Source organism: Pinus tabuliformis, chromosome 9 (genome assembly GCF_031772625.1).
Source record: "Pinus tabuliformis cultivar Carrire ecotype Pingquan chromosome 9, CPIR1, whole genome shotgun sequence".
NCBI classification, from domain to species: Eukaryota; Viridiplantae; Streptophyta; class Pinopsida; order Pinales; family Pinaceae; genus Pinus; species Pinus tabuliformis.
Window position 1 is genome coordinate 301,229,659 of NC_142307.1, and position 72,089 is coordinate 301,301,747.

At 36.9% G+C, this 72,089-nt stretch overlaps 1 protein-coding gene across 1 annotated transcript; it reads right to left on the reverse strand.

The window, feature by feature from the left end:
- Positions 1-14,798: 14,798 nt before the first annotated feature.
- On the reverse strand, positions 14,799-32,479 carry LOC149148409 (uncharacterized). The gene is made up of 6 exons (XM_089439983.1): positions 32,052-32,479; positions 30,861-31,939; positions 30,620-30,735; positions 17,463-17,706; positions 15,765-17,351; positions 14,799-15,629 (listed from the first exon to the last, which is right to left on the reverse strand). The coding sequence occupies exons 2-6, from the start codon at positions 31,734-31,736 to the stop codon at positions 15,354-15,356; spliced, it is 3,099 nt and encodes a 1,032-aa protein (XP_089296109.1). The 5' UTR covers positions 31,737-31,939; positions 32,052-32,479; the 3' UTR covers positions 14,799-15,353.
- Positions 32,480-72,089: the final 39,610 nt, after the last annotated feature.

The window sequence follows — 72,089 nt, forward strand, 5'->3', positions numbered from 1 at the left end:
ATAATTCACCATCCAATTAATGTCTCATCCATTGCAATACCTTCAACCTCCAATTTTCATGACCACCATTCCTGAACCTTATGTCGTTGATCGTTTTCACCTCCAAAAAATCATTTTCTTCGTTTCGTGTTGTAGATGTGGGATACATTAAATCCCTCCTACAATGGGTCACTTCTTGTCAACATCAGCTCATTATCCAAGAAGTCGACTTAGAAACAACCCTTTCAGTACTTTGAAGCTTGCATGACTCAATGGAAAGTTTCTCACTTCCGGTGACAGGTTGACATCAATGGCCTTCAACCGAAATATTTTGCATGGTGTTAGACATCGGATCATATATTCACACCACGCGAATTGTATTGTAGTACCTTTAGGGTCATTATCATTATCAGTGATTCTTCTCGTGTCTGTTAACAGCTCACATTATTGGCTGGTAATCAGGCGATGTCTTTCCATGTTCGACTTCATAACATCTTTTCACATGGATCGACTTGTACGTCAAGCGAATATTGAACGAGTTTGAAGACCCCAGATCTAGTTTCATCCATCCGAGCTACGATTTATTCAGGGATATAAAGACATAAAATGTACATAGAAGTTGCACAGATGGTCATCTAAGCCAGGGAGGATGACTCTACATATGAAGAATCATCAGTGTGCGACTGTAGATGATTATCTGTTCTATGTACATGAAATGAATTTATAAAGTTGAGCATGGGAATGCTCGCATCAACTAGATCATCAAAATTATAAGATGATGATGTATTGTATTGTATCTTATACAGGTCACCTTCCAGTGTCGAAACCTCAGATCCTCATGTTAAAGCATTTCACCCGACATCAAAGATTTACGACTTCATGCTTTAGGGGGCAACTGTTATAGACATATTTGGGAACTTCAACCCCAATCTTATATGTCGATAAACTAGGGCCCTTTAACCTCTAAAAGTGTTGTTTCATACCCTAAAAGATCATGGTCAACTGATTACATCATTCCCCAAAAGTTCCATCTGAAAAACCATCTAGCACTGGCCTAAACTGAACCATACTGATTGTTCCATTATTAGGGTGCAATGCATACTAACTTCTACACTACCTAGGAGTGATGCATACTGACTTCTACACTAGCCAGGTGCGATACATACTAATGAGGCCTTCTGTAGGGTGCGATGAGTGAGGATGGACAAATGTCTGACGCAGTTTACTAAGTGGATGCTCATGGAATCTTCTAGAAACTGCTCCTATGACACTTACCTCTCTGAATTCTCCCAGGGATGAGTAAGAGATCCAAGAAATCTCCAAGTGGAACCAAATGTAACAAGTAGAATGACACTAATCAAACCCAGAGATCACTGACTCCCTTGCATACATCTATAAATGGATCCATCATCTAAGAGATCCAGAGGCTGGAATTTTGTAATTTGTAAGGAAGTGTTGATAGTTTGTGTATGAGAAAGAGTATTGTATTGTTGGGTGATCTTGATTTTCATGAGGTGAAGAGGGCTTTGGTGTTGGGAGGATGATCCTGGATCAGATAGTTGGGTTGTAATTCTCCATGTTATTTAATAAAGTTCTTTGAGTTTTCCTCCATACAATTGTGTATTTGTAAATGTTGTTATTTTTTAATGCCATTGTAAGTTCATTGTATTTCTGATTCTGCAATGTGTATGATATAATAGATCAAGATGCTTTGATGGTGTTTTGTTACTTTGTTTCTATAGGTATTCTCTAAGAGGGATAAATAGTAGAAGAGGTGCAAGCTCTGTCAAGGGGGAGAGAGATCAAGCAAGGAGTTAAGCGGAAGATCCAGGTTGGTTCCTTTGCCTCTCTCTTATCTATCATACATAGAGGAAATCTCAAATTTCTTTAAACTGTTTGTTTCTAGAGTGGCTGTCAATCCTAGAGGGCTAGTCGATCGAAAAGACACTAGTTTTCCCGGAAACAACATATAACATAGGGAAAAAATGAATGTTTGATAATGATAGGATCCTTTTAGGTTGCACTAAAAAAAATCCTTATAATTTCAAGGATTTAATGACTTTCATAATTTTAAAAACATAAAAAATTATGATTATAGTTGTAGAAAAATTTGTTTGCTACAACTCCATAAGTTTTTGTAACAAGATTCCATTATTTAGATACTCAAACGTTGTAGTACTTTTTTTCCCAAGAAAAAAGTGTAATTTTTATTATTAAATAAGAAAATTACATTGTATCATCAGCATGTGTAAAATGCAAAATCACCGGTAAATGGACTAACCATTCTATCCAATACAGTTTCATATATTTCAATATTTACAATAAATGACATGGTATTTACATATATATATATATATAAAACATAGTTGTTCGATTAGTGCATAGAGATAGATCAAAAAGACTGCAAAAAATGACGAATGATCAATGTAGATCATTCATATATAAACCCATCCAATTCAATGAATGGCCGGTGGAAAAACTGATAGAACTCCTGATCTCGAAATTCTTGAATCAACCACTACCCCCTGATCTGTTGCGTGGCCTCCTTGGAAAGAAAATCAGCGACCGCATTCCTTTCCCTGTATATATGAGAGCATACAATAAAATCGAAACATGATTTTAAAGTGATGACTCCATCCAGTAAACCCCTGAGTGTGTGCACGTGACAATGATATGTAGAGTTGATCTAGTTTATAACAATCTTTGAGTCCCCAAAGATCTGAATGTTGTGGCAGTTTTGTTCCAGAGAAAAAATGAGAAGGTATCTGAGACAATTTAGTTCAGCATAATTGTTGGTGCCTCTCCCTAAACCCAATTTGAGCTTGAAGTAATGTGAATCATTAATGTGAAGAACTGCCCCACCCCCACATCTAGTGAGTTGTGTTGACCCATTGAAGTATGCCCAAGGGATATTCTTATCGATTACTTCTTGAATGATGACTCGAGCGGGGTGGTGTCCAGAATCCTCAAGGATCAAATGATAAATAGTAGCAATATAGTTGCAAGTGGTCGGCCAAAGATTTGGTGCATCCTGAAAAATAATGTGATCCTTGGTCAGTCATATACCCCAGCAGACAAGCAGATGGAGGTTTCTGATTTTTTTTGTAGTTGCAACATTCCATAAGCATTTCCAGTCACCAGGTAGATGAGGCCCATCACATCTGAGCACAATGTTGTGGGAGGCAGTGATCAGAATCCACACCTGACCAACCACTGGGAAATGAAGGAATAGGTGATCAATATCCTCAACATTATTTTTTCAAAGGCAGCACCTAGAAGGACCATGAAAGGCATGACACATTAGGTTGACCTATGTGGTAACTTTATTCAATAGTATACACAACATAAAGAGGTGGGTTTTGTGAGGAGCCTTAAGATTCCATAGCAGTCGCCACCACCATCTCACCTCCACCGGATCCAGTATAGTAATAAGTGTTGTGTATCCATCCCTGGGGGTGTATCAACCATATGCTACAATTGCCCAAATGATTTCATCTTCTTGTAAATTGATCATGATGTGAGCTTCCTCCAATGCACCAATAAAGCGATGCCACACCCTTCTTTGTCTTCCTGGAATTCTGAGATCCAGTGCATTAAGCCATTTTTGTGCGATCCAGGCAGAGTTTCTAACATCTGGAATATGAGAGATCTAGGTGATGTCATCCATTTCAAGGATCTGTCGTACCTCCAAATGGTAGTATGTGTGCATTACCACATCCTAACCAGGCATCAATACCCAGCCGCACTTTCTCACCATTTCCAATTTTCCAATCTCGTCCTTCCTTAATGACTATTATAGACTGAGTGATAGCCTTCCAGATGATAGATGCACCAGTAATGCCCTGGGCCGGCCTACGAATCCAGTCCATGACAGATAAAGGGTGAATGTATTTAAAATAAACCACCTCTTTCCATAGGCTATCCGATGTTATAATCTACCACCCCATCTTCGCGGCGAGTGCCTTTGCAAATAAGTGTAGATCCTTTATACCCCATCCACCCCATTTTTTTGGTTTCCCAATTTTGTCCCAATGAACCCAGGCTAACGCCCTCCCAACATTTTTCCCCGCCATAAGAATCGACTACAAATATGTTGAATTATGTTGATTATGCCTTTTGGGATCCATGCAAGGGACATCCAATACACTGGGATGGCCTCCAGTATAGATTTGATAAGAGTGAGCCTGTCAGCTCTGGAAAGCCATCTCCGCCGCCATATGTTGATGTGCCCTTCAATTTTTGCAATAAGCCATGTCTAGTCTGCAATACGATAACCATTTGGCTTGAGCATGAATCTAAGATATTTGAGACCCGTCTCCAGTTCTTGCCTAACAAAATGAAAATGATGTAGAGCATGTCTTTGCTCATTTTGTAAGCATGACACCAGCAAAATGGTGGGCTTGTTGAAGTTGGGCTCCATACCTGTAGCTTTACAACACAGGGATAGAATATTCTTGAAACGAGTGATATCACAGATAGAACCATTTTAAAAAATAATTACATCATCTACAAACAATATATGTGAAAGATAGGAAACTTCATATATCTTTACACCACCTAGAGACCCATCAACACGGGCTTTTGTTAATAGTCTACTTAGCCCCTCCATGATCAAAATAAATAACAATGGTGATAATGGACATCCCTGTCGCAGACCACATTCAGCATGGAAAAACTCAGATGCAACCCCATTGATGAGAATGCTATATGATGCAGATGTGAAACAACACATGATCCATTTTATGAAATAGTGAGGGAAGCCGATATGGGTAAGAATAAGTTGAAGATATGTCCAACTAGCTTTGTCAAATTATTTTGATAAATCAATATTTAGAATGACACTCTTAATATTCTTAAGCTTGATCAAATGGATCCCTTCTTGTGATGTCCCAATGGCTTCATGTATCTAGCATTGATTTAGGAATGTGAATTGTTCCTTGGAAATCATCTTGGATAGTATAGGTTTAATGCGAATAGCAATAATTTTTGAAATTATTTTGTATATGTAGTTGCATAAGGAGATGGGGTGGTAATCATCAAAGGTTTGAGGGTGATCAGCTTTAGGAATGAGAGCAATAAAGGTCGAGTTGAAACCCTCATGCATCTGACCAGAAAGTCTACAATCCTCAATAGCCAAAAGATTATCAAGCCCAATATGTTCAAAAAAGGTAAGGTAGAATTCCTTAGGCCATCCATCAGGTCTCGGGCTCTTATCTCTTTTAAACCATTTCATAACAGCGTCAATTTCCCCCAAAGACACTGGTTCATTTAGAGTCTTTGTATCATTTGCCTCAACAAATCTAGGTATCGAGTCAACAATGCAGAGTATCTCAGCAATGGTAGCTTCCCTAGGCACTTTGAACATTTGTGAGAAATGTATGATACCCATATCTACAAGCTGGTTGAAATTGTTGGCTTCCCTACCAATTTGATCCCTTAAAGTCCAGATTGTATTACTAATTTTCCTCCTCCTGGCACATTGTTGAAATAACTTTGAGTTTTCGTCCCCAACCTTTAGCCAAATCGCTCTGCTCTTCAATATCCATGCCTCCTCTTGTTGTCTTAGGAGATGAATCTTTTCTGTTTCCAGTCTTATCAAATGGTCCTTAGTTTCACTGGATGTATAACTTGCAATACCCATGTTTTCCTGCGCCGAAATGCCAGATTCAATTTTTTGAATGGTGGTCTCATCCTTTTTCTTTTTTTCTTTGGCCCATCTAATGGTTTTGTGTTTGATATGAGCTAAATTTCTTGCAATCACTTCAGCCGGAGAAGAATTGTTGTCATGACCACAATGAGTCTAGGAATCCATGACTAATTTATGAAATTTAGCTTCTGCAAGCCAAGTGGCATTAAATTTGAATGGGGAATTTGGCTTGTGATTGGAGTTCATAATTTCCAAATAAATCGGGGAATGGTCAGATATTCCCCCCGATCCCACCCATTGTCGAATTTTGTCCAACTTAGCCAACAGAGGTGCTTTAATAATGAAATGGTCTAGTCTTCTGGCTAGAGCATCCTCTCCTGTCCTCCTATTCCTCCAAGTCAGCAGAATCTTGGCTGAGTCAATGTTCGAAAAGAGGCAACCACCTCTTGAGAAGCGTTGGTGTCATCTCAATATGCCAGTGTCTTGTTAGAACCCAGCTTACTGGTTTCTGCTGCGTGAAGATGAGTGCGAACCATCCTGATTCATGGTTATAACCGTTGGAAACTGGTCCTTTAAATGACCCCAAATCTCCATAGTCTACCTTTTTAATCGCGCAAGGGTATAGTTTTGGCCTCAAACTCTTCCAACCAGCACTATGATCTCCGTGAAAGCGGCTTGGGCCATGAAATTTCCTTCACCAAATACCAACAGACACCACCGTTCATGCACTTTTCAACACTTTGATTTTTTATTCCCTCCTGGCCTCTGAGACTCTTGTTATTTTCGATATATTCTAGTTTTTTTTATTTAAATTATGAAATAATAAAATAAAATAAATAGAGTTCTAAAAAGAAAAACTCTAACTTTTAAGTTAGTTTAATTTAGATGGTGTTCATCTTCTAATTTATTAAATTTATCAATGTATACCATATGTCATTTCCTTCAATGTTAAAAAGAAGGGTAATAACTGCAAAGCAACTAGTCCCTGCCTTCAGACCATGATTTATAATTTTGTTTTGAAATTTGATAAGACGGAAATTAAGATGATGTGCATCTTCTAATTTATTAAATTTATCAATGTCACCATATGGCATTTCCTTCAACGTTAAAAACAAGGGTAATAGCTGCAAAGCAACTAGTCCCTACTTTTAGACCATGATTTATAATTTTGTTTTGAAATTGGATAAAAGGACAGAAAAAACTATGTTACAATTTGTTCACCCAATTATAAGACTTCAAAATTTGATAGAAGAATAAGGCAATGCAAAAAATTACATTGCATAAACAAAGACGACATAATACAATGAAGTAGCTAGAAATTTACTTATAGAGTTCATATACCTAAAAACATGGAGAAAACAACATATGTATGAAAAGCAGGAAGTAATAAACATAAATGTAATTTTTGTGTTTTAACTCCGTAAGAATCGGAAAGGAATTTATACTTACGAGCTAAACTTATAATTTATGAAAATAATATTTATTAATTCCATTAACATAAATATGTATGTGCATATATTGATGTTTATAGGTTTGTGTGATAAGTCTCCCCGCTTGAAAAATCTTACTAAGTCTAAAACTGGTGGAAGTAAGGCATTTATGAAAACAATATTTATTAATTCCATTAACGGAAATATGTATGTGCATATATTGATGTCTATAGGCCTGTGTGATAAGTCTCCCCGCTTGAAAAATCTTACCAAGTCTAAAACTAGTGGAAGTAAGACGCGCAGAAGTAAGACATTCAGAATTAAAGATTGTGTGGAAGCAAGGCATGTGCAGAGGTATATTTGTATGGAGGTAAAAGATGTGCAAAAGTAAAAGGCTAAGTATCATTTGACTCATTTCGTATATTCCAAAAGCATGAAGAAGTCAGAGTATTTTATGTTTTATTTTACTTGATTTGGTCTCACACCTAATATATTTGGAGAAGTTAAAGTGTATTATTGAAATGTTAAAGAACTAATAAATATGATGGTTATATGATTTCTCTCACTGTAGAATTTATTTTTGGGTTACATGGAGAGAAATGAAGCTACTTCGATGGATCAAAGACAAATATAGAGACTAAAGTAGTAAATTCAGTTTAAATTTACGTTCATTATTTAATTGGAAGAATTTATTAAATTTGATATAGCCCACACAGAAAGATTTCCAATGATATTATATGAAAATTAAGCGTAAAATCATTCCTTTCTTTCACTATATTTTTGGTGGGCTAGAGTTATTCCGTGTGTGAAAGAAGACAATATGTCCAAATGTAAGAATTTGAGGGGAATTTATACTTGCAAGATAAACTTTTAATTTCTAGAAATGAGATTTATTATTTCCATTAACAGAAATATGTATATGTGCATTTTTATTTTTTTTTAACAAAGTGATACAAGGAGGCTCTGGCCTCTACAGTTCAAATCCAAGGTTCATGGCATAATGCAGCAAAAACCAAAATTAAGACTGCCCAGAAGTGGGAAACCAGTGCAATCCAAAATAATTTTGTTGCCCGTGCAGGGGAAACCAGCATATGAACATGGAGCAAATTTCTATTGAATTCATCGTCAAGACTAACTATTTTGCTCAAAAATTCAGAAGCAAACCCATAGGCATGGTTGTTAGGAACTTGAAAGCTAAAGACGCGTGGTGAGTTAGGTGTCATTCGGTGCTGACGGGTGTTCTTCGATAATGAAACACCTGTAGGCGTCCTCGTCGTTCGGTAGCGTACCCGTGTCATCCTTCGCTAGAGGTTCGCGATTTGGCTTCGCTGCAAGTGGCTTTCCCTGATCATTGTCCCTGTTCTCCATTGCGCAGGGGGCGCGGCCTTCATCATTAGAAGGCTCCTCTGGGAAGGTGACTGTGATGGTAGCCTTAATGAGTGGTCGATTCAAAGAGCAGTGGTACATGAATTGGGTTGAATGGGCGGATTGATGAGCGCTGGAAGGGATATTAGTAACTGGAATGGCAGTTTACAAAGGCGGGGAGTGGACAGCACGAGTGCGGCCTTTACCACTGCGAGTTTCAGAGTAATTTGACGAGGGGAAAGAGGATTCCGAGGCTACTAAGGGCGAAGAACGGGTCAGTCTGCCTCTGCTGCTACCCTTCTGCTACGCATTCGTTGTCGCAATCGAGGCATGATGGCGTGGGGATGAAGACGCTGCCTGTGAGAGGTCGACACTAAGTGGAGCTCTGAAGGAGAAGGCTCAGAAGGCTCAGAATCGAAATTCAGGTTGCAGGTCAAGCTCTGAGAGTAATGGTTGCCCTGTCCAAACTCTATGCAGCAGAGAATGTTGCATTGCCTGCCCGTTGCAGTGCGTGTACTTGGCTCCACTGCAGCTAGGGGGCACTTGCAACTCAGAGGCAGAGGAATAGAAACAGAGGAAGTGGGTCGAATATTACCTGAGGGTGCCATGATGCAGAGCCGAGGCGAGATGGCGTTGATGAGTTGTTTCAAGTGCCGCATTGAATGGCACTTACTACTGCTGTGAGGCGGGTTTATAGCTTTGTGTGTGAGCTTATGAGTGGCCATGTGGCTATGCCATCCCGTTCCGCCGCCATCCTATCAATCCTTATGTACACCCGCATCCGGGAATGCATGTGCATATGTTAATGCATATAGGGCTATGTGATAAGTTTTCCCACTTGAAAATTCTTACTAAGACTAAAACCGGTGGAAGTAAACATGTGTGGAGGTAAGGAATGTGTGGAATTAAAGATTGAGCTCCTGAGGAGACAGAATTGAAGAATCAATTCATTGAGGCTGAGTCATTGTTCTTGTTTCATAACTAGTTACAGAACCATAAATGATAGTTTATTACATTGAGTTTACCTGGGAAAACAAGGCATGTGCAGAGTTAAAGTTTGTGTGAAATTAAAGTTTGTGTAGAGATAAAGTATGTGCAGAGTTAAAGCATGTAATATTTAAATGTTTTATTTTGCTTGATTTGATCTCGCACTTAACATATTGGTAGAAATTAAGACATATTATGGATATGTTAATGAATTTATAAATATCATGGTTATATGAGAATTCATTTTTTGGTTGTGGAGATAAATGAAGTCACTTCAACACATGCAAGACAAATATAGAGCCTAGAGTAGTAAATTCAATTTAAATTCACATTCTCTTTAATTGAAAGAATTAATTAACTTTGATATAGTGAGTATAGACACTCTCCCTCATTTGGTGAAAATATTTCATTTTCACCTATTTATGGACGGATATAATTATTTTATGTGAAAGAAGATATTATGTCCAAATGTATTTTTTGTGTTTTTACTTGGTAATAAATGGAGAGGAATTTATACTTATAAGATAAAAAATTAATTCCTAAAAACAATATTTAAAAATTTGTATATGGATATATTAATGTCTATAGGTTTGTCTGATAAGTCTTCCCACTTGAAAAATCTAAGTCTAAAACTAGTGGAAGTAAGGCATGTGCGGAAGCAAAGTATGTGTGGAGGTAAAATAGTGAGTTTCATTGTTCCATACAAGGTGGGGCCAAAATGAAATATTTAATTTATAATAATGTTGAGAAAGCGGCCCACGTATTTAGACTTGGGTTTAAATGATAAATAATGAAATTGTGATGAATAAATTAAGAGGAGGTAATAAATTATTATTTCTTTGGAATTTGATTCGTATTACCATTGCACTAAAACCCTTGAAACTATGGGTTTCTAAAATGCTTCTCCATTTCAGGGGTTGATGCTTAAAACAACACCAACTCGTGGAGTATTTTGTTATGTTTCTAAAACAGTTGCTCCAAGTCCAATTCATTCACAACCCAATTTTGTGTAACCAATTTGCCAATGACATATATGAAAGCCAATAGATATAATATATCATTGGTTGTAGCCTATATGAGATAAAATGATTTGATAGGCGCACAATGGGTACTCAATTGTTGTCATGCTAGGTGTCATTTCTTTTGCGTCTCATTTTATTAATTTTAGGGGTTGTTGCTTAAAATAGCAATGACTCATGGAGGATTTTGTTATGTTTCTAAAATTATTGCTCCAACTCCAATTCATTCACGACCCAATTTTGTGTAACATGTCTACCAATGATGTATATGAGGGCCCACAAATACATATACCATCAATTGTAGCCTAGCCTATAAGAGATAAGATGATTTGATAGACGCATAGCCAATACTTAATTTTTTTGAGTAAATGTCACATCTAACCACGAGTATTTGGTCAAATCAAACTTCGCAACCAATCAAAAAATAGTTTTTTTCTTCAAAAAAAATAAATTTCAAAACAATAAATTTAATAGAAAAATATCAACATTTGAAAGCATTTGACAAAGATTTTGTCACAATTAAAATTCAAAACATTTTACTTGAAAATCGATTTCTATACTCCCTGATATGGCAAGGACTAATTAGGAAGAAAAGATTAGAGTTGAGGTCTTGAAAGTGCCTTGGGAAGCTAGGGTTTACCCAAGTCATCCTACACTCTATCGTCTCACCACAAAATCTACTCTTGTGAAGAGGATAGTGAACATAGGTAAAATTCAACTAGTTGTCTCCAATCACGAAGGACATTATTTCATGTGGATGAAACGTGGACCCTTTAAGCTCTCCTTTCTTCTATGGATATCCATATAGAGGATTGTGTGTCATGAGAAGTGGACTCTACCAAAATGGACTACCATGATTCGAGGGAGGACTTAAGAGAAGTTATAACCATTAAGATATTTTCTATTGCTAAGCTAACTTTAATTTGTAAAGTAGGAAAAAAGGAAAATTTTAAAGATGGAAAAGTATCTTTAAATTTAGAAACCTTGGTGAATCTTACTAGTCTTGAATATGTAAATAGTAAAGTGTTTGGTGATATATTTTTGTAAAAATATTCAGAATTCTAATGATTTTATATATTCTTTTATAAAATTACACTGTTTTTTAAGGTAAAATAATTTTATGGTATAGATTTTGAGCAAATTATTTTATGAAAAAATGGAAATTGGCAAATCTTTTTGAAGAAAAAACATGGAAAATTAACTCACCTATGAATATTAACACCTAAAATTTTCCCTAGTAGGAAAATGTCTCCAAGGTAAGCCTTCCATTTACAAACCCCAAGAAGAAAGCCCGAACATTTGCAAACCATATTATGATTGGGAAGTTTACAAGAGCATAGGATACCCAAAGCTCTAGTTACTAGGTTAAAAGCAAATGAGCCTCCTCTATGAAAGGAGTTCAAATATACTTCCATGGTAAGGGTCATTTTGGTTTGCATATTCAATTCAAGGATGATCATAATCTAATCTTTCACATTATCCCACAATGTAGTCTCATGTCAATATCTCAATTGGTGATATTTGGATTTTAACCTAGAGGACAAGACCACATCTTCCATCCATTCATAGGTAAAGCTTCCACATCACCTTCCCAACATTAGAATGCATAGACCAAGAGGCAATCAATAACATGCTAGAAAAAGCTTATAACTAAAATAAAAATTGTTCATCCATGCCCATATTTTTGTACAAGTAAAGCCTCATAGAGATTCTTCTAGAAAAAATTAAGCTACAAGTTGAACATTGGTCTCATGTTCAACCTTCGAACTACAAGCAACACCCTTTAAATGTAATGGATGAATATGGTCATTTCAACAAGATAAACCCAAAGAAATCTCCCCCTTCAACTCCAGACAAAGATGAGTTATTTGAAACAATTACCAAGGAATCAAGTAGAAGGAGAAAACAAATTATGGCCACAAAAAATTAATCCACTAGAAAAGCTATATATAAGAAAACTACTAAGACTTCTTTGGAAGGTCCCCATGGTACCCTATAGAATAGAAATGTTGTATAGCGAGAAAACTTCATAAATGTCAACATAAATAAATAGTTTGAGGTGATGTTTGCATTCAATCCAAAAAACTTGGGGACACCCCTAGAATGCATCAAGGAAGTGGATGTCAAGGTAGGAAGAGAACCAACCTCATTAGAGTTCATGGACTATGTGATAGGAATTTTTTCAACTCTAGAAGATAATTTATAGCAGGATTGTCCCTCCTTGCAACATCCCTCTCACAAGGGGCAAGAAAACTCACAAGGATAAGCATATCAAAAGAAAATAATTTATAGCAGGATTGTCCCTCCTTGCAACATCCCTCTCACAAGGGGCAAGAAAACTCACAAGGATAAGCATATCAAAAGAAAATAAGTGGAAAATTATTGTCGAAGGATCTCAATCCACACTAACCCTTACAATGAGGCAAATTGATTTACAACTTTTTATCAAAATGAACAAAATATACTTTATTCACTATAACAAAAAAAATAACCACTTTATCATATTTTAGACCCAAATAATAGAAACAAGAATAAACACCCTTCAATATTATAAGAATAATCATATTTACAATATTTTTTCTAAAAATATAAAACTAATGTTACCATGGAAGAAATTTATTATGCTCGATTGATTTTTTCATGTTATTAAGTATTTCATAGGCGGGAAATTTACTACGCTTTATTAATGTCATGTTATTAAAATATGTGGGAAATTTACTACGCTTTATTAATTTGTCATGTTATTAAAATATTGTGCGTTCTTGTTAATAAAGAGATTTTCTTTTTCACTTGTTTTATACTTAATATTTTTTTTTTTGTTTCTTTTACTTTTATCCTTGTATGAATTAATTTTAATATTTTTTTGTTTCTTTTACTTTTATCCTTGTATGAATTAATTTTATTTTTGCTTGTCAATCATTGTCGTAAATAATTATGGAACTTCCAAAAAAAATAACAATGACAGAAGAGTAGCATATAATTGATTTGAAAAAGACGTGTTAACAACTCCACTTTGTTAGCTGGGGTTACCATGGATGGTTAGGGAAAAGCAATGTTATCTTTTCTACCTAGATTCAAATCCTTTTTAGTGACATGATGAGCTATAATGCATTGGATAAATATTGTTCTAATGGCTTTCATGCTTATGAATATAGTTATATTAGCTATACCTTTCGGTTAGCCTCGTATCTACAACCTCACTCTAGCCCTTGGGCCAAAAAAAAACTATATCTTTCCTGGGAAAGAATATTAAAAAAAAGTTTATGGTCGCCCATTATAATGTTATTAAAAAATGACCATGACAAAGTATTGGCAAAAGATACTATCTAATAGACTTGAAAGAGAGATGGGTTAACAAGTTGGCCGTGGCAAACAATTCTAATGTCTGGAGACATGACAAAGTATTGGCAAAAGATACTATCTAATAGACTTGAAAGAGAGATGGGTTAACAACTTGGCCATGGCAAACAATTCTAATGTCTGGAGACATGGTTTTAAGGTCCATATCAATTACCTCAAACATGTGTGGTCCATGCACAATGTAAAGAGGCAACAACCCTTGCGGCAACCCACAATGTGTGGGCCATGCACAATGTAAAGCTGCCAGAAACCCACGCAACCCTATGTAAATGAAAAGACGCAACCGGTGCAGCACTTAAACAACGAAGACAAGACTAGATAACTGGGCATTAACATGTTTTCTCCGAGACACTCTTATGATTCCACGACCTGTGCTCAAAGATCCCAGAAACGCACGAAACCTATGTAAATAAGAAGAAGCAACCCGTGCGGCACTTGAACGTACGAAGACAAAATAGCAATCGGGCATCAACAGGTTTCAGGCTTGGAGAACCTTCCATCACCGCTCACCAACCATGCTTCATCGCCCTGTCATGCCTTTAATGGACATTATGATAGCTGGAAAGAGCAGTGCTTCTCAGGTTATAAATACAAGGTTTGCATACAGCCATGATAACAGACCTATTGTTGGGATTTTGTTGTTATATATAAGATGTGCATATGTGTAGCTGGTTTGTGGTTATGTAACATTAAAGGGCTAAAGACCAATCTGTATTTTGTACAATCGTTCTGAATATTCAGAAATACGAATATACACCTATTTACCAAACAATCGTTCTCAATATTCAGAAATACGAATATACACCTATTTACCAAAACTTACACACATTCAAGGCCGGGCCCCAATTATATAGGCAAAAATAATATTCCCTAAATAATAAGTTTGACACAGCTTATCCAATAAAAGGCAATGTGCAAAATAATTCCTCAGTTTTTTGGCAGGTGTTACTTTGCTCAATTCCCATATCTGAACTGCGAGGACAATTCAAGGATAACATCAAGAAAGCTGAATAAAACAACTAGATGATAAATAGATTCCAATAAAGGCTTATACAAGTAGATATTACAACATGAGCAAAGACGCATCATGTTATTTTTAAAAAGGAGCTCCAATGTAAGACACCTTCATGACAGGTTTTACAGTACTCAAAATTGTCTTCAAAGATGTCGCAATATAATGCTGAAAGGAAAAAACAAAATGTGCCAGATGATATTTGCTTTACCAAAGCGCAAAAATGCTTGAACAGACAACAGTAACACAACATATAGGCTGCTGTAACGAACAGCTTGTCGCTTTTCAAAATTTCTAGGTCGTCTTCACTAAGATAAGCGGTTATTACAGAACTATACTATTCCATCTGCCTCTCTGGTCCCATTAGTACAGATATCTACAAAAGAACTGAGATTATACAAATACAATTTTGGTCTTTGCAAGGAAAAATGTGACCCATGCCTTGCCTTTCTTTGCTTGCGCTTTTACATGATCACTTTATGCCAGAGTCTTCCTTGTACACTTCCTCCATTAAAAATTCTTCATTGGAAGTGGCTTCCTCCAGTTGTAAATATCTACTTCATGCTCGTGTCTTCCTTCTGTGCTTCCTCCATTGAAAATTCTTCATCAAAAGAGGCTTCCTCTAGTTGTAAAAAACCATCTGTATTTTGTGGTCCATTAATGTTATTTCTTACATGGAAATTCAAATTTGCATCACTATGGATTGAAGATCTCTGATTAATTCCTGCCAGCAGATTTGATGAGACTACCGGATCGCACGAACCACCATAGAGCCCACGACTTCCAGTGACTAGTGTAGTTAGTTTAGATTTCCCATCCTGACATACATCCTGAGAAATAGCAACAAAAGCTAGAAATCTTCAGCATTTACATTCCTAGCAAATGATGCCTAAGAAATGGTTTTCAAGCAACATGGGTCAAAATATATTTAAAAAAAAAAAACAAATGAAGAGAATATGACTTACATATAAACAGGACAAGTTCGAACTCGACAAAACAGTGGGTACAATTCCCAATAATGACCCACTCTGCTGAGATGGTACACTGAAGCATATGTTGTTCTGATTACCTAATGTGCCAGATATTACCCCAGAGCAATGATTATAAAGAGATTCTTGTTCTCCCAGATTACGTAGAGCTTCCAAATGGGCATACAAGCTTTCTGTTTCATTCTGATGCTTGCTCAAAGCAGGAAAGCTTGACTTGAAAGATGTCTGGCAGCTTTCACCTTCAGATCCTCTCCAAGGTGATGAAAATCTTAAGCTGGTTAAAAGTTGCATAGCATGGGAATCTTCTTTCTCATCTGCAGGGCCTGATTCAGGAATCAATGTGCTCAGCAAGCCAGGAAGAATTGGAGATATCGCAGATGAGATTGATGGCCCTGCACTTACAAGATAACCCTGACCAGAGGAGTGAAAATCTATCACTGGAATGTGCACAATGGGGTCGGAGAAAAAGGGAGTGAAACTCGATATCTGCTGTGGAGTGGGCACAGTTACAAATGATGAAACAGGTAATGGGACTCTGACCACTGGGTCACTCAAGAAAGATGGTAAATTTGAAGTCTGCAGTGGAGTTGGAATATTGACCAATGATGGAACCGGCAGTGGGATTGGAGAGAAACTGACATTATGCAGATCTAGTGGCAGGGGAGGAATAAATGCAGAAGAGGATCCAACAGATAAGTACGAAGTTGGAGGGGGTAAGCTAACAGCTTCAGTTGACAATGATGGCAAAAATGGGGGAGTTATCGTATATTGTAAAGAGGATGCCCGCAGAGGACATGGGCAATAGTATGGTGAAAATATGGAACTGCCTGAAATTGGCACATGAGATGAAGCTGGCAGGTGAAATGCAAATGGATTGAAAGAAGCTTCTCCAATGGGAAGAGATTGTTGAGAAGGTAATCCATTTACAGAGCTAACAGGCAAATGAAGATACCGCTGTGGCAGAGGAGTGATATGCTCCCTACCATGCCCATTTCCAGAGATATCATTTGTTTTCTGATTTGAATTTGTACTAGTAACAGATATTGAGACCTGTGTGCTCCATGAATCAGTTGCATTATTATTGGAATCCTGAGAGTTGTTTGACGTTTGCACTGTCGAAAGGCTTGGACAGCCAATGACAGAAATGCTGCTGTGGACATCCATGCGTCTCTTAAGTTTCTCTCTTGATGAGGCCACAGTTCGTATACAAGAAACATTTCTTATCACTCCATCTTTAAAAGCACCAGTTCTAGGACTAAGGCTGCCTTGATTGCCAACATGTGAACGCCCATGCATCATTGGTTGACTTAAACCAAGTCTGAAGCGTTGTGAAGGTCTTACAAATGGAGCTGATACGTTGCTCAAGTTAGTTGAACCAGAGACTGCTTCAGTAGAGTTCACCCTGCTAACATTGCGTGAAGATGAAACTGAATCCTGATGGGTGGAAGAACTTACTGATCCAAGAAAAGAAGTTCTTAGATAAGTTGCAAATGAATCAAGGCGTGACTCACGGATTCCAGTAAGCTGTGAAAGAGAAGGCCTCCGTCCAAGGATATCTTTTATCTGTACAAAAGAGCCAGACATTAGCATTAATAGACAAAGTTCACACGTGGCAGTTTATTTCAACTACTAATACTGTTTCATTATATTCGCATACCACAGTTAGCAGTCTACCTTTGAGAGCAACTCATCTCCAACCAACTTAGACTTCTCCGACTGCCAGAAATATGAGAGCTTGCCACCAGGTAACCTTAACAAAAAAGATCTTCCAGAAGTATCTGATGAAATCCCTTCAATAACAACACTAAAGTTCTCATTACCAGGACTCAAAACAGCCAACCTCTCCACAACACCATCATCTCCAACAAATGAAAGGCGTAGATCAGAAGAAGGTAGCAAAGTCAGGCTCAAATAACCTCTGCAGCAGAGTAAAACAGGAAGGAAATCCTCAGTACATGCTATTGAAGATATCAGTTATTGTACATCACAATCCAAATGATCAAAAACAAAAGTTCTATGCATTGAGCCTCTTACAAACTATGACCTGGACTGACAGCCTAATAAATATCATCCACTCTCTAACCATCAGGATTTTCATACAAGGCTATATTTCCTGAATATACAAGTGATTGTTCCAGGTTGTTTCTTCTTAACATATTTTTCAGCTGCATGACAGGCAGTACATATACCAGTAAGCAGAATAAATTGGGATGTGAATAGCTCAATGCGGCAGAATCAGCATGGAAAATGTGGAGTTGGTATCTCTGAACCAAAGATTCAGTTGGCATTAAGTGTTCCCAACCTCTATGGTGATCTTAGATTGCACACAGAAAAACAGACTAAAAAGTACAAGCAAGTGCACATATGAAAGGGCAATGAAATTTTGGCTGCAAATTTATTTTAGTTAGTTAACATACATTTTTTTCTTTTTAAATGAAAGAAGTCCTAGAACATAAGTAAAATCATATCCTATAAATAGTTATAATACCATGATTAATGAAATTGTGGTATTTTTCGAACAATATTCAAGTCACAGACTTACAGTATCACATAATGCCAACATATCATATATCCAATTTGCCTTGGAATGAACTCTAACAAGATGCAGCATTTCATGATTGTCAATATGTGATACCATAAAAGTCTATCTACCACTACTTAGTCAAGAACTTCATATTTCTAGGGCAAGTTCTGTATGGATTTAATTGTCTTAGATATATGGACAAATTAATTCCAATTAATAGACACAGTGTGTACATGCAAATAAGCATATCTACTCCTATCCCTATAGAATTTCAATAAAGAACAATCTACCAAGAACAATCTCTGTACCTTAAATAGCATCTCCCAGATCATTCACCTCTGTACAATTTTCTGGCAGCCAAACTTCAAAGCTGAAGCTGACATTATCAACCAGGGCCCCATAATATACATAACATGGAAAGCGAGGAACAATCATTCCAGAGAGGCTCTAATCAAAGTAGCATGTTAAGCCCTTAATAGATATTCATTCAAAGCTGATCTATACTTCCCCACTTCTCTCAAGCCTGAGCCGGAAGCAAGCCACTCATAGATGCTGTCAGAGAGGGAGGATCAAGGATGGAATGAATGCTATGAAGCTATATAGAGATGTGTTTCACTGTCTTCGTTCCTTGCCATTTAGCAGATTGGCACCAGCCAACAGACCAGATGGACTATCACTGTGGGAAGGCTAGAAAATAAAGAAAAAATAAAAATAAAAATGAGTGCCTAAAATAAGACCTTTGAAAGCTTCTCTTTATTTTAACAGGCAATTTATAAACATAGCAACCATTTTACACACATCTACATGACTTCAAGTGATATAGTTGTAACCGTCTCTCTAGACCAGTCACTAATGCAAATGGAAAGTCATTACAACCTTGATTATAATGCCAATTGGAACAGCTTCAATACAACATTGACATTTGTAGACCCTGATAATAACAAAAATTGTGAGCAATAAAGAAGTTTCCACAAGAGTAGATAAGAAAGAATTTGAATTTAATATTCACCTAGCTAACCAGATTAACCTAACAGCTAATCATACAATATTAGCTCAAGAGTAGATAAGAAAGAATTTGAATTTAATATTCCCCTAGCTAACCAGATTAACCTAACAGCTAATCATACAATATTACATAAAATTTAACAGACTCAACACGTGAGATAAACCAGTGTTGCGCATCCCGATTTTATCTCGAAATCACGATTTTTTGGCCTAGCTGATGCTTACCGATTTTTAAAAATATTTTTATGGTATCTTAATTTTGCTGATGTTTGCCAATTTTTTACCGATATTTTCCCAATTTTTACGATTTTTTGGTTCTGGACCCTTGCACATTTTATCCCGAAGCCGATGTTCACAACATTGAGATAAACACAATATGCAAAGTTTAGATAACAACTAAAACAAATCAGACCACCTTAACAATAAAATTGCAAGCATAACAGGCGCAAAACAATGCTTCATGAATTTGTTCCAGTTAAGCATTATCAAACTGCACATAAATCAAAACAACTCCGACAAGAATCAAGAAGCAAATCAGCAGGGACAACTCCCTATAAAACTTCACTTTCGCGACAACTGTAATTCAACTACAGATAAGACACGGTAAAAAATCATGAACTCTTTTTGCAAAACAACTGTCTGACAATTTCAGAAGCTTCTATACTCTCATGCCTCTCACTTTACTGTTAGTGATGCAGATCTGAATCTAGCACTTAATCAAATATGCTAGGTAAATAATTCAAAACTCAGGACAACTCCTAATCCACATTGCAATCTTTCAAAATGCTTCCAATGATACATGGCTCAGGCAGTGTACTTGGGATTGGCTGACTATAACAAAACCAACTCCAGTTGGTTTTAGAGTCAGCGGCAGACTCAGTCTAAGTCAGCTTAGTCTGTTAACATATAAGCCTGCCAGCAGGACAGATAAGAAAATGAAACAAAGAAAAACAATCAAAAAGAAATGGTCTATGTTGCACCAGGGTACATCACTGCCTGAAAAATGGATGTACTTGCCAATCTTGCATTTGACCAGACACCTCAGATATGTTCTAATTTGCTCGAGGAGGTCACTGGGAACTCGAGAACGTTTAGCCCACACCCAAACCATTCTGGTCCAGAAATCAGGAACATTTAAGGGACAGTCCTCAAGTCCCTCAAAAATTCAGGGTTGCCTCACACTGTGTTGGCTTATGGTGATTCAAAAAGAAAACTAAAATAAAAATAAGGGCCATGTGGGACACAATTGGTAAATCCATAAACACTAAGAACCCTACTCTAATGCTCAGTTCTCTCATTCCACTTCTTGTTCCACATTCACTCTCACAGAGCTAACAGATTTCCCCTTCATGCTGCCTGCAATTTCTGTTTAGATCCACTTCTCACATTACCTCACTCACTCTTATCTTACATGGAATCAGCCTTACCTTTGCAAAGACTCGAGATGAAGCTGCCTCAACAGTTCAAACCTCAATTGCGGCAGTCTCTCTGACTCTACCTGTGAATGTTGCCCGGAAATCGGAGAGATTCCCAATGCAAAAAATAGATTGAAGGGGGGATCTTGTAGCATTGAAGACTGAAGTGCATTCACCAGAATTCCAGGTTCTCATTGTTTATTATGGTTACCACAGTTTTTGCTGGTTATATCTGTGGTTTTCAAATCCGTTTATGTTTGAACAACAGCAGCAAAGCCTACTGTTATTTTCTTTTTGTGCATTTCTTCCAAAATCTCAACAGAAATCCAAACAGAGGGCATTCTCTTCCCTCTCCTAAAGACTAACTACAACATTGACAGAAACAATTGAATACTCAAATTCCATCCACTAGAAGAAATCCTTGAAACAATTTGTCAAAAAGATCACCCAAAAGAATCAGAAATGCGGAAATGATTTAGAGAAATGGCTATACAACCTCTGTTGTCATACATTTACAGGCAGCTACACTGGATTTTACCATTATCGTTAAATTATACAAGCACTATGTATTGTATTTTGAATTTTCATTTAGGCTATCATTCATGTTTTTCCCGGCTCCTCATTTTGAGTATATAATCAGTTTGCACATTTTCATTAAATGCATTAGCCTTTACCCCTTGCTTTATAAATGATTATAAATTTGCATGTGATTGGTTTATGAAGTTTTCGGTTTCAACTTTCAAGTTTCTGTTTATATGAAATTCTAAGATCTTTGACTTTAAAGTTCAAAAGTAAGGATAATGCTCAAGTTTATGAATTTATTCATAGTTTAAACCTTGGAACAATTCATGCATAGAGTTTATGAATTTATTCATTATTTAAAGTTTGAAATGATTCACATATACGTCATTGTAATTCTTTGTTATTTTTTAATTTCCAAATTACCACCATTTTGCTTTACAGGGTTTTGTTATGCATTATCAGGTTCTGTAAAGTCTAAACATCACCTTATGGATACATGAGAAAGAAAGTAATCCGTGCAAACCAACAAAAGAGAAAGGATGTCATATTCTCTCTTTCCTACCTCCTCCTTTGTCTTCCTACTTATGGTCCATAACACTTTGATCCTGGTCAACATATCTTTGGATCCTTTTAGCACTTAATTTATCAAGTTTGAACATTTGTCATTTACCATGGACAGACAAAATGTTCAAGGCCAAGGTGTCAGATTCATGGTTTATGTGAAGGGGCTTGAATCTTGGTGTCCAATTTGTGAACACATTGGACACACTGTACCCATGTGTCAGACACACCACATCACATGTCTATTGTAACGGATGTACACATGACACAGTGTGTCTAAGACTCTAACATGTAGGTACAGCATGCCCCAGCACGTCTGACACCTGCAGAACCAAAAAGCCATTCCCATAAATTAAAAACCCTAAACCTCAAACTGCCACCTCTCTTTTGTCATGGTTTCATTGCTGTTTGCTCAACTCTCAAGGAGTATGAGGGTACCGAGAAAACCATATTTAACGAGATTTCTGTGAGATTGCTGCATCTACAGTTTACATTTTTTCCCCGGAGAGGAGCATCCTCCAACAGCAAAACTCCTTTTTCCTTTTATTTATCCCAATGAAACAATGGCACAATCATCAAGGACTAGCACTTAAGGTCAAAAAGAAAAGCAAAGAATGTCTGTGTTGGTGTTGTTTCTCCACCATGTCCACCACTGTTCGTGTTCACAATATTGGAAGTAGAGCTGCCATTTCTGCACAAAACAGATCAGTCAAGAAAGAAATACCCCTTGTGAAAATATGTAACTAGAGCACCAGAGCCTAGGAGAAAGGCTGGGGAAGAAACCTTCTTTTGGACATGTAATTTCTGTAAAGTTGATATCCAGAGCAACTCTTGGCAAGACAAGGGGCATTCATTGGGCCTTACCAGTAGAAGTATTGTAGCATGTGAAGTGTCCCTAAGTGAATGAATATGTACAAAAACAATGATAATTTAGAATTGAGGGAGGTTGAGCACCAACTAGGGTATGCAGATATTCAGATGATCCTCTTCCAGTCTTGAGGAACACATCTGACAGAAGTGGGAAAAGGAAAAGATGGCAGATAAACTCTTAGTGCCTGTTATATCAAAAGGTGACATGAAAGAGTGTACCAGTCTTCTTGTATTCAGTATCCTTGTCATCTATCAATCTTGGTCTTATCTATGAATCATGATCTACCATCTGTGTAGTACATTTTTATTTTCATAACATCAAATAACCCATTGAGAAAATGGCAGTTTTTGGTTCTACTTCTAGTTCTAAACTTCTATAAGTTCTCTAATTCCTTGTGTTTTTTATGCAGTGATTTACCAGTCGTATGATTGTATCAATGTTTTCTAAATGTTCCAAAAGTTGCATCTTTAGGTCTATTTCTGTATATTTATATAGACATGTCCTAACGTGTTGCATTTCAGGAGTCTACAGACTATGTCAAACACCCATGCCCACATATCCATGTGCCCACATCTCCCAAAGCCAAATCCCTTGGAATCAATGTCAAGCTGAAGCAAATATAAATTTTGAGATTCATGATGCTAATCAGTGATAGATCAGGGGACTTAAAAGCATGGATATGCAAATTTGTGGGCCACAATTTTACAGGTCACTGTCAATGACCATATCCTTATCTATTGAACATCCCTGGATCCCACATTAAGACATGGAACTGTACAAGAGAACAGTTAGATGAAATCACACATGCATATGAAGCCCATAACTTTCGAATCTCACAACTAATTTTTGAATTTAGAGTTTGAACTATGTTGTATGACTTGTAAGATGAACTATCAAATTATCATGTTGTAATTCTGCAACTTGTAAGACTTTAAGTTTTGGACCTTGTGCATGTTGGTTTAAATTGTACTTGCCATATTGATATTATGATATTTAAAATTCATATTTTGACTACGTAATTGTTATTTCAGTATATATGCAGTACACTTGTTCTATTTCAATACTTCATCATTCATGTTTTTGATAAATTCTAATTTTTTTTATATAATATATATCGCCTAAAAGATTTAGAAGTTTTCTCTAGCTGTTCCAAGCACATTCTTCCATCCCCACAGTTCCTGAAACCCAATGCAGCATAGGGAAAGACTTAACCTACCTAAACCCTAAACCTACCTTTATACAGCAAAGCCCCCTCACCTTTCATACCTCGTTTCACTTCTCAAAACTTTTGTCAGAACCACTTTAGATGGATGGACCAGTGTTGCAGGACCTGTCACCCCCCCCAAAGGATCTGGAAGCAAAATCACGTCTTGTACGGATCTGCCACCAATCCTTCGGTAGAACCGGGAATTTGAAAATCGGATTCGCGATTCCGCCTTTTTTGGCGATTCCTAGAAAATTGGATCTGTAGGGGCCCAATCCGTGGATCCGGAAAGGATTGGGTGTAGATTTGTGGATGTTCGAGTGTGTATCCACTGCAGATAGCGAGCGGATCCGAGAGAAGGTGGACAGTTCACACAGTTCCGTGGGGCTTTTTCTTCTTTTTTTTCGAAATTTCGAACTATTATGTGAGGAACTACACTTTCCAAATACTCCCAAAGTGCCCCTTGATGCTCCCTAGATGCTCCCCATTGTTAATGTTTAGTAAAAGTGACATTCTCCTTTATCTTTCATTTCCATCCTTTTACTTAAAATTTTAACATTAAATGACTTAGAATGTAGTGGTTCCAACCTCATCAAACTTCATATGAAGAAAATAGAATTTCATATCCCATTCAAAATTCGGTAGACTTAACACTTTTCAAAATCAATGGGATTGTGGCGTTTCATTGGATTATATCATGTATGAGAGCATGTGATTGGCATTTAATCAAGAGCACCAAGCCCTATATGTACCCCAGTGTTGGTGTTGGTGAACTCCTTTGTCCTTAGCAATTATATACCCTTCACTCAAGTCAAAATAATTGATCAGGCATGTTAAGCTTTCTTTACCATATTATAAAGCTTGGATTAAGTTGTTTGATCAAAATTAGGCAATGTTGTCTAATATCCCTATAGAGTTGAAGTGGAGGCAAAGGCTAGACAAGAGAAGAGAAATCTAGATTCTAGATGGTTGATGTTGGAATAATTACTCGTTGATGTACAATGGATGCCATATATATCTTCATTTATGTAAAAATATGCATGTTTTCATGTCTTCTACAACTAATTTGGTATTTTGGATGTATTTTTAATATAAATGCAAAAATTAAAAATATAAAATATATATATATATAGTAGACGCTTCCACATCCCCGCTTCCAAAAAACATCCCCGCTTCGTGCAAAGTTGAGATGGACGGCCTTAGAGTTCGCTTAAACCACTATTCATTGATTGTTCAAATGTAGGACCTTCAATGGCAACCCTCACCTCAAAATGGGAGTTTAGTGGAAGTAAAGGTGATCGAAAGGCATGTCTTGTGGATTCAATCTATGGTGATGATTCTAATAAATCATGAGTTATAACTCATGATTGAGTATTTACTCTACTCTCAACGCTATCTAGAGCCTCTCTAACAAACCCATAATAAACCCCAGTCCTAATTAAGGTCAAAAGGAAGCAGTTACTATGCTGACCCAATCTCCAAGGTCCAGGAATGGAAATGGGGTCCAAATTTTTTGACCTTTTCCAACTTCTTTAAAACTTAAAATGGATAACGCCATTTCATCCATCTCGTCAAGACCTTTCCAACAATATAAAATTTGCCCCGATCCAGCATTCAAATCAAAATATACAACCACTTAGAGCTAGCCTATCAAATACTACCATATCATTTAATCTACCACGTGGCACCCACATGGCTACCTCAATCGTCCACCATGTCACCATTCGGATCAAAATATACAACCACTTAAAGCTAGCCTATCAAATACTGCCATATCATTTAATCTACCACGGGCACCCACATGGCTACCTCAATCATCCACCATGTCACCAGCCATGTGGTAAATCCACACAGCTACCAACCTACTCATACTGGTCAGTGGTCATGTAAGACCCACTATATCATGAGTGTGACCCAACTAACAAGACATACATGCTATATGAAAAGCATTATGGGTGTGGGCCCCTCGAAGCCGATGTCATAAACACTAGCCCATTGTGCCAAATCATCATAGGTGATAGGTCCCAACCCTTCATCCAATTCTTTCGAGGTCCTGGGTGACACCATCCATCGTCACTCCGCTTATGTGGACAAGGTCCCACATGACCTTTGAACTGAGGTTACGTGGGAGCAAGAGCGGGATTTTCAAAATCTCCCAGTTTGGGAGCGATTCCAAGAGCGTTTTTTACATAATATATATATATATATATATATATTTTATATTTTGAGGCATATATGTCTAACAAAAGCATGTAAAATGATGAATTAGATATAAAAAACATAGATTGAACCATATAACAACAATTATCTAGAAGTTATGATCTTCATCAACCACGTCCACAAGTTAGTAACATACAACATATTGAGTCTCATGATTCATCAATCTTAAAGTTTCAAGCTTTCAAAATTCAATATATAACATTTATCATCATTGATCACCAAAGTTGTACTTGTAAGCTAAGTGTAACCATTACAACAAATAATATCTAACATGAAATGAAATGTTATAGAATGAAATGAAACGACTTTCATGAAGCATCATATTCATAATTCATTACTAATGAGTTATAATTGCCAACTTCAAACTTAAATTGTCATACAAAAAATATCATAATAAATATGAAAGAGTCAATAGTTATAAAAACTACTAGAAACTAGAAAAGACAAGTAAATCTATTATCTATTGCTAATGCTTGGGCCTCTTGCCACCACAAGAAATGTCTAAGTTTTTAGTCTTGTTGTAAAATCAGGTTTTTTGTCATTAATACCACCCTCTAAGCATTAATATCCAGAAGTATATTTTTCATTACCTTTGGATCTGTATAGGGATCTTTGCCATTAATATCACCCTCTAAGCATTAACATAAGATAGAAAATGTGTCAAGTCGTTATTTTGTTTAAATGATGCTTACATTTTTAGGGGGGGTCATGATAGAGGAGTTCGACAACCAATGTCACTAACATCAAGGTACATAGAGGGATTGGTGCTCTTGATTAAATATGAGTTCCATACCCTAATACATGACAAACTCCAACCGAAACATTGCAATTCCCCCAATCATGAAAACCTGAAAAACTAATAAGTCCGTTGAATTTTAAATGAAATCTAAAATTCTACTTTCTCCATATGAAATTCAATGAGGTCGGAACCACTCTCAAACATCTCAATTCATTTCATGGTAATTTTAAAAATTTAAATAAAAGGATGAAATGAAGATCAAGGAGAATGTCACTTTTACTTCAAGAATTTAACATTACCATGAATTGCATATCAATACTAGGGCCATAGGCTTGATCATTAGGCTGCACCACTCAAAACTCATTTATTTCTTTGAAAAAAAATTACATTTGGAATATTACTGCAAAAAAAAATTGCATAAAAGACTAAACGCTCCCAAAAAGGTAAGGAGCGCTATTTTTAGGGAGCACACTCCCAAGACGCTACGATGTCGCTCCAGCTTGGAGCGCGAATTGGGAGCGAGCATGGGGGGTGGGCTCCCTCGCAACCCTGCTTTGAACACCAAACCATTCATGGTGTTCCCCACTGAGATAGTTTTGGAGGGTTTTCTCCACGTTATGCACAAGGTGTTGGCCCCACTACCACCTCATCCCAGGAACTTGATCTCAGGAGTTTCCCTTATTGCTCCCTCGAATCTTTTGGGGACTACAGTTTTGGGACACGTGTGCTATTGTGAACTCTCCAATCTCGACAGTCCTGATTTAATAATGAACCCCCCTCCTCCCTATGACGTCACTGGGGAGGTCGGCATTCATGTTTCTATTCTTGATTTCGTCACTTGAATCCAACGGCCCTATCTCGTCTCTATTCAATAGATGATATTCAAGGGCCTATCCTCGTTTGATACAATAGGGTCCACTTTTGGGTCCCCCAATGTCTGCTCACCAATGAATCTCCACTGTCGAACAACGCAAGTTAAAAGCACTTTGTCCCGGGTGGAACGCACCATTTAACCCAACCCCACAAAGGTTAAGCCCCATTTTCCCGAGTGCTCTACCTCTTAGCCATGTATTATCGTGGCAAACAATGGCTTCAATCTGATGGTTTTTAAGGGACCCTTCCTGGCTTGTTCTATATATATATATATATATATATATATGACCAACGTTATCCCTCCTAAGCTTATGGACAAAAACCTATGGTGGTTCTAATCCTATAATGTCCTGACATACATATATTTTTACAAGGCCCTCGCGGCCTACAACCTGCATAATATATATATATATGTGTGTGTGTGTGTGTGTGTGTGTGACCAATGGTATCCCTCTTCAGCTTATGCACAGAAACTTGTCCAATAGCCAAGACATTTATAAAGCAGATATACCAACAAGTTAATAGAAATGATTTACCCATCTGCACATTGTTCAACCTCTTTATATTCATGCAAACTTAGATTATTCAAGATCAACACATCCACAAGGAATGAACCTCTTCACATGAAAATGAAGCATTCCACAAAGCCTACACGTACACTAGTGGCATTCTTGCTCATACGAGAAACAACGCCCCTATCATTAACATTACATTCGCTCAACACCATAAGCAGAGACATGAGAAGCACAGACACAACATATGATTATGCATACTTATCTTATAAGAGATCTAGCAACTAAGAGTGGGACTCTCACTCTCCACCCAACCATAAACGAGCTACAACCACTGTTACTTGTATCTGTCACCTCGAGCCAAATTCTAGTGCTTGAGGTGGAGTGCTCCTTAAGAGGAAATTCAACCAACACAACAACTGAAACAAGATGCCACAAGGCCACACTGCCTTCAACCACTAGCTACACACGTTTCTCACCCAGTCCCTTAAGACACAATTAACATCCATGCCAATATACCACAGTGCAGAGAGTTTTTAGTTGGCATTCAAGAGAAGAGGATACACATCAAGGAAGATTATTCAGCAGATAAGTTATTGTATGAGCATCGATGTCATGTTTACTAGGTAATTCATTAGCAAGAGTGTGCGCTAATTTTATCAACTCCCAAAACCTAGGGTTTCTCTCCTAGCCAGTGGTTCATCAATCACAAGCTTCTAGTGGTTCTTCACCCTTCGGGCAAGCCACTGCTCTCCACAATGTTTTTCACCAGGCAAGCCTCATCGAAGGTTCCTCAATTGGTTCACTTTCTCCAAAGCTTGATCACCGTGTCTTGATCGTTGCTCATGTAACTCTCTTACTCTGCATATGTGTGAGAGTGAATCCTCTCTTAATACCTCCAACCCTTGGAGGAATTTCTCCAATGCTCACCATTGTTTCTTTCCACTGTGCATGCCGGAGAGAGTTCAAGTGTGTTTTCTTCCCTGCTTAGCATATGCCCTCCTATCTTCTCTACCCTCTTCAACTTGTTTCGTTCCTTCCCCAACAAATCAACCATCTTCCTTTTTCCTAGGCCCATGCAGGTCAAACGCCTTGGACAACACAGCCCATGTTGTCTTCAATATTTTTGTCCCTTTGTTTCTTATGGTTGAAGTTTAAAGAACACTTGGGCCTATCCTCTTCTTTTCAGTTGAATTTATTGCAGAGTCTGCCCATTTAAAACCACTCAAGCCAACCAGGACTGTTATTTAAAACAACCCCTTCCTCAAGCAATCTCCCTCCTCAAGCACTAGAATCTGTGTCCCTTTCTCTCAACCCTTCTATTAATTACAATTTATTTGTGATAAGGAATATTAGCAAGGAGATGTCACAGCCTCAATGTTTAATATTATCCAGATTATCAATTACTTTCTCAGGACATTAATTTTATCCATCTTAATGTGAAATATAATTTTTACCTATTTGAAAACTGGCATGCAATATGGCTTAACATACTTGCATGTTTGGTCTCTACTTTGCAAGTCTTCCCTCAGGTTTGCTGCACTGTAAACCTACAGAAACTTCTAAGATTTTACTCCTCTGGAAATACACCAGCCTTCCATAGCTAGATGAAATTCTACATTAACAAACTCTTTATAATGCCACTTTTTTCCTACACTACAAGATAGTTACACCATTACTAATTACCTGATGAGAAGAACCTGGACATTTAATTTATGCAGTTTAAGTTCTACTAATCAAACATTACATCCAACTTTTAGCTTCCACCTACAAGCATTGCTAAGCTATAGATTTCTTGAAATGCCAACCAGAATAGATACTTTTGTGGGTATAGCTCACTTTTGGCTAAACATCCCTTGATATGGAAAAAAAGGATCCTGGTTAGCAACAGTTTAATGAAAATGTATACATATTACTAAAGTGGTGATCTGAAGAAGAAGACTGCACCATTTCAGAAAATAGAAATGACACCAGAATCATGTGAATATAGAAGGCATTTTCTTACGCACAATGTTCTTCAAATAGTCTGGGTCAAAAACACAACAGCCGAATCCAGGCAGGAAGCAGAAACGGCCAATCTGCAGTCACACCAGCTGGGAGACCAATTTGCCACCGAGAGAATTCCAGTGGAGCACTTGAGTACTTTTAGTGGGCATAATCAACACATTAAAAACCATATCTGCCTCTTTCAAGGTGTTCTGTCACTTTCTAAAAATATACTTAATACAAGAATCTGATCAACCTAAGACTTTTCCCAAAGAATTTCATGTAAAATAAAAGGGAAAAAAGGTTAAGAAAAAAAAAGGTACCAACACATTTCTATAATCCTCGAATATTTACTACTTTCGAATAGAAGTAAAACTGAACTGAACAAAAGAAACATACCTCGTCGAAGTTGGGCACAATAGGCTGCCTTGTTTAATTACTTTTCCCACACGGATTGAAACAAGTGGAACGCACAGGCAACGAGCAAGCATCCCAAGCTCTCGTGCCTTGAAATGCTGCAACATCATGTTAAAGTACATTAAACTACATACAATTTGAGTATTTTTTTAGAACTAATAAAATTCTAATAGGACTTCTTCTGAACCTAATCGTAACTGAATAGGGGGGAAATGGCTCTTGCCTGACTAAGCTGAGCTAGAAGACGATCATCAGCACCGGAGCAGGAAACATTAAGTTGTAACATTGGCCTCAGCCTCTCATCTGCACGGCATGCCCCCATTACTTGTAAATCTAAAGCTTGAAGCCACTGCAACATTCCATTTTCCCTTTCAGTTTGTTGAAGCAACAAATCCCCATCTCCTGTGCCCTGCAACACTTCAGTGAGCCTTCGTGCAATACTAATATGATGCCCTCTATCATTACTAGGCTGCACCTCGGCGCCACCATTCCCACCATCATGCCCGCTGCCAAGTTCTAATCTGGGCTCCGCGGGCATTCTGCATTCTACAACAGAGGAAGTAACAGTGCAGCTACTGAATCCTCCATCTGGTAACCTTGATTCTGCATTTCCTAGAGGCGGAAAGAAGGAACGAGACGTCGTAGCGACATGAACCACTGAGGCTCCAACTGCCGATGGTTCGTGCAGCGGGGAAGCCGGGACTTGCAGAGCAACGGCCGTGGCTTTACCCAATAAGCGGCCTCCCCGCACATAATTAGCACTGCAAGCTGACGAACCAGACAAATCAATGAGAGACGTCAAATGTGTAACACTCCTGGAAGGAATGCAATCCACGACAGAGCAATTCCGTTCGTCCAAAACACTTGTGGTGCAGGAAACAGAAACATTGACAGCGTGGGGATGAATTTGCGGCAGGCCGCTGCAAGAACTTTCTGAAATCTGGCCGATCTTGAAAATTGTCTGTTCGTTTGTAATTTCCACGCTATTTCCCCTTCGGCTTGCCTCTGAACCTTGCGACTCAGAGGACGAACCCTCCGACTGCCTGGATTCTGCATCCTCTTTCTTTAAACAGGCCATTTCATTTTTCCGATTGTGCATCTTGGTGAATTTCCTCAGCTTCGAACTGTCCAAAGCGGGTTCAAGGAAATATATAGCACGATCTTTGACCAAAATAACTTACCCGGCAAGAAACCCCACAGGCTTTCAGCAGTACCCGAAACACAACAAACGAAGATACTCAAACCCGATCGTTTACACGAAACCTCGAAACTCCGATAAAAGGATTAACCACGAACTCAATGCTGCAAACACCAGTAATTCCCATTACAATCAATTTCCATAGCATAAATTAAAGCCGATTCCACCAGTTCTAAAGATACAAGCCAGAGAACCCAGATTTCAACGAAATTCTACCTTTCCCGGGAAAATTTGTAAGCCGCGTCCACAGAAAAGGGATCCGAAGCCGATCTTTACACGAAGAGTATTTCACGGCCGAAGAATTTCAAGGCAAGCTATCTTTCAGCGAATTTGTGCAAGCTGTACCTTCAAACCCTTGCGGTGGCCTAACAATTATACAAAATACGCCGATAGAGAGGTTGAAACACAGAAACAGAAAAAAATAAATGAAACCCTCGTACTAAGGCCGAGTTTTGCAGCTTCTAAGTAAATACCACTCCTGAAGCGTCTGTTTCAGCAATGTCAAAACCCTCTGCGAAGGAAAAGGTCGAGGAATTTGAGCAAAGACGGAAGAGTTTTACGTCAGTAAATTGAAAACCCTCAGAAGTCGGTGTTGCACTTGGCCATACCGATTGGCCTTTAGTAGAGAAAGAAAAGCTAGAGAAATTTTCAAAAAATATTTAATAATGTGAAGCAGGCTCAATTAAATAAATTTTGGGCGTCCGCTCAATCAGTTGGGCCACATCATCCCGCTGTCTGGGTTTCGAGTGGGTCCCCACGCTTAGGCTTAATTAAATAAATTTTGGCCTCCGCTCAATCAGTTGGGCCACATCATCCCGCTGTCTGGGTTTCGAGTGGGCCCCGCAAGCGTGGGGACCCACCACCGGCTTTTGCCCTTTCCCGCGGGAATCGTCGGTCGCTGTCGGCTTTCATGTTTGTGTCATGGAATGATGTGTTTATGGACTCGTCATCATGCATAGCCATAGCCATGTATAGATGCTTATCAATTTTAGAAATTTAGGGTTTCAACGATTATAATAATAAATTCTCAAATTTACGAGATTTTAGAAATCTAGGGTTTCAACGATCATAATAATTCTCAAATTTATGAATGTGACAGTTCAAGGGTGGCAATAGAGATTATGTCAATCAGCACTAAATGTGTGAGAGTTATTTTATTTTATTAATCACAAAATATTTCTGTACTCAATAATAAATAGTTATTTTATTAATCACAAAATATTTCCGTGCACACCAATAAACAGTTATTTTATTAATCAGCAATAAATAATATTAACTTCATCGTAATTATTTACATTAATTCATATTTTTATATAAGTTTTTTGTTTAACCATTTTTTTTACGAGGTTCGAAACCGTATTTCTTTTAATGAGGGCGGTAACCATAAGTTAAAATTTGATTTAAGTATCTTGTTTGTCTTATGTGATATTTGATATTATATAGAAATTATATTGTTGTTTTTTTTTAATATTTCATATTAGACGACTTTTTTCTAGTGTTGGTAATCATGTATAATAGTTTTTTCTAATGGGATGTTTTTGTCGGAAAACCATTCTTGGTTTTCTGGTGAGAGGGTTTTTTTAAGAAAATCATTGACATGCAAAGCGTCTACTTGGCCCAGCATCGGAGGCAGTGCCATAACCGCCACCTAGGGATATTTATTCCACGCGTGGCAACTTCTTGATCTCTGTAAGGTTGCGTGGCAACTTCTTGATCTCTGTAAGATTTTTGTTTTCAGGACGAGATGGCACATTAAATTCATACCGGTGAAGAGGAAGCATTTCCGTTTGCTAGTTAACCACAAGATGACTTGGGTTTGGCGTCGTCTAATGAGGTGGAGGAATTTTCCGGACTACCAAAAATAACCAAATCCAGGCAAAAAAATTTCAAAAAATCTAGTAGAGGTAATGTTTGAATTGTGTTTTTGATGGTGGAAAAGGATTCAACGCCATCAAAAACGTCTAAGACACCTAAAATTTTGAAGTTTAACAACTATAACATGTCTTTAGAAAAATCCTTGATGGATTTTCTCTAAATATGACCGGAATTTCCATAACTTTCCGGGCAACTCCTCCGCCTCGTTAGACTACGCGTTTGGGTTTTTGGTGTAAGCAAGGTAGGTACCATATTCGTGGGGATGGATACGGCAAGGAATTGGTTTGATAGGAGATCACCTCCCATTTATGACCTCACATCTCAGTATTTCCTTGGGATGTTGGATTTCAAGGAGAGTCTCAACACTTGGCATCAACTAGGCTCCTGTTTTTACCCTTGGCTCTAGGGAAATAACAGGTCTAACAAGTGTGTCTGATTATATATGAGCAGTGTGCATGAACAAAGGTGGTGAATGCTTCAGGTGGTTGTAGGGTGGCGAGTTCTTCAAGTCACAGTAAGGTGGAGGCTTTACATCTCCGTGCACTCAAGGTATGCCTTGTTGCGCAGCCCTCTAAGCTTTATTTCCGAGTTGTTTTTGTGAATTATCAGCTAAGCATTTCAAATTTCGTCTTTGCTTTGTCCATATTTGTTGTCGCTTCGTCCATCTATGTTGTTGCCCAATCCATCTTTCTTGTTGCTTTGCCTCTCTACTTTTTGGGTCATTTGGTTTACCCTCCCTGGTTACAGTGAGTGGTATATATCATTCTACGTCAGAGTAAATGGTGTCACTTTTTACGGAATTTAGTTATGCCTTTCTTGCAATTACACTGTGTGGATGAATTAGCATTGGTTCATAGGCCATTGTGCCATCTTATTTCCTTTAAGTGTTTCAAGGTTAAGGGTTACACATCCCAAATTATGTGCAAATGCTTTTTTTGTGTGTTTTCTCAATAACAATTCCTCAGAGCATCATTTCAGATTGTCATCGTCTTACCCTATGCGGATATCCAATCCCTTGAGTCATCTGGTATTTCGTTTCACTGCCCAATGTTGGTGGTGTGCGTCTAGTATAGCAGTTCCTTATCAATTTGGTTTTCACCTCATTCTCTGTCAACCTTCTTGGACGACTTAGGTAGTTAATGTTAGGTTTGCCAGTCCTAAACAGTTTGAAGCTTTTCAAAAACGGTGTCTCTACCTCTGTACTTACATCGACGACAGTCACTTAAGTGCTCTTGTTTATCATCGCGACTCTAGGGACAAGTCTTGTTTCATCCTTTTCCTTCTGCCTAGTCTTATTCATATTCTATCCAATTCAATTCATTCTATATGTTCCACAACTACCAGGGCAAAGAATCTTGATTATTCCTAGACAGTGATTTCCCCTGTCAACGTTTAATCAACCGAAGAGGAGGATCACACGCAGAGTCTTCTTCTAGGCATCGCAAACTCTTTGGTTGGGAGTCTGTTGCTAATGTTGTTCTTTTTGAGGTCCGTAAGGAAATTCGAAGTCTAGAAGCCAAAGAAGTCAATGTTGGTAGCACCAAATGGGTGCCTAATCCTGGAAACCTTCGGAAGAGGAATTTATACTTCATGAACTCCATATACACACATAGGCAGATAGAGACTCTCTTGAACATGGTTATCTGAGACAAGTAGATTTACACTTACAAGTTATTTATGGGCCAAGAGGACCTGAAACAGATTTATAGGGACCTTCATTATGACGTGGACGAGATCGTGGTTCACTTGAGTAAGAGAGAACATTCCATCATCTCTAATTCTGATACAGATTCAAATGCTCCCCCATATGGTGAAGCAGTGATTAATGCTCAACCAATCAACATGGTTACTGTAGACTCTTCCCTGGACCACCCAATGATTGTCTTGGATTACTAAGTTTCTTTCCCATTCTTTCTGGTTTTTGGGTTTGTCGCATATGGTTGTTAATCAGTTTGGATGTCCTTCTTTTGCTTTGGCACTAGCGATTCGCCTGGTAGGCATGGAAATGAATGTTCTCTTTTCCTACTGTCTTTGTTTTGCATGACAATGATTGTCTCATAATGGTATCTCTTGGTCAGTCTTGGGATGTCCCTCGATTAGTATATGTCCAGTGGTGTTTTTTGTACTGAAGTTATTCTGGTCTTCTAACCAAGATAGTTATGGGCGAAACACGTTGATCATATGTACTTTTGTTTTTTGGATATAATATGAAAACTATGTTCGAATATTACAACAAAAAAAATGATGTATAATAGTTGAGGTTGGTCTCAAATATGTCTTAAAATTGTTTTTGCTTGGTTAAGAGCTCATTTTCCTCAGACGTAAGGAAACTTGTTAACAGTTCAGGGCCCAAAAGCATCTAGCAAGAGTGAAACCCTACCCCCTTATAGATCACTAGCGAATAATTCCAAGTGGTATGGTTTTCCTTGAATGAAAGTGATGAGACAACTTGCATTTGCATATAACAGCCACTAATGACTATCCCCACCGCTAGTCTAACAATTGAATTATGATAGGTTTATAGTTTTAGTAAATGATACATAATAAAGAATGTTATAAAAGTTAGAAATGGTCTTTTAATTTTTGAAAAGTAAAATAAAATTGATTTGGATTGGGTAAGAGTTAGTTTTCATAATACATAAAAAAATATGTTAATTATTCAACATTCAAAGGTATTTGGTAAAAGTGAAAGTGTGTCCTCTACATATCATTAGCTTGATATTTTAAGTGATATGGTTTTCTTGAATAACTATAGTGATTAAACCTACAATGATGGTTGTCCATGCTATCACTTTATGATTGAGTTATGATAAGTTTTGCCACATTAAAAAAATAATATTAGTAACCTAATATTTCTTCATGGGTAGGATGTCAAATTGCAACTATGAGTAGTATTTGAGCTTGTGTATGAGATCAAGGCTAAATTATACTAGAAAGCACATGACCTCACTGAAGGTAGCCTTAGTCATGACCACAAGAGATACCCGCTTTCTTGTTGATACTATCTAGGCTAAAATCAACTTTTGGTCTTTGAATAATATCTAATATTGCTTGTGTTTGGCTAAAATCTCATACACCTCAAATATAAGGAAATAAGTTAATGGCCCAAGACATAAAGGCATCTTACAGGAATGAAAGTCTACCCCCTTATAGACCACTAATGTGTTTTTTCAAGTGGTGTGGTTCTCCTTAGATAACAGTGACGAGTTAACTAACAATTGTAAATAGAAGTGAGTGATGGTTGTCCTCATTAATGGTTGAATACTAAGTTATGATAGGTTTTCCTGCATTTTAATGGGACAAAAAAAAACTCTTGACAGTACTATACACTAGCCTTCTTGTGAGTACTCTATAGGTTGAAACCATTTTTTAGTCCTAAAGTATGACCTACAAGTGTCTCTTATTAGCTAAGAACTCATCTTCGTTGAATGTAATGAAACAAGTTAATAACCTAAGACATAAAGGAATCTAATAAAAATAGAAATATCTCCTCTTACAAATTAGTAATAAATAAATTTAAATAAGTAGATTTTGTTTATACACATTAGTGTAAATTATATGTCAAGTCTTACTATTATATCAACAAATGCTCAATCAACAATCCTGAGTATTATAGACATTTTTTCACTTCAAAAAAACTACGATTTTTTTCATTAGGTAATACGAGTCTTGAGCTGACTAGCACGCCTAACCTATGGCTTGAGTAATTGCAATCCATGGGCATCTAAGCCATCAAAATCACCTGAGAATCACACCCATCCTAGGCCACACCAACCCTTAGCATAGCAAGATTTTATCCACAGGATTTCGAATCAGTAACATTTATCACCACAAAATGCCTATTATAAATTAATATTATTTGATTGATAGACTATTATTTAACTTAAACTAAAAATCATGAAACAAAAATTACATTAATGAAGAAGGGTGATCACCTCCAAACTAAAGCTTTATAAAGTAATACTTTTCTTTTCGTAAGAAACACAATATCCTACTATTTCATTAAAGTGAATCAAAGATATTTTCAAAATTTAGTTTGGCTGTGAAAGGAACAACTTAAAAGTTGTTGAGACGAACAAGAAGCTTGATGCACCAGACTGATCCTATACAACTATAATTCCAAAATTGTAAGCATAGATCCTTATAAAGTTTGAGCATGACATCAAATAATTAAGTCCAATCAAAATAGCAGTTAAAAATAAAAAGCTCAAGACCATTATCCTCCACAATACCGGCTTCACAAGGACAAAAACAAGACTCAAAAGATATCACAAGCAAACTATGAGCAATATAAAAACCACTGATATAGCCTAGCATGAATACTTTCTCCAACAAAATTTCCGTAGACCATTTTTTGACAGATAATCAACCTGCAAGTTGAATTCTCTATAGACATGAAAAAAGTAAATGGATTGAAAACCATTGCATAGCTCCTACATTTTGGCCTTCCAATGAAAAAGATTAAAGACTTGTAAGTAAGACTTCCCGGACAACCAATTGATGATAATTTTGGAGTCACCATCGATCATTACGTTGGAAATAAATGAAGACTTTGTTATCGTCATTGTTGCCCAAGTAGCCAAGAGCTCAACTTTCATATTTGTACCCAAACCAAACCCCATTTTGGCTTAATAACATGCTTTCTACCAAGTAGGATGATAAAATTGCCTGCACACTTGCCCTGTTGAGTTGCACCATCAAAAAAAACCACAAGGTACTAAATATTAATAGCTAGACTAATGACTTTTCGTCTGGGATAGTCTTTAATCTTGGGAGAATACTCCCTCCAAAAGGCAATGACTTTTGATGAGGCCAATAACATATTAGGTCTGATATTCTCAAAGATCATCTTGTTTCCAATTCCACAAATTTTCTAGGCTATAAAGATAGGAATAGTATGGTCTCGACCCCTGTTGAAATACCAAAAGTGAAGACAGTCTGAAAAGGAATTAAATTGATCATTCGACTTGATTTTAAGAATATTAAGCACAGACGATCACGAGGATTTTGCTACTACAATCTGAGAAAAAGATGGTCAATACTTTCCTCACCACATCTGCAAATGACACGGATATTCGGACCTTGAAAATCCCTTTTGTGTAAATTGCCCCACGTTAAAATCTTGTTCTTTAATATGAGCCATATTTTTTATTTTATTTTGTGGGAATATTCCATTTCTAAATTAAAGAGAACCACCAAAGATCACCCTCGTGGAAGTGGGATGAGGCAATGATGACATAGACTAACTTGGCTGAAACACCTTTTGAAGAATTCCCCCAAGCCCACACAAGATTGTCTTTCTCTCTATATAGACTTATACAATTAAGATGCATATTTAGAACAAATCGATCCCATTCAAAAGCTGCATCTCCTTGTATGCTTAGTTTTGAAGAAGAAAGTCAATGGTCGCTAGAGAAATCAAAACGAAAGGAGCTAAAAGCTTGCACAAGCATAAAAATCCCTTTGGAGTTGAGGAAAGAGGTCAATGCATCAGAAAGGAAACATAAAAGACTTCCTCCTATAAAAGGAGCTTTGTCAAGACGAACTTGACAGTCATTACCGATCTTCCACTGGAGCCATTTATAAATCCAATTGAAGGGATTCATAAGGCTTAAGGCTTTTCCACACTATAGACATAGAAATAGAATATGATGAGGTTGTTGTTGTCGATTTGCGGACCTATTCATGTAAGGCTTATTTTTTAGATATTTGTCTTTAATAACAACACTCCAAAAACCATTACCTTCAATGGTTCCCCGTAGACTCTAAGTTCTTAAGGATTTCCCAAACCAATATAGATTTTTAAGTCACCAACCCCTTTAATCTTTTGGTTTCGAGAGAGATTCCCAACCAACTAAGTGTATTTTTCCTTTCTCAATCTTGTCTGACCATATAAACTAAAACATTTTTGGCCCAATTGTATTGATCACAAAGGAAGGATTTTTTGTCATACTCACCCAAAAGACAGGGATGTTCTCGAGCACTGATTTGACTAAGGCCAACTTCCCTTCGAGCGATATCCATCTATAACACAAATAAATGATTTTTTTCTCTGCCTTCTTAACAAGACAAAAGTAATCTTCTTTCCTGTAGTTATTAGGTTTGAGCCAGAAGCCAAGGTACTTGAATCCCAGTCCAAATTTCCCTTCTTGCATGGCTAGATGCGCAAAACACTTGTCATAATTGAATCCTCAATCCCATTAGAAATGAAGCGAGACTTTTCTAAGCGAACCTCCATTCCTAAAGCCAAACAAAATACAAAGATGATCCTCTTATAGATAAACCATTCGTTTAGAGAGTCGTCTCTGAAAATTAATACATGATCAACAAAGAGCAAATGTGAGATGATTATATCAACTAAAAATTTAATGCCTTTTAGAGAACCCTCACTTCTCTCCTTTAAAATAAGTTTGTTAATCCCTTTTATGACCAAGGCAAAGAGAATGGGGGACAAAGGGTATCCTTGATGGAGCCCTCTAAAACAGGGAAAAAAAGAAGTAGGAGAGTCAACCGTAAAGGAAGCAAAGGAGACATAGGTCATTATACAATTGGTTACATAAGAACCCAAGGCAATCTGAATTAGCAATATCCTAAGGAAATTCCAGTTGACCTTATCATAAACTTTCTTAAGATCCAATTTAAACATTAGGGTTTTGAGTTTCTTGTTCTTGATCGAATGAAGGCATTCCTAGGCTAACCCAATCACTTCATAAATCTGACATGTGGGTAAAAAACCAAATTTCTCCTTGGAAATTTCGGAAGCTAATTTCATCTTCAGACAGATGGTAATAGTTTTTTAAATGACTTTGTAGACCAAGTTACATGGAGATATAGGAAGAAAGTTTTCAAAGGAGAGGGGATTTGAATATTTGGGAGTTAAAAAAAAAAAAGAAAAAAAGAAAAAAAAGCATTAATGGAATTACTAACTTAGGATTTAACTCCATATTCCTCCACTACTTTCAAAAGGTCGGTCCCCAACATATCAAATAAATGGCTAAAGAATTCAACAAACCAACTTGTTAGGCCCAGGACCCCTATCTTTAATACATGACTTCAGAACACCTTCCAACTCCTGCAGAGAAACAAGCCAACCAATAAATTTTGCCTCCTCATCTGAGAAACATCGAGGACATAATTTGATTACCTGAAGTTGTTCCAACAAATTATTGACCTAAGGTTGCTTTAAGAGTTTAGAAAAATAAGAGACAATAGCCTGCTTAAGACCGACTAGATCAACAATAATCAAACAATCAAAACCTTCAACTCCCATGTTGAGTTAGTGACTTTTCTGTGAGAGGCCTATTTGTGGAGAATATTAGAGTTTCCATCCCCTTTAGAGATCCAATTTACCCTGCTTTTGATGCTCAATTCTTCCTCCTTTAACTTTAGAATGTGTTACTTTCTCAATTGCAAATTGCACGGGTGCTCTTTAATTTCCGAAGAGAACATTTTTTTGAAGAAAGATATGTTTAGAAGATATATCCCCTGCTCAAGAAAAACAGACTCCAAGTTTAATTCCTTCTTTTTGTTCCTTTCCCATTTGACTACCATATTTTTTAGCATATTTAACTTATAAGAGAACGAGTCCATGTCTGAATTAAATAGTGGCACCTCCATTTAAGGCTAGGCTTCCCTTACCAACTTGTTAAGACACTGGTCTTCAAGCCATATTTGGTTGAACTAGGGAAGAAGTAAAAGATCTCTGAAACTCTATCTCCAAAAACACAGGGAAATGATTCGAAATATTTTCAGAACCAATGTAAGATATATATCTACTAAAACAAGGAATGAGGTTTTCAGCCAAGAGAAAATGATCAAGTCTTTTAACTATCCCTTTATTGTTCACTCTGCCATTTCTCCAAGTAGGGGCCATTGGGGCTGGACAAACATTAATAAGCCCTGAATCCTGAAAAGATAACTAAAATGTGTAGCAAGGGGATCCTGTTTAGCTTTACTGCCTCAAATTTCATTTGCTGCGAGGGTTAAATTTAGGTCTCCTGCAAGAATCAATTTATTACTACTCAAAAGGCCACTATTCTGGAAGATATCCCAAAATATTCTTCTATCAAAATATGGCCCATAATAATTAGCCAATGCCATTGGTCTAGAGAGACCCTTGACTTTGCCATCAAGAATAATTCCAACTTTGGAGTGAAAAGCTGAGAAGGAGGCAAAAGAGGGATCCCAAACCACAGTAAGACCACTAGATAGCCCCTCTGCATTTGCTGTAGAGATGCACCATTATGGGGAAATTTTGGCGAAAAAATCTTGGGTTTTGTATTCTGAAGCCATAGTTTCTTGAAAAGGCATGATCGAAGGGTAGTGAGACTTAATTAATCTCCTTAAAGAGAGGGATTTAAGGTTTCCCCCTAATCTCCTAATGTTTAGGGATAAAACTTTCATTCTTGATTCTCTATGACGAGCAACTGTGCTCTAAGGGACCGAGAGGAAAAGGAATTATGGATGCCACGAGAGGGGACTTCTCTGGCCAATGATTTTTTGTTCTCTTTTTTCTTCTTATGAATAGTGATAAAGGAATAAAAAAGTGGGTGGAAATCTGAGAAAGGAGGAAGAGACAATGAATTGAGTATCATAATGAGGGAAAGGTTGAGAATATTACAAGAGTCTGGAAGGGAGGGAGAAGGGGGATTATAGTGGGAGACTACAAAGAGTGAACAAGGGATAGCTAAAGAAGGGTTATAAAGGCACGGAAACCCTGCCATCATGAGACTAAACTTGAAGGAGGGGATCGTTGTTGGGGAAGGGATCTGAGGAGGAAAGGGACCCAAATCCAGGGATCGTTACGCAATCAACAACCCCCGTGTAGGGGAACTACTAAGGGCTTTACCTGCTTGTCACGAGGGATGCAAGTCTGAAACACCAACATGGGATGATTTTTCAGGTTCCATAAGCCACTGAGAAAGGGGCGAGAATCCAAGCATAGGTATTGGGTTAGGACAATTTGTTGGAGGAGAAGAGACAAAAGCAGGAAGAATATTGTTAACAAGATTAAGACCTACGACTGCTAATGAGTTTTTAAGGATATTAATCTTTGAACAAGGATTAGAACCATTCGACACAGAGCTATGGTTTAATTCATCGCATAACAATCTCTTCAGGAGAAAGAGATGAAATCAAGGTGTCATGAAAAGGAGCTAACTGGGCAGAAAAAACATCCAAGTATAGGGCTTCTTGCATAGGTAAACTTGAAGTGACAATTCCATCTGATAGCAACTCTGTCAAGTCCAAGCAAAAAGAGGAGTTTAAGTAATAACTTTATCATGACTAAGACACTTGATATTGGTTGTATTACATTAACATGCACAAATAAAATAAAATAAAATAAAAACTTTAGAAAGTAGTAGCTTTATTATGGGAAAGAAATTTGATCTTTGTTGTACCATGTGTACTATATAACATGCTGTAAAAAATAAAAAACCCTAGTTGCATAAAAAATAAATTATTAATATTGTGATAATATAAAAAATTTAATTGTTTGAGAGTATCTTTCGGATTAATCACATAGAATAATTTTTTGGTCGACGTTTCAAACCTACCAACAAGGTTCATCTTCATAACCAAGGTGAAAAAAACAAATCAATCAATATGCTTAAACAATCAGAATTAGTAATTAAAACTATAATATTATTTTAAAAACTAACGTTAATGATTAATTTTTACAATCTCTAATCAAGAGATTGTAACAAAGTCAATAGTAAAAAATTATTAAATAATTTATATTGATTATTAAATTATTAATAATTTAATAATAAAAATATTTATATTTTATATAATATTATTTACTAATATTTATAATTTTAAATTATATTTATTAAATTTAAAAGAAAAAAATACAAATTAGTTATTGTAAACAGATGTTTATAAAAGTTAAACAATTACATAAATACTCTAACATATAAACAAACCCTTTTTCAAATTTAGAAGTTCTTTAACATTTAAATAATAATAATTTCATAGTTTTCTAATATTGATTCTCATTTTTAAGTTCCGAAATTTTTCATAGAATTAAAAATAATTTAAATAAAAAACTAATATTTGCAAATCCGTCACGTTTGAATCTAGTGAATGGATATGGTGTGGATGGGAAAAGAAATGAGTGGCTGTTGGCACATGTATTATATGTGTTTGGAGTCCTATGAAACCTTATTGGAGGTCCTTCCTTATTGGGATAGAAAGTAGAATATATATGGTTGATATTGAGATGTGATGTTTTAATAATTGAAATATAAATTGGGATATATTTTTTTACTTCAATTAGTGGAATAGGTTAGTTGTATTGGGATAAATTATTATTATTATATATATATATGAAATGTGGTTTCCCAATAATGGGAATATATATTGAGTTAATATTTAGAATACAAACTAATATATTTATTATAAGATTTTATATACCCTAGGTCTTATATGATAGTATATGTATCATAGTTTATTTTAATGCTGGGTACATTGCATAATGTTTAGTCTTCACTTTTTTTTAGTGTCGAATATTCCTTTTGAGCTTTATCATGTGGTAGTCCAATAGATTATTGATGTATTTGTATTATTGATGTATTTGTTTACTTTGTCCTTTTCTTGTATGAGGTGAAAAAATAATTTGGTTGTTTCAAAGTAGAGTGTGTGGAGGAGGTAGAGGGAGACTTTATGGTTGATGATTTAGAAGAATCTTTAGTCATTACATTTGTATATTTTAATGATGAAATGATGATAGAATTTATGTTGTTGGGGTGTATATTTTAATGATGATGGAATCTATGTTGTTGGGGTGTGATGGAGTAGGAGAAATGAAAAGAGATATTTATGAGAGGGATTTGAATGTGAATAAGGTCGTGTTATTTAGTGTTTCAGTGGTGTTCATTAGAAAGGATGAATACTAGTTTTTGCGTCTAAATACTATTAGGTATCTAATTTTATATCATTTACTTCCTTTAATGTTCAGCACGTCTTGTTGAATATTAGTGTTTATGTTGCTACAATATTTTTACACTATGTTGATGTAAATGATGCACTGACGCTCTCAATTTGATTCCTCTACGATGACAGCCTTCACTACAAGCAACAAGCAAGTTCCTTGGGTTGCTCTTTTCTGAGTTGTAGGGCTAGGGAATTATCAATTCCATTGAATTAATATTTAGAAGTGTTTTTGTATCCCTATTTATCTACATTGAAGAGTGCTCATGTTTGTCTACTAGTTTAGTTATCGAAATCTTGACTTGTTCTAACCCTTGAAGTACAATGTTGTTGAGCTCTAGTGTGGGAAATATAGTGTAGGTAAGTATTAGCTATTGTAACATTTACATTCTCAATGTCTAGTCTGTCACATGGATCTATAGAAGGACAAGGTGCTTTCACTCAAACCATGACAAGAAAGGAGTTACACTAAAAAATATAGGATCGTATTTAAGGAGATCTAGGTCAATAGTTGAGACAAAATGTTAATATGTAATGCGGTGTTATTCCATCAAAAGGGTCATTTGTTTTAACATTAATTTATTCAATTACTCTTTATGTTGTGGTGGAGATATTGATATGGGGATTGCTCTTAGGGATTTAAGAATATAAGCTCACATATGGCTAGCCCCAAGCTGAAAATTTGGGGATAAAGTGGACAATTTATGGAGGGTGTTGTCTAAGCAATGTAACTGGGTGCGTTGGACCATGTCATGCAAAATTTCATTACACCTAGGAATTTCCTTGTGTTTATTGTTGGGTGACCTACCTCTCAATTAGAATCCAAAATACTCGGGGGTGCCTATCCAAAGTTTCCTTTCTATAAAAAAGGCAAACTTGTGAAGCACTTTTTTTTGTTCTAACTTTTTTCTAAGTTGATCTAAGTATTGGCATCCAACCTTTATGGAAAGCTCATCCCTATATCTAGTTCTTGGAAAGCCATTATCCTTGGGATAAACTCGGGTTGTAGAACTCCATGCAACATGGAAAATTGTTGGAATAGAAATTTTGTGTCTTATCTAAAAAAACCAAATGGCAATATTTTCAAAAAGATTGTGTGTGATGCTTCCACTTAGTTTGATGGAGCTCCGATCTATGCCAAGTTACACTTGCATATCTATGTGCAAGTTGGGGAAGTGGATTTGCAACCACCACACCTTCAAAAGTTAATAAAGTTTTAGAGCATGACCCCTACATAATGAGTTAGGTTCCTTCATAAATTTGTTCACCCCTTGTCTCATCCCAATCCCAACCATTCCAATAACATACATGGTCATCGTGTTGGCTGCCAGGTTTATGAGTGGAATGCCTATTGCAACTAAAGTCAAGAACTGCACAATCAACCACTTCGTCCAAGGCCTAAAAATGATAAGCACCCTTGTATAAATTTGATAATATCCATGGAAAAGAACCCCAAACAAAAAGAATTGGATTGATGGGACATTACCTCACAAAAAGGGAATCCATTTGTCTTTGGGTGGGGCCCCAAGCTCAAAGATTAAGACACACAACCTAATATGGGTTCCATTGTAGCCACTTAGTAGCCATGTCTATCTTGAAGCTGGCCATCAAGCCACCTATCATGTTAAAAAGTTTTTAATTTTGGCCTTTAGCCATATGGCTTTGGTTTTGTACAAGCCCTCAAGGCCTAGACTATTATCATTTAATTAACCTATAGGGCATTATATTGTGGTAGTTTATTAGCTTGGAGAGGCTATTTTGTAGCCCACTCTTTTCTAATGAATTGTTATACTTGTTTTTTTATTAAGAATGTTTTAAGGAAGCATTTGATCCCCAAAAAATACTATTGATGGCATTTTATACTAACATCTAGTAATCTGTATTTGTATTTACACAGTGAATGTTAGAGGCACTTCTTATCATTATGTCTCCAGTGAAATTTTTTACATTTTAGTCCTTCAAGGTGTTCTTAAAAAGAATTTGTAGTTCTTAATAGGACACCTATGTCTCTACAATTGTAATCCAGCCTAAAATGAAGGCATATATGTGACCTCTTTTGATTAATCATAAGTTATCTATAGGTCATTACGAATAACTTATAATCCATAATTGAACAACATCCATGTGGTGGAAATGCCATTACTCTTGTTGTTTTACACATTGCCACCATTTGGCTTTTGTTTATTGTGCAATGTTATGTAATATGCATTGTGTGTGGTTGGATGTGAATATAATTTCATTTCGTGTCTCTAGAAATGTTTGGCAAAGTTGCAAACCAAACATGATTTCTAAAAGTTAAAATATCTAGAAAGCGTTAGAAAATAGAACATTTGTTATCTCAAAATTTCCACAGAACTAATGAGCACCATGATATTGGTCATGCAAAGAGATTGAGTTGTTGCTGCCAATTTTTGGAGAATTGTTAATGTCGCAATGCCTCAAAAAAATGGTTATATGTTATGAAACCAGCTCAAGAAAAGATAGAAAAGAAAGATCAACACCTTAGAATTCAGCCTCTTCGAGGGGGCAACCTCCTTTACATTACATAAATGAACAATTCTTGGATGATACAAATGACAAAACCTCCTTTCTATATATAGGAGTCTAAGGAGTCACAATATAATCCAGCCGACCTAACAATAATAATATAAAGCCACAAAAATAACAATAGAGGGATTCTATGGGGCACAGAAATAACAATATGGGGGTAATAGGGGCACAACAATATAAATAAGGGGTATAACTACAATAGTAATGGGGTAATCACTAGTATTATAGGGACCCAACATGCCCCTCTCCTTCAAAAAGTGTTGTCCTCAACGCTTGAGCAGTTCTGGATACTTCTGCATAAAATTCTCATCCTCCCATGTGGAATCTTCAGCGGATAAGTTCTTCCACTTGATAAGATACTCTGAAATTGATCGATTTCGTAGCTGTCGAGTTCTTGTTTCTGTGACTGCTTCCGGTTCCAATATAATTTTTCCTTCCTCGTCAAGTTCTGGCAATATTGTTTGAACTGGGAGCTTGTCGCCTATAACCTTCTTTAAACATGAAACATGGAAAACTGGGTGCAATCGAGAAGCTGCAGGAAGCTCCAATTTGTATGCCATAGTACCAATCTTTTGCAACACCTTGTACGGACCATAATACTTTGGTGATAATTTATTATCCTTCTTAGCTTGCTTTAGGGACATTTGCTTATATGGTTGTAGCCGTAGGAATACCCAATCACCTACATCAAAACTTCTTTCACTGCGATGTTGATCTGCCTGTTGTTTCATTCTATTTTGTGCCAACACGAGGTTATCCTTTAAGAGTTGGAGGACTTGTTGTTGATGTTCGATGTGATGTTCCACTGCCTGAACCTTAGAATTTTCTCTTAAATATGATGTGATGGATGGTGGTTGATACCCATAAAGTGCCATAAATGGGGTCATTTTTGTTGCTGTATGGAAGGAAGTGTTATACCACCATTCAGCCAGAGGCAACCATTTGACCCATTGTGTCTGTTTATCAGATACAAAGCAACGAAGATATCCTTCCAAACATTTGTTTACTATCTCAGTTTGCCCATCAGATTGAGGATGATAAGATGAGCTATGAGCTAACTGAGTACCAAGACAAGAAAATAATTCTGTCCAAAAATTTCCAGTGAAAATGGGATCTCTGTCACTTACAATAATCTTTGGGTTTCCATGTAGCTTTTGAACTGTTTCCATAAATGCAGTAGAAACTGTACTGGCTTTAAATGGATGTGATAATGCACAAAAGTGTGCATACTTGGTAAGTCTGTCAACTACCACCATGATGACACTCTTTCCCTCAGACTTGGGTAAACCTGTGATAAAATCCATTGAAACCTCCTCCCAACGTTGGCTTGGAATGGATAAAGGTTGTAATAGACCCGGTGTCTTAATTGTTTCAACTTTATTTTGTTGGCAAACCAAACATTCCGCCACAAACTTTTGAATATCTGATTTAAGGCCATCCCAAAAAAATTCCTTCTTAACCCTGTGGTAAGTTTTTAAAAATCCTGAGTGCCCTCCTAAGGGAGAAGTGTGCAATTCCATAAGAATCTTTTGTTTTAGCTGGGAATTCTTACAGAGGTATAAGCGATCTTTGTACCATAACGAATCATTTTGCCAGCTAAATGTATCAGAAGTACTGGAATCTTGTTGTAGCTTTCGAATAAGTGCCCACACTTCTTCGTCATTCTTCCATTCCTCCTTTGCTTCGTTTATCCAATCTGGTTGGATAATAGAAATGGCACACAACAATGCTTCCACATCCTCATCCTTTCTTGAGAGTGCATCTGCCACCACATTTTGCTTCCCTTTTTTGTAGATGATTTCAAAGTCATAACCCAACATCTTTGTGACCCACTTTTGTTGCTCTTCAGAGGATAATCTTTGTTCTAAAAAGTATTTAAGGCTATCATGATCCGTTTTTACCTTGAAGTGTCTTCCCATTAGGTAGGGTCGCCATTTCTTAAGTGCATGGAGTATTGCCAACATTTCCTTCTCATAAATAGCTTTGCTTAAAAACTTTCCCTTGATTGGACGACTTTCAAAAGCAATGGGTCTTTCATCTTGCATTAGAACAACACCAATTCCATTTCCTGAAGCATCACATTCCACAATAAAGGTTTTTGTGAAGTCCGGTGTAGCTAAGACCGGTGCTTGGCACATTGCCTCTTTAAGATGTTCAAAGGCCTTTGTTGCTTCCGGAGTCCATGAAAATGAATCTTTCTTCAATAATGTTGTTAGAGGTGCTGCTATTCTCCCATAATTCTTAACAAACTTGCGATAATACCCTGTCAACCCAAGAAATCCTCGCAGATGCTTTATGGATGTGGGGATTTTCCATTCCTTAATGGCTTTAATTTTGCTAGGGTCTACCTTAACTCCTTCATGAGATACAATATGACCCAAATATTCCACCTCCTGGACTCCAAAGAAACATTTGGATCTTTTTGCATATAATTGTTTCTCCTCCAATAGTTGTAGCACCTTGTCAACATGTTCAACATGATCCTTCCAAGACTTGTTGTAGATTAGTATATCATCAAAAAATACTAACACAAATTTTCTAAGGAATGGTTTGAAAATTGAATTCATCAAACCTTGAAATGTTGAAGGTGCATTGGTAAGGCCAAAAGGCATGACCAAAAATTCATAATGACCCTCATGAGTTCTAAATGTCGTTTTCGGAATGTCTTCAATCTTCATTCTGATTTGATGATATCCTGAACGAAGATCCAACTTGGTGAAGTAAATTGATCCATGCAATTCATCCAGTAATTCATCAATGACAGGAATGGGGAACTTATCTTTAATAGTGAGCTTGTTGAGCTCCCTATAATCTGGACACATGCGCCATGATCCATCCTTCTTGTGCACCAATACTACTGGAGCTGAGAAAGAACTTTGACTCGGTTGAATTATACCAGCCTCTAGCATTTCTGCAACCATACGTTCAATTTCACTTTTTTGGACATATGGATATCTGTACGGCCTGATGTTTGGAGGAACACTTCCTGGAATCAGATGAATAGCATGATCATGATCACGCATAGGTGGGAGACCTTTGGGAGTCTCAAATACCTTGGAATGATTGTCCAGGACTTTTTGGAGATCTGGAGAAATAGATGATTCCAATGTGGAAACATCTAGCGAACATAATTGTGCAATTACACCTCTTTGCTCCTTTTTTAGAAGCTTTGTCATGCCATTAGAGCTGATTATCTTTCCTGGTTTCCCTGCAATACCCCTTAATTCAACTTCCTTTCCTTCCACAGAAAATTTCATGAAAAGTTCTTGAAAATTAAAAGCTATTGTACCCAAGGATTGTAGCCATTGGACTCCTAGTACAACATCAACACCTCCCATTGGAATGGAAAGCATTGGGCTAGTCAATACATATTCTCCCATGGATAGCTTGATATTATGGCACTTTCCAGAACAATTTATTGTTCCTCCATTTGCAATCATCACTTGACACTCTGGTGCTGGATATAGGAAGCAATTCAATTCTTTTGCTACCCTACAATGAATAAAATTGTGGGTGCTTCCTGAATCAATCAACACTATTACCTTTTTCTTCTTGATTTGTCCTTCTATCTTGATGGTTTGAGGAGTGGTAATTCCCGCCAATGCATTACAAGATATGGTCGGATTTATTTGTTCTTCATCTAGGCTTTGTTCCTGGAATATATCCTCTTCTTTTGACCTTTCTTGCTCCTTTTCTTCTTCCTCTTCACAATCTATGTAGAATAATTTCTTCTCAGCACACTTATGACCTTTTGTGTATTTGCTATCACAATTGTAACAAAGCCCTTTTGCTCTTTTTTCTTCCAATTGTTGTGGTGTCAACCTTGTAGGTTGTGGAAGACTATGGGCAACAACACTTCCGTCTTTATAGTTGTGAATGGTATGCTTCCTAGTTGCCATAATTTTGCTTTCCATTTTTCTTGCTAACCTGAATGCCTTCTCTAATGAATCAGGTTCCCAAAGGCGCACATCATGTTGGATATTATCCTTTAAAGACCCTATGAACACATCAATCCTATGCTCCTCTGGAATATCTTTTACCCTTATGTTCAATTTTTGGAACTCCTCAATGTGCTCCATTATTGAACCCTTTTGTTTGAGACTTATCAATTGGCTAAAAAAAGTGTTGCTTTTTGTATCCTCATAATGTGCTATCAATTCTTCCGTAAAAATTGCCCAAGTGATAAATTGTTTACGAGAACAAAGCCATTGATACCATACAAACTGATTTGGTTCCAAATATAAAGTTGCCATACGTACCTTTTGTGTGTTTTGCACATTATTGAGATCGAAGAATTGCTCCATCTGTAATATCCATGTGGCGGGATCCTTGCCATCAAACTTCCTCATATCGATTTTTGGAATATGGTGATTCTTCGATCCAACATTAGCGTCTATGGAATCATGATTAACATTTCTTTTGTTCTCATCATGAGTTTCCTTTACTACCTTTTCACCATTAGTAAGTATTTCTTGTAGAAAATTAGTCAAATCTGTCTTCAAATCTGCCATGCCTGTCTTCAAATCTATCTTTAAATTGTCCATCTTAGCTTCCATGCCATTCATCTTAGCTTCCACGCCATTTATCTTATCTTCCACACCATTTATCTTAGCATATGTTAACTTTTGTGAGCGTGACATTTGTTGCACTTGTTCTTGTAATTTTGATATATCATGTAGCATTTCTTCCTCTTCTTCATGAGTCATGCTAGAGCTTTCAGGTTTCTTACTAGGTGTTTGCATTTTCTTTCCTCGGGGCATCAGTTACCGATAATAATTCTCTACTATGCCCTTTGAATTCCTTCAAAATAAATTTTCAAACCAAGCTTAAGCAAAAATTTAAAAAAAATCTACACACCTTTTTTCACTTTGTAGGAGCTCGATATTGCCTCTGATGTATCTCTGTACTTCCCAATCATCTAGTTCTGAACTTGTGACCTGTAGTAGCTCTCTGTGTCCTCTTTCCAATGCCACAAGTCTGACCCAAATTGGATTCTCCAAGGAAGAGTTATGCGAAATCTCCCACAGTGACTTGATTATAGACTAGTTCAGTAGAGCTAAATTGTATGACGTGCCACGAGTCACTGTTTTGACCTTTGGATCTGAAAAACACCCACAAGAAACTACATTCCGTCCTCTTTCTGTACCTTCTTACGAAACTTCAATCCGATCCCCAGAGAGAAAGTTATGACGATTTTCCCCAGGTCACCTGTTTTGAATGTAATTCAGGAGTCTGCAAAAAGACCAACTTCCTCAGATCATATCTCCGCAAATATCGCGCGAAAAGCTCTGAAATTTGGACCCAAGGTTCAGCACGATTTCTTCTCAAATGGGTTTTTTTTGCGACTTCTGAAACATCACAAAAAAAAAAGTTATAGCGAAAATTCCACGATGACCTATTTGGAGCAGCGAAACCCTAGAATCCAAAGCTCTGATACCAAATGTTATGAAACCAGCTCAAGAAAAGATAGAAAAGAAAGATCAACACCTTAGAATTCAGCCTCTTCGAGGGGGCAACCTCCTTTACATTACATAAATGAACAATTCTTGGATGATACAAATGACAAAACCTCCTTTCTATATATAGGAGTCTAAGGAGTCACAATATAATCCAGCCGACCTAACAATAATAATATAAAGCCACAAAAATAACAATAGAGGGATTCTATGGGGCACAAAAATAACAATATGGGGGTAATAGGGGCACAACAATATAAATAAGGGGTATAACTACAATAGTAATGGGGTAATCACTAGTATTATAGGGACCCAACATTATACTACTCAAAACTTTCAACAAATAAGAAAGCATTGATTTAAGAGTGCAGTGCACTTTTTTATACTTGGCACCACTGAGGATTTTCAGAAAACAAATCTGTTAACAATGAACACCATTTTCAAAAAAGCATTGAAAGAGGAAACTACATATTTTTACATTGAATTTTATTTTATTTAAATTTTGATCGATGAGCTTCCTCTTATACCACTTGGGAACCTATCTGCATTTCTTCCAATATAACCTCTATAGGTACTTGGTAATCTTTTTCCCCTAAGAAAAAATCATAATTTTCATTGATATTAAGAAAATTACATGTTGTAGATGCTATATAGCATATGCTGTAAGTTGGGGCGACTCACCCTTCAAAAAATATCTGAGTACAAAAAAAGCTCCCAGTGGGAGTGTTGATAGTGTATCTGTCAATATATACATCATGATGTTAAAAACAATAAATATGTACTAGGAGATAATAAAAAATAAAACCCATAAAAACAGGCCCATCGAGCTTTGATGTCCATATAAGGTCTATGGTAGTATTGACAGTGATCACCATTCCTCTGTTCCTGCATCATCCATGTACCTTTAGGCCGGATCGAAGCTTCCTTGGACAGTTGATTGGAAATCTGGTTGCGTTCCCTATATATGTGATGACAAACAATGGAGTCAAAATGTGCCTTAAGTCTAAATGCTTCATCTAATATATGCCTCAGAGAATACGCATGAAAATTAGAAATATTGTTGAACCAATTGATTATGATCTTGGAACCCCCAAAAAAATGTAAATTTCTACATTATTTTTCTAATGCAAATTGAAGTAGGTGCGTGAGGGTGATAAGATCAACAAAGTTGTTGGTTCCATTCCCCAACCCCATTTGAATTTTGAAGTAATGGGAATCAAATAGGTAAAGTATAACCCCGCCCCCCACAATCCTCCTCTTGTGCGGACCCGTCGAAATATGCCCAAGGAATGTCTTTATCGATAGATTCAGGGATAATAGGGCGGGTAGAAGGAGTAGGATCATCATCAGGAATAAGAGTATAGGTGGATTGTACACGGGTAGAAATAAGGTGCCAGTTAGGATGATTGTTACAGAATATAATATGGTTCTTGGCCAACCAGATGGCCCAGCAAATGAGTGTAGGGATGTTCTAGGCCTTGTGTGGCTTGACCGTCGCCCACCAGTTGTGCCATGCGTCCAAAATAGTGCTACCCTGCCATCAGATGGGTATGGGGATAACTGAAAGAAACATATGCCATAGTTCCAATATGACAGGGCAATGAAGAAATATATGATCTGTAGATTATGTGCTATTCCTACATAAACAACACCAGGATGGACCATAGTAGGAGCATTTCATGAGGTTGTCCCTGGTGGGGGTCTTGTTCCTGAGCACAATCCACATGAACAGTTGGGATCATAGAGGTGCTTTCATTTTCCAGAGCGGACTCCATCACTTCTCCAGTACCATTGGTCAATACTCCGAGAAAATGTTAAGGTATCCTTCCTTGAGGGTATACTTCCCTTGTTTTGCCAATGCCCAGATCAATTCATCTTCGCCTGTATAGATCCTGATATGTGATTCATAGAGTGCGTTTATATATGATACCCATTCATGATGCCATATATCGAGGAGATTTAATCGATTAATATTTTTCCAGGCTTGAGAGAATAGGGTGGTGTTCTTAGGATCCGCTATATGTACGAGATGTGAGATGCCCGAGTTGTGAGGTGTGCAATTAATTCCTGAGGGAGCCTGTAAGTGTTGCTGCTACCAATCCATGAATCCAGCTCAACTATAACCGAAGAACCTGAATTTATTCTCCAAGTAATCCCTTCCTGTATGTATGGAAGAGAGTTGAGGACAACTTTCCATATAATAGAGATGCCTGTTTTGTTCCAACTAGGAAGTCTGATCCAGTCCAAAATACCATGAGGTTGTATGTATTTTTTGGAGACTACCTTTGTCCATAAAATTCGTGTAGTGAGAAGTTGCCACCCCAATTTAGAAGCGAGGGCAGATGAGAAGTGTGGCAGACTTTTAATACCCCATCCTCCCCATTTCTTGGGTAGTGCAATCAATTTCCATCGGGCCCATACAAATAGTCTGCCTTCCTATCTACCTTTCCAAAGGAATCTGCAACATATATTTTGTATTCTAGAGAGTATGCCCTAGGGATCCATGCTAGGGACATCCAGTAGATAGGTGTAGCCTCCAGTACAGATTTTATGAGGACCAGTCGACCAGCTCTGGAGAGATATTTGTGATGCCATATGTTGAGCCTTCACTCGATCTTAGCAACCAACCAGATCCAATCCGCAATTCTATAGTGCTTTGGTTTTAGCTGATATCCAAGATATTTTAGGCCATTGTCCAGAGTGTGTAAAGTGAAGGGGAACCTATGGAGGGAAAAATGTATTTCATGAGGAGAACAACCTGATGTAGAGATGGTAGATTTGTTGCAGTTTATCTCCATTCCCATGGCAGTACTGAATAATGTCATGACAGAGTGTAACCCAGAAAAATCCCCAATACCACCATTAAGAAAAAGCAGGACATCATCTACAAAAAGTAAATGAGTCAATATGCAGTTGTTGGTGATCTTAATGCCCTGTAGTCAGCCCAGCCCGCGGTCTTTCAATATTAGCCTGCTAAGACCTCCCATAATAAGCAGAAAAAGTAATGGGGAGAGGGGGCATCCTTGTCTAAGTCCCCTTTCTGAGTGAAAGAAGGGAGAGGTCGAGCCATTTATGAGAACACTGAAAGAAACTTTAATTATACAACACATAATCCAATTGATGAATTCTAGAGGATAAACCAAATGAGTTAATAACATTCTAAGATATAACTAGCTAGCGCAATCAAATGCTTTTGAGAGATCTACCTTGAGAATCATACCTTTCAACTTTTTTGTCTTAATGGAGTGCATAACCTCCTGAGTTGTTCCAATAGCTTCATGTATCTGTCAACCCTTGAGAAATGCAAATTGTTCGGATGATATGTGTGCAAAGAGGATGGGGCGGAGGCGATTTGCAATGATTTTAGCAGTGATTTTGTATATACAGTTGCAGAGTGATATTGGTTGAACATCATTGAAGGATTCTGGATTATTAGATTTCAGAATGAGAGCGATAAATGTGGAGTTGAAAGCCTCGTATGCATCCCGAAGTTCGACAATCTTTAATGATTTTGAGGAGGTCCTCACCAAGAATATCGAAGAAGGTTGTATAAAACTCCATAGGCCATCCATCTGGTTCAGGGCTCTTGTCCTTCTTGAACCATTTTAGAGTAGATTCAAGCTCCCCCATCGATATAGGCTTGTTTAGGTCCTCTGAATCCTCATGTTCAACGAATCGAGGGAATAGCCTGGCCACTCTTATGATTTCTGCTAAGGAAGCATTTTTGGGGGCCTTGTAGAGATTCCTGAAATGAGAAGTACCAAGAGAGGCCAGATTTTGGAAAGAATGTACGCGGATTCCCTGCTCGTTTGTGCTTTCCCAGATAATGTTGATTTCTCTGCGACCATTGGCAAATTTATGATAGAACTTTGTGTTGTCATCCCCTTCTTGAAGCCAAATTGCTCTGCTCTAGAGCCTCCACAATTCTTCTCTTTCCTTTAGAATTTTGTCCCTCTGTGTAACAAGGGATGTGAGATGTTCCTTATGTTCTGCTGACAAGTAACCACGCCCATGCTCATCTTCCAAACTAGAAATATCTAATTCAATGTTACTTAGGGTTTCATTGTTGCGTAGTCTCTTGTTATGAGCCCAGTTCATAGAGAGGCCTTAAGGTTGATTAGATTGTGAGCAAACCCTTCTAATATGTTACTTCCCGCATTAGGAGGGCGACCCTTCCAGTAGTCCGTGACAAGCCTGATATAATTAGGGTACTTTAACCATTAAGTGTTGAACTTGAAAGGAGCTTTGGGCTTATTCACTCATCCATTGAATTCAAGATAAATGGGCGAGTGATCAGATAGGGCCCCCAAACCAACCCACTGTCTATAAATACATCCATGTCATAGTAATCGTTCCTTGATAAGGAAACAGTCCAATCTTCGTGCCAGCATCGCGTCCCCAGTCCTTCTGTTCCTCTAGGTTGGTTGTAGCTGAGACAAGAAAATATCAATTAACCCATGGTCCTCGAGCAGAGTCTCGAATGTGTCAAATAGAGGATCAAACTAAGCATTATGTCCCCATGATTCAGCATAACCTTTAGAGAAGTTTAGATCACCTCCCAATATGAGGTTTTCCACTTGGAGGAGTCTGGTTCGAAGGAGATGTTCCTAGAAGGTTGCTTGGTTTTGACAGGGACTGTAAACATTGATCATCCTTATATCAATATAGAGCTCAGATGAAAAAAAGTTTGCCCCTATATATCCATATCCACCCCAAATGTTGGTTAATTTGATCATCTTAGGATTATATCTCAGAGTAATTCCACCTGATCTCCAATTCACATCCAAGGCACGAAAATGCCAACCGGGTATCATAGCTTCAAGTAATTTAGTGATGGGCTTAGCTAAACTAAGAGTCTTCTGAAGAAAAATAGCGTCCACTCTTTCAAGGTTCAAGAGTCTGCGGAAAGCTAGTTTTTAGCGGGACTAGCCAACCCCTGCAGTTGAAGGAGAGCAGCTTCACGAGGGGGATCACACCAGGGTGTTCTCTGCTCTAAGAACCTAGTTAATGGAAATTTGACAGCAAACAACAACATCCATGCCACCTTAAATCTTCGCCTTGGATATAGAGAAAGGTCGACCTCGAGGAGGTTTCGGGGGCATGGAGGTGGAAATGAAACCAATACCCAAAGAATCGAGATGCAAGGTGTGGTTACTGGATCGAATATTATAGGAGTGGGATCGCTTAGTAGAGTCCAAGGCTGAAGAGTGTTCGCAAAAGAGGACTGATCCAGGAAGGAGGGTGGAGTACTGGAGATTGTCAGAGGGGTTGGGGGGGGGATTCAATGGGTAAGATAAAGAGTGAGGGACCAAAACAGATGTAAAAATGAAATGTAATGCAGAAGCAGAGGATGAGATGGAATTAACAAAAGATCTAGGGTTAGAATTACCCGTAGAGAGCACCGTTTCCGCAGCCACCCGAGCCCTGGTCATAGGAGGTGAGGGAGGTTGTGAGGGTGCATTGTCGTGCTTCTTCTGAGTCACTTTAACAACCTTGATCGGTATAGTGCTAGTGGTCACTGGATGTTCAGGTGCCTCAAGGACCTCCGTCTGGTGCTTTGGTACAAAGGATTGCTTGACCAGAGGGCATTCCTTGTATAAGTTCCCAACTTTGTGACAATGTCTGCAAAGAAACGGTACACCCTCATAGTCCAATATCTGGGTGTGCGTGTAATGCTTCCAATGAAGAGAGATGTGTTCCTCTAAGCCTTCCCTGGTGTCTAAATGAACCAAAATCCAAGACAGGGACATATTGCTTGATGATAAGTATGAATTGTCATGCTCCATATATGTGCCAAGGGCGTTCCCAATGCGACGAAATATATCCTCTAACCAGAAATGTAGGGGTAAACTGGGGAGCCGTACCCACAGGGGCCCTACACCGAGTTGTTCCCATTCTAGATCGAATATGGGACTCCATCTCTTAAGCAACACCGAGGTGTGTTCAATGTGCCAAAATTTAGATAGAACCCAAAATGTGTAGTCTGCCCTCGTGAAACATAGAGAAAACCATCCCCGAGCCAATGATGTTACAGTTGGAAGGTCAGTCAAAATGGGACCCAGATCTTTGTTATCCACTGCTTGAGCCGGGTCGTTGAACAAGTCCGTCCTCGAATGCGACCGACCAAAACCCTATCAGCAGTATCAATCACATCTCCCATTTTGATGCCCTCACCAAAATAAAGGGCAATGTCCTGATATTCTGCTTTCACACACCTGGATTTCTTGCCTTGTTTGGGTTTCTTGTCATTTTGGACGTCACGAGAGGATTCAGGAGGGGGCTCCTGTTCATCAGGATGATGCATTGAAGTGTCGGCCTCCAAACCTATTGGTGTCCCTTCAAAGTAACCAGATGAGGGAGGAGCTGATACAGGGGAGAGTGATGGATCGACGGGAAGATCCAGAGGGTTTATATCCAGTACAGAGGATGGAATATGGGTCGAAATACCAACCGGAGGGGTAAAAGTAAAACCCTGAGGGTAAAAAGAGGGGTTTGGATTAATGCAAGAGGCCATGAAATGTAGGGATGTCTGCGAGGGGGGAGGGGTAGTGGGAACCGATCATGAGAGGGGGTCATCAGGTAAGGGTGTCGTTTTCTCCAAACCCTAAACCCTAGACGTCAAAGGAGGTAGGGTTCAGAGAAAGCGACACATCCGGTATCGGGGGAGGAGTAGTCGTCCAGATGGGGACCGAGGCATAGGGATCCTCCGAGTAATCAACCTGGTCGATCTCCATGTTCATAGTCGACAGTCACAAAAAGTCTGCGCTAGTTGCTAGATACTCCAAGGAAGGTCGTTATATCGGAGAGTCATTGCAATAGAATGGTAAACGAACTGTAGGGGCCGTCGTGGATATCGTTGATGGTAGAAGGTAACAACGTCGATGGGCAGGCGGATGCGTGACCGCCTCAATGTGCAGTCTTGTTTGTAGTAGGAGTTCCATCCTCAATATGCACCGCTTTCAGAATCAGGTACTTGGTAAATTTTTATAACAATGGTTTGTAATAAAATAAAGGCAAGAAACTTCTTGTAAGCAAATTGCTATACATGAGAGGATGCATCATTTTCATTGTAGATAATGTTGGCACTCAATGTTTTTATTATTATCTTTCCAACGTTTTTTATTAGTTTCTTTGATGTTGTGAGATCGCTAAATTTCATAAATGTTACTCTCCCATTGACCTCCAAAGCTCTCCAAGTTGGCATTATTGTAGTGTTTAAGTATTCACTTTGTTTAACAAATATTAATGATTACATTCCTATTGACTTCCAAAACAATCTGAATCAGTAGAATGCAATCCATTGTGTATAAAATGCATCAAAGATGTAATGGCAATTTTTATTTAGGCACCATGTTGTGCTAAATTAGAAGTAGTGTTATATTTAGATGTGAGTGACAATATTAAGGGGTGAACCTATTTTGGGTTAGCCTAGATGGTGATTCTTAAACCTAACCACCCAATTATGGAACAATTTTTATGCTATAAATACATATTCTCATGCAACACACAATATAGAGCTTAGGAAGAATGGTACAAAAGCCTTTTAAATACATTTGGAAATAAATAATTGATTGTCCAATAAATATATGCTCCAAGGAAAATCTAAAGAGATTAACTTTAGAATAAAAGAATTTCACGTCAATTCATTGTCTGTTAACTCTTCTAAGAATATTTACAATCCCCAAAGAAGGTAAGAATCTTACATTCTATTTGTTAGATTAGAACAATTGCACTGTTTCACACAAATTCCACACTTTTCTGATTGCTCCCCTTGAAATTTTTAAACTTAGAGATAAGAGGCTTAGCAACCTCAACATTCTCCCCTATTGCTACAATCATCCAATCAAATTCCACGCATTCAACTCCAATCACAAGCTCAAACAAGCTTACACACAACCTCTAATAGGATTTAACCACTCGATTAAGATGGCACACTCCAAGCCTTCTTTACGCAACAAGCTCCATAAAACCTCACACAATAAGTTATTTCAACACAAAATACTCACACAATAATACCATACGACACTCATAGAAATAGACGACGTTTGTTAAAAAATGTAGCAAGAAAGGCTCAATTTGACTTTAGCCTTAGTCAATTGAGTAAATTAAATTTCCACATCAGTAGGACAACTTGGAGGCAGTTAACTAGTGTGACATTATTATTCTTATATGCTTTATGATCTGTGTTTTGGCCTTTTCTTTGCCAATTTTCCTCGTATTATTCCCCTCATTGTCTATTTGAAACCTCTCTGCTACATTCTCTATCCTCGACTCTATGCCTCCTCAGTTTCACATTCCCCATAAGGAGCCCATATAACCCCCTCCAAGCTCGTGGTCTAACTGCCTATAGATTTTACTGAATTCAGGGTAGATTAACTTTATCAGCCATTCTGCCATCAAGACGGACTGCCCTTGGATGTTTTTCCAGTTGCAGTATCTATCCTTCTCCCCTACTCGAGCTAAGGGGCAGTAGCTCCCTTGACACCTCGCAGAGGTCTCCAGGCCTTTTGTCTTCACAATTTGGTGACGATTCCTACAAGTAGGCAATCTAGAGTTTTCTCCAAGCTTAGTTCCCCCCCAGACCTCTTACACTGCCCTTTTTTCCCCACCCATCCCAGTAGGGTAACCGTCCCTTGATGTCGAGAGACTTTCCTCGAGTAATTACAAAGGGAGACGCATATAGTATCACTACTGTCAGCATCTATATGGCCCGATAATATTGTTCTTCCCCATGACTAGTCAACCATCTTACAGGGTTCAGATTTTCCTTCCCACCCTTCCCAGAGGGCTATTAGGTCGAGCCCATTCTTGGTTACCAAGCAGTTATCCTTGACTACTCGGGAGTGCCCTTTCGTTCGCTCAACTGGGAGACCAGTAACACAAAACCAGATTTTTCTAAACTTTTCATAGCTTTTCTCCTCAAATTCCCAATTCTTCTCCATTTTCCATAACATTGTTACCCTAACGACATAGGGGGAGGCTACGAGGACATACAAAGATTTTCTTATGAAGGTCGTCTGCTGGTCGTTACGTACCGACTCTCGACGTTCACCACCTTTGTCTGGTTGTTCCTACTCCGTAGCCTGCATGCAATTACCCTTCACCCTTGCCACCTTTTGCCTTAACTCACTATCCCACATAACTGACCTCAATTCTGAGGTACCTTCCACTTGCAGTGCTTTGTTGTCCGCCTCCCTTTCCTTCATGCGTAGGTCTCGGGTTAAGTGCCCACTGACCTGCCATTTATTAGCCTTCACAATCGCCTTACCATTTCCAACCGCTCTAGCCAGCTTCCATTTTCTGTTTCCCTTCGATAGCTTGCCGACCCTCATGCCAACTGTCCTGTCCTGCGTTCCTCTGCCTTCCATTGCCCTCCACACCCCAATCGAGACTCTACACCTAAATTTAATTTCCACAACGTAAATAAGATAATTTAATTAAATTACTACTTAAATTAAATATTTATATAGTAAAAAATTGTAAATATGAAAATATATTTTTTATAGGCATAAATTAAATGCTTTTCTATTTAAACATTTCTATATTTCCTGATCCTCATTTTATTTATTACAAATAAATCCATCAAAATCATTCATTCTAAAGAAACATCATAAACTAAAAATAATAATATACAATACATTCAATTTCTTACCTTGTAACATAAATTTGTAAAATCTCAAACACTTAGTCTCTGTGAATGAAAAAAGACTATATGATAATTAAGTACATAAATAAATGATATCTTATTTAGAATAGTCGCACACCACTTAAAAAATAATTACAAATTTAATATATACCATTGATACTATTTAAAAAAAAAAAAACTAAAATTTTCATAATTTTAATATATATAATTTTTAAATAAAATATTATTATCTAAATATTATAAAATTTAATTTAATTTATCAATTAATTAAATTAATTTATTAAAAATCAATTCAATTCATAAATATTCTTAAATTATAATGTTAAATATTTTGAATTTCAAATTATTAAGCATATTATCATATTTCACCTGAGCAAACTTTAAATTTTAAAATAATCAAACCTACGAGCGTTTTAAACCAATACCAAACCCACCGAAAAAACTTTAACTCTCCTTGTTTTTATTGTGCCAAACCTTTCATAATTTATTATTATTATTTTTAATGAATTTGAAAAAAACAAAAATATCCCTTCAAAATTAAAAAATCCTTATTATTAACAAATATCAATTAACAAAGTTGGGGAATTCTGCACTTTTGGGGAATTATGTGTTTTTTTTATCTTTTATGATCTTTTTATTTCGACTGAGGTTCCTGTAAAACCTTTATGTATATTGATCTTTATATCAACTTAATATAATCTATGTTGCTTTTTTTCTCCGAAAAAAAACAAATATCAACAATTATAATTATAATTTATTTTTTAAAATATAAATTAATAATTATTTATTTAAAAAAATATAAATTAATAATTATAATTATAAAAACATTAAACCCTTGACATATTTGCACAATGAACGACGTGTTGTATTCTATTGGCTTGCTTCTATATCTCACTTCACTGTTTATTGCGTCGATAAAACCAGAGAATCTACCGTAGAAAAAACCTATCCGAGGATGCGATGGCTTAAATCTGTTGTACGAAGCATGTTAACCCACACCCATTAAAAATATTTGAATTTATTTACTGGCATGTCAGCACAAAGTGGCTGGGTTCATTATAATCATTATACAATAAGAGAAATAAAACTATAGCCAATCAAATCTACAGTAAATAAAATAAAACATTTTTCAAAAATAATTTGAATTACTTTACTAATTGTTACTCAGAAAAAATAATTTAATTTTTAGTCAACTGTGGAACTAATTAAATGTCTGGGGATAACGAGAGAAACTAAACACTCAAAATATAATTTATATTTATTTTAAATCAAATAATCAATTTAAAAGAGTTCAATAGAAAATACTTTAACTGCCTATATATATATAACAATTCAAACAGTTTAATTTTTATACAAAATTTGTTTTTTATAAGAAGATAACTTATACAAAATCATAAATTATAAATGTCACTACTATACATTGCCATAATAATTTATACCATATAACCAAAATATACTATATAATAATTATATATATATATGATTTTTTTTTAAATATTACTTACATAATTCATGAAATTAAATTTATTATAAATACCATTAAAATATAAAAATAAAAACTTAAAAAAACGCTACTAAATTAAGTAAATAAACCATCATTAAGTTAATTTCAAATTGTCTTTCAATGTTATATTTTAATTTCTTCAATATAAATTATATTTCTTCAATATTATAGTGCGACTTTTTGGAGATTCCGGTGACGGAATCCAGCGGAAAAAATTGAGGTTAAATGTTGATTTGTATTATTTAAAATAGTTTTTAACTGCATATTTGGATTCAGCACCCTAAAAACCCCTGGGACGCTTTGATTGTGCAGAAACTAACTATCAAACTTGCGATTCCAATAAATTGCTGCCGGATTTTGACCGGAAAAACCCACCAGAAAAGCTTCCAAAAAAGTCTTTTAAAGACAACTCCTTTTATATTGGTGAAACAAAAAGCTTTGAACTTATTTTCATTAACAATTATAAATGTTTAGTATTTTTGCTCTTTCATTCTAAAATATTATTTATAGGTATGTATTACATTATTTGGGCATTGGAAATTGGTAGTTTTTTGGTTTCTAGAGGTTGTTGAGCAAAATTTAGTTGTTTTTTAAATAATATAAATATATTAGATATCATTTTTGGGATTCAACTGCGTTAAGTAAGTCATTCAAACGTATGACCATTTCCATGAGAGGTAGTCGTAACTGCGTAAATCCCCCATACTTAAATATAAATATAATTATAATTATTACTAATATTAAATTGTTCACCATTATTAGGTTTGATTTGTGCTTTCAGAAACTGACATAGGGGTATCTAAGTTGTCAAAATCATCCAAGGATGACTAGATTTTTGACTATATAATTTCAAACTAATAACTTTTACATCACAAAATGACTTAACAATACACCTCATCGCCATCTATTCTACACTTCATAAATTATTAATATAACTATTATTTTTTTTTCTTTATAAATTATTAATATAACTAATTTTTTTAAATATTCATTAAAATATTTTATACTCATATTTAATGATATATTTGAGTGTAAACAAACTTCAATTTAATTACTAAGAAATATTATTTATAATATTTTATATTAATATTTAATAATTTGTGTTTTATGGACCATATAATTTCTTTATATTTAATTATTAAAATTTAATATTTAATATTAATAATTAATTATTTATAAATTCTTATGTATTTTAGTCATTTATATCCTTTGAAAGGAAGTATAGGTCTTACCAAGACACTTATATCTCCACTATAATATAGTTTTAAAAATGACCACATAAACCTTTTTTTTCAAGATGATTATTTATTATTTATAAGATAATATAGTCTCTACATTATAAAAAGAAGATTACTATTGAGGTAAAAATGAGTCTTAAAAGAGAAATAATTGTGCTATCACATTTAAAATTAAATAGAAAATAGGTTTTAAGAAGAAAATAAATGTGCTGTCAACATTAACTTTGATTCATAATAATGATGTAAACTATAAGATTAATTACTTTTAGAAAGAAAGAAAGGAAATTGTTCTTTTTATCATATTTTTGACTTATTTTCTTACGGATTTATTCATAGTGAGCCTATTAAAAACAAACACAAATTTTCATATATTTCCAATTTATATCATTGTGGGCCCATTAAAAAATAGGTTTTTTCATGTATTTATAATTTATCTAATTGTGGATCTATTAAAGTATGTAAAGTAAGTATTTGTTGGATATTTTATATCCAACAAATATTCACTCTGCATTCTTTAGTAGATGAACAAATAGATAAAATATAACTATATGAAAAACTTTTTTCTTTTAATAAACCTACAATGAGATAAATTGAAAATACATGAAAAGATTGTAGTTGTTTTTAATAGGTCTATTTGAAAAAACTAGAAATACATGAAAAAACATGTTTCTTATACTTGAAGAAGAAGACAAAATTTGTTTCTAATAGGCCCAATGTAAAAAAACTAGAAATACAAGAAAAAGCATGTTGCTTTTCAAAGAAATATGTTTTTTTTTTTTCCATGAATCTCCACTATTTCTTATTACAGACCCATTAAAAGTATGTAGAGTTGATACTCTACTCCATGCAAAAATTAATTATATATCCAACCAGGGCTTCCACTTGAAATTTGAGTAAACATATAAGCAAATGTGTCAAAAATATGATTAAAAAATAATAATTTTCTTTTAACCCTTTAAAAATTTAGAACTCTTATTTTATTATTTTTTCTTAAAAGGTCCATTTTACACCTCAATATTTCTCTAATGTACCAATAACCATTAAAAATATAACAACTACATTAATCACAAATAGTGACGCCCATAATATCATGATATCCATGAGCGCATGTAATGCCCACTCGCTTTAAGCAATACACTTTGCATGAAGTGATTAGATCTCCATGATTATACAATTAAAGATTACCTTTCATGATATTAACCTTTTTGTTAATTGTAAATTAATTATTATAGGATTTATTGGGTAACTACGGCACCTCAAGTTTAACACGGGAAAGGCAAGAAGTATCCCTGCGATCATGGGAAGCATCCACTGCAACTATTGAACGCACGCAACGTAGCTTTGGTGTGCATGCGGTTCCCAGCCGACCTTCCTGCAGCCTCCTGCCACATTAATGGAATAGACGGATCCTCCAGAAGATGGAGATCCACCCACAGATAGTCAACAGGAGCATGAAGAAACTGCAAATGCCTTTACATCTCTAATATTTGCCATTGGACCTCCTAAAACCAGGCCGTCAATAACCAAGTTTGTGAAGAAACTTGATGATATTCCTGAGATATCCCTCCCTCCGACTCTTCCTCGTCGTGCAACACTATCTCTAGCAGAAAAAGGACTGGTTGGTCAGTTTACAGGTTTATGGCCATCCCCTAAATCTGTTCAGAAATGGGTCGAAAGAAACTGGACTTCTTCAATAACTGGGAAAATCTCCATAAGATTCTGCGGAAGAGGGTATTATACCTTCCATTTTGAAAAAAAGGAAGACCGTGATTTAATCTTCAGGAACGGTCCATACTTCATGGATATGCGAGGATTATATTTAAACAGATGGACCCCTAATTTTGATCTTGAAATGGATGTTCCCAGCGTCATGTTGGTCTAGATTCCTTCTTTGGGAAAAGTTCCGGGAATAATGAGAAAAACCAAATCAACAAAGTGGGAAAGGTCCCTCATCTCACCAAACAAACAAGTAATGATTGTGGTCTCCTGGAATTTCTGTGGTTTGGGAACACCCTTTAAAGTGAATGCAGCAAGAGATATTCTAGCAAAGGAAAACCCAGATATATTCATGCTTTAGGAGACCAAAACAAGCTGCCAGGAATCAGAAAAAATGATAAAAAACTTAAAAAATTACGAAGGAACAACTCAACAAGCCATAGGGGCCTCAAGAGGAATTTGTACACTATGGAAGAAAGGAAAATGGGAAATGCTACAGCAAAAAAGGAACAATACTGGATCCGAACAGATTTAAAGGAAACAAACACCAAGGAGCAATATTATTTTATCAACATATATGCTCCCAACCATTACAGGGAAAAAGAGCAATGCTGGAACACGGTACAAGAAACTTTAAATGAAACACAAAACAGAAAAGTAATTTTGGGAGGGGACCTCAATCTGGTCCTAAATATAGAGGAGAAATTTGGAGGGACCTACCACGCAGACCCATCTAGGGAGGCTCTTGAAACAATCATGGAACAAAACAAGCTAATTGATATCCCTCCAAGTAATGGAAAGTACACGTGGAATAACAAAAGGGTCGGAAAAAGTAATATAAAAGAAAGATTGGACCGAATATTGGTACAAGAAAACATCATCTCCAGTTTTAATTCAGCAAGATAAAAAATTATACATACCACAACATCTGACCACAAGCCGGTTGCAACCACTTTGGGAATGATGGACAACCAAGGGCCGTTACCGTTTAAATATTGTCCAATATGGAACAACAGTGAAGATTTCAGAAAATTAATCTCAGAAGTATGGTCACAGAAGGTCATAGGATCGCCTTACTTTGTGTGGGAAACCAAGCTAAAAAAATTGAGAAAGGAAGTGAAAATATGGGCAAGAGAAAATGAAAAGCAAAATAAAAAAAGAAGGGCAAAGCTGATAAAAAATATGGATAATTTACAAGAGGCAAAGGAAAACAAGGAGGAGGATAAATAGGATCATCTACAAGAAAATAAACTTTTTTGGGAAATATACAGAGAAAATCGAAAAGAAGAAGAAGAAGTGAGATTAAAGTCAAGAAGCCTATGGATGAAAGCAGGGGATAAAAACAGAATTGACAAAATCCAAGTAGACGGACAAGAAATTAAGGGAGTAGAGGAACTAAAAAAAGATGCACACAGACACTTAAAAAAACTCCTAACAACAAATGGAGAAGCAGTAGATCATGATAATTGTATGCAACATACTCCAAACAAGATAAGTGAAAGACAAAATGCAAAAATAATGAAAGAAATTTCAGAAGAAGAAGTAGAGGCAACAGTATGGAGCCTTCACTCGGATAAGGCACCAGGCTCGGATGGCTTCACAATCACCTTCTATAGGCAGCACTGGCAAACAATAAAAAATGACTTATTAAGAATGGTAAGGAATGTGTTCAAAAACAAAAAAAAATGGGAGGCAACACTAAATCTTCCTATCTGGCATTAATACCAAAGGAAGCTAACCCTTCCACTTTCAATAGATTTCGGCCAATCTCCTTATGCAATTCTTCCTACAAGATAGTAACAAAGATTATAGCCAATAGAATAAAGAAAGTTCTCCCGGAGATAATTTCGTAAAATCAAGGAGGTTTTGTCCCAAACAGGCAGATCATTGATAATGTAATGGTGGTCCAGGAAGCTATTCATTCAAGCATGCTAAGAAAAGGAAAAGGAGTTATTATAAATTAGACATAGCCAATGCCTTTGATAGGGTAAGCCTCCCATACCTCATGGATGTCCTAAAGAAATTCAGGATCTCAAAAGAAATTATTGACGTCATCAAGGCTTGTATCATTGATCCATGGATATCACCGCTTATAAATGGAAGACCCAGTGACTTCTTCCGAAGCTCCAGAGGATTGAGGCAGGGATGCCCTCTCTCTCCGTTTCTATAAATAATAATGGGCGATACTCTAAGTAGAGCACTGGACAAAAAAAGGCGAGAAAGAATCTTAACTGGCCTGCAAATCTCGAAAGGAATTAAAAGTATCAATCACTCCCTGTTTGCTAATGATACTCTCTTGTTGGGAGGTGCATCATGCATAATTTCTCAAAGATTTAAAAAAATCATTGATAATTTTTTGAAGGTCTCTGGGGGCCTCTTAAACAATGCTAAGTGCAGAATTTATGGTTGGAACACCTCTTCCCGAACCATGCAAAGAATATCACAGATTCTTGAGATCCCTATACAAGAAAGCTGGAACCATTTCTTCTATCTTGGACTACCCATATCCAAAGAAAATATGAAGGCAGAGTTGTGGAGTAAACAAATTGAAAAAATGAAAGAGAAAATTCAAAAATGGGGAATGATGTGGTTGAACATGGTAGGCAAGGTAATTCTAATCAAAGCTATGCTCACGATGCTTCCAATATATCAATATGCTACAATTTTGGCTCCAGCTAGTGCACACAAGCAAATGGAACTAATCATTAAGAGGTTTCCTCTGGTAGGGAGGGATACAAGAGAATACAAAATTCAGTTTGGTAAAATGGGAGTAAGTAACTCTGCCGTATGATAAAGGAGGCTTATCTATAAGGCTGCCCCGCTTGATGAATGCTGCTTTAGGGATTAAAATCATTTGGAGAATTATTATCGGCAAAGATAGCTGGTGGAAAAAAACTCTAGCCTCAAAATATATGAACCATCCAAGAACAAATCTGTTGTCTGAAAATGTTCCAATAAGACTGTGCATGCATGTCTGGAAGCTTTTGAAGAAAATGATACCAACAATAAGAAAATACATCTCAAAAATGCTAGGTAATGGCAAAAATATCAAGGTATGGGAAGACAAAATTATGGGGAAGGAACCTTTAAACCTTCTTTCAGGCCATGAAGACATACAAAATTGGATGAAGGATAGAGGAATTACATCTCTTCACTCCATTTCTCATTGGGAAAATCGAATTTGGCAAGAGTGGTATATTCCAGGTATCCCTCCAAATCTAAAAAGTCAATGGGACAACCTTCTGCACCACCTCAAAGGAGCAGCACCAATGAGCATGGAGGAGGAATACACAATAGTATCAAACGCGAGTGGAGGAATCTATACAATTAAGACTTGATATACAACTCTACAAGAACAACAAAATCATCAAGGTTGGGCTCCTTGGATGTTTGTATGGAAAATTGAAAGCCTCCCAAAAATCAAAATTTTCACATGGACCCTGCTAAAAGGGAAAATACTCACTGCTGAAAATCTCAAAAGAAAAGGATTCTCTGGCTCGTCAAGGTGTCTAATGTGTTTAAAGGAAGAAGAATCTATTCAACACATCTTCCTGGACTGCATTGTCACTAAAGAATGTTGGAAGAAACTAACTAGTCCTTTGGAAGTTGATCTAAATTTCCCCAGAACTTTCATGGAATTCTTCATAGAATGGAAAAAAACATATCCCTACTCGATAAAGAACAAGGCAACCATCAAAAGGTTTTGGGACTACCTTCCAGTTGTTCTTTGTTGGCAAATATGGCTCTCAAGGAACAAAAGAATCTTCAAAGATCAGGCACCAAAAATTGGGAAGATATTTTCAAAAACATGGGGACTTACCTTTGAATTTTTAAATATGAAGGGAACAACAACAATCAACAATAGTATTCTATAGCAAGAAGAAAGGGACTGGATCAGCAAGGCGACAATAAGAAATAATGGAAATAAAACTCTTAGGGATAGACCTCCAGCACAGAATTGGAAAATCAAATTAAATGAGGAAGAGTTTACAACTTGGAAAGGAAATTAAAATAGATTTTGCCTGTTCTTCGACGGCGCCTCTGGTAAAAGTAGGTGCTGGAGGCAACATAAATGATCCTTGGGGGAAAATGTTGATCTCCTATGAATGGGGTCTGGGGGGAACTTCAAATAATAGGTCAGAGGGTTACAATTTGTTATTGGGTTCTAAGACTCTAAAAAAAAAAGGCGATCAAATACCCAATAATTTTGGAGGACACGGTAATCATAATTGAAGCAATGGTCAGCAACAGAAATCCATCAAATGCAACCATGAACATGATCCTCAAACGAATCAGGAACAATTTGGTAAGTTATGGCAATGTCACATTCAAACACATCTTGCGTGAGAACAATAGCACAACTGATCATTATGCTAACATGGCAGTTACCAGAATGGAAGGAGAAATAAGAGAAAATGAGGAGGTTTATCATAATTTGATCCCATAGTTACTGTCCAATCAATGACCATGACAAAATACACATTTTTCCAAACAAATCAGAAGATCAACAAGAGGCAGATTTGAAGGACCATAGCAAATCACTGCAAAAAGATACCAACAACTCAAATAACATGGAGGTCTCGTGACTTCTATCAAAAAATATTGAGAAAATCAAGGCTCAGTCTTAGCCCAAAGTTCAAGGAGGTAAAGCCACTTATTCCCTTGCAGATATGCACAAACCACAACTTTCATGATCATTATCTCACTCACCTTCCTTCTTTAAATTACGAGCCCTCCTTATCCTTACCCATACGCAACCCTGTCAATGATAATCTTGTAGCCTCTGCTCCACACCTTCCTCCTCGGTCCTCTGGTTGCATAACCCATCTAAGAATCCTGGACATTTCCCTCAACAAGTCTTTTTCAAATTACTAGTGCGAAGACTCCTCTTCCTTATGCGTGCATACTGCTGACAGTGCCCTAACTAAACTACTAGATATACATCCTCTGTGTTGTAAGTATATTGAGGGTGAGAGATTTTTCGAATACGTTATCCTCATCTCAATTCTTCAACAAGCTTGCAGTTCAGTCAAGCTCCACATTGGTGTCTTAATACAGTCCCTGTCAATAGCTCAAAGAAGGAAAATAAAACATCCAGACTACAGAAAGCAGAAGTGGAGTCATTTGTTCAAGGGAAGTGAAAATCGATTAAGGCTTAGCACAAACAAGAACTTTAGGAAGCAATACAATATCACAGAGAACCAAACTATAGAAATGGAGTTCAACCCGGTGGAGAAAGCTGCCCAGAATGACAATTGCACCACTTGCAAAGAAAATAAATTCATGATTCGAAAACTTAAAGAAACAATCCAAGACCTTAGATCCGAGATGACGATG

Excerpts from the sequence above, each read along its gene's own strand:
- LOC149148409 (XM_089439983.1), bottom strand. The coding sequence starts at position 31,736 with ATGCACAATCGGAAAAATGAAATGGCCTGTTTAAAGAAAGAGGATGCA. Across the intron at positions 17,352-17,462 it reads GAGATGAGTTGCTCTCAAAG|ATAAAAGATATCCTTGGACG; the intron begins GTAGACTGCTAA and ends TCTTTTGTACAG. Across the intron at positions 15,630-15,764 it reads CGAACTTGTCCTGTTTATAT|GATGTATGTCAGGATGGGAA; the intron begins GTAAGTCATATT and ends GCTATTTCTCAG.